A 72,089-nucleotide genomic window follows, 5' to 3' on the forward strand; every position below is an offset into this window, starting at 1 on the left:
TTGCTCAGGACTAAGCCTCTCTCCCAAATAGCAGCACGGGGGTGAAGTCCAGGCGAACCTGGACGATCCCCCGAGGCCGAGAGAGAGGGTACCTGAGCACCTTCTGACTAAAAACCTCCTGTATAAATACACTTGGTCTTAGCCAAAAGGCCGAGAAGCGATAACCCGAATGGGCCTGGCGTTGACCGAGCCTGCCTAATACTGCTGTTCACCCCTTGCAGCGATTCAGCCTACTCCTAGGCAATTCCACGGGGCCCTGCAGGCGCGCACACACTCACAGCTACTAAGCGGGAGGTGAATAAAGGCCGGAGAGGAAGCAAGACAGGATTTGCTTCTTTTGCTTGCACCACAATGCAGTGCTGAAAGAGGAGGAATCTACATAAAAACGCCTTCCTGGCAACGCCCAAATGCCCTCCTGCCATGCAGATAAACACTGGCAGCGGCAGCAAGTGCATGCCCACAGCCACCCCTTGTTCCTTCACACCTTGTATCAGCTTTAATCCAGTCCAGTCCGGTGCTGCCTGCTGAGCAGCACTGACCAACACTGCCTGGGCCCAGGCTTTTATCTCTGAGGCCCCATTATGATGTCAGAAAGCTGGCTCTGGAATCCTGAGGGCTCCACTATGACACGTGCAAAGTTCCGTCTGAACTTTATATAAGACGGTGAGGCTCAGTCAGTCACTCAGTGTTGCCTGAGAGGGCAACACTGCAACAGCCGGCCGCCAGGCTGTCTTTTTTTGCACAGCTAGTTGCCTCCAGGAGGCCACAAGAGGGAGACAAGGGACTGCAAAGTGGAAAATAGGCATCCACCAACTTTACAGACAACTTCTCCTTGCTCCTACAACCTCCATCCTTGCACAGTTTGTTATTCTTCTAGGTAACATAGTAACAAATCCAAATTGCTGCTCTCTTTGTAGGCAAGCAAGGCTTTGTTGCAACTGCAATTCTTACTTCTTCTTGAAATGTAGGGACGACAGTACATTCCATCACATCCATCTAGTGTACACAGGTAGGTCCATTGTGGCGGGCAGGCGAGCGGGCGGGCGGGCTGCTTTATTGGCTGTTTGCTGTTCCCCTACTCCACTCCACTATTTGACTGTGGTGCTGCATCAATCAATCAATCAATCAATCAATCAATCAATCAATCAATCAATCAATCAGTGGCTGGCTCAGGTGCAGCTCTTTAACTTACCTAAAAGGGAGGGCGGAGAGAAGACAAGGAAGGTGAATGAGCTGTTCCAATGTGAAATGCCGGAAATACAGAAACACAGACGACACACAACAAGAGGTGGCAATCTATTCATTAATTGCATTTAATCAATGAGCTCATTATCACACATGACTGTACAAATGCATTGTCCAACAGGTGTTGAAATAATGGGATTAAAAGGGGAGATCCCTTCAGAAAGACAAAAACAATAGCAAACACAAATAGCACTTTTGGAATCTGATTTTAGTAAACACATAAGGGAAGGGTGCACCGGTCCTGGAAATACTGCAATACCAGGTCAATGCGTGGAGTGGACAGAGCAAGCTCTATTTCCATCTCCCTGTTCTAAAAATCCATTTAATATATGGTCCCCAGATAGGGGACGTATCAGATATTAAACTGATAAGAACAGATTTTTTTTTTTTCAGTTGGCTACCCCCTCGCGGGGGTGTCAATGATTTATTTATAAAAATTTCAATTTTACAATAAAACACATTTTAGTTACATAGATAAATACAAAGAATTTTTACATTGTAACAATAGTAAAATCAAATTTTCATAAAATTTATGTAGAGGGACATGGGGCAAATCTTTATTTATTTGGAGTTCCAGTCAGTCACAAACCATTTATTTAGAAGGGTGGCATTCCTTTTTTTGTCTAGTAAAAAATAAATATACATCTCACTAAAACAAAGACCTAAAACTTCATCAACCGATAAAACGTCGTGCTTAAAAAGGAGGATGTTCCTGGCCTTCCATAGAGCTTCTTTGGCGCAATTCATCGTCTTCCATGCAATTATCTTCTGACTCGCGGTTGGGCATCCAAAAAGTCCATATAAAATATCTTCATAGTTTAAGTCCTTTAGGTCTGCCATCTTCACCAAAAGAGGGAATATTTTTTTCCAAAATTGTTTTGCAAAGTCACATGTCCAAAAAATATGTCTTATAGTTTCCTCGGCCTGGCAGCCTTCCCTCGGGCAGACGGCAGACCTCGCGAATCCTCTTCTGTACTGGAATGCCCGGCATGGAAGACATTGATGAACGCAGCTCCAGGCCAGGTCCATCTGTGCATTAAAAAGATAAAACACATTAATCATTTTGAAAATAAAAGCACATCGTTGCGTATTAAAATTCTCTACATTGCTGACCGTCTCGCTCTCTCTCAGGTCTTTAATTATTTTCTTGCTGTTTTTAAGTTCGTTCACGGTCTTCCCTTTTAAATTGAAGAGAGCCACTATTTTTTCTAAAATTACGTAATTCGCTGGTAATTTAAAAGCGTATGGTGAGGATAAAATTATGTTGAACCAACCAAACCTCCGCATAAAAAACCCAGTATTAAAACGTAAAAAGTAAGACCAATAGTGCTCTTTAAAAAGGGAATTAAAACAGAAACTAAAGAACTTAATTAAAAGAAACCTATTAAAATCAGGAAAATCTTTGCCACCCTTTGGTTTGGACTTTATTACCGTTTCTCGTTTCAATTTCTCCATCCTGGAACTCCAAAAGAAGGTAAAACATGCTTTTGTTATTTTTCGTAATAAAACTGTTGGGGGAGGGAACACCATGCTTGTGTATAAAAGAAGGGGTAAAATGACCATTTTTATGATTAAAATTTTTCCCTCCATAGTGAGTTTCCTCATATTCCACATACAAATTTTATTGTTTACCTTCTGCGCCACCATGTCCCAACTTATAAAACCATTGTCGTGCTCACTGAAGGAGATACCTAAAACTTTAATAGTATCTGACACAGGAACGGGTACGTCTCTAAAAACCATGCTTCCTATGCTTAAAATATTACTTTTGCTGAAGTTTATTCTAAAACCGGAAGCACAGCAATAAAACTCAATTTGTTTAAGGGCTTTCTGAAGCGAGAGGGTGTCCCTACAAAGTATCGCCACATCATCCATGTACCCCACTGCTTTAGCCTCTACGCCGCCACCCCCCGGCAGGGGGACTCCACGTATCTGTTTGTCCCGGCGTATTGCGCATAGCAGAGGCTCTAGTGCACATATGAAAAGCAGTGGGGACAAGGGACACCCCTGCTTCACCCCAGAGTTTAAAAGAACGTCCTGTGTCTTAAAACCATTTACTAAAATTTTGCTTGTGCAATCTTTATAAAAGGCTTTAATAGATAGTAAAAAACCTTCAGGTATACCCATCCGCTCTAAAACCTTAAAAAGATAAAAGTGCGATACTCGGTCGAAAGCTTTTTGAAAATCTATGGATAAAATGGCTAATTTTCTGTTTCTAGATTTTGTGTCTTCAATCGCATCTTTTATTAAATTAATATTATCCCAGATGCTGCGGCCTGGCACCCCACACACCTGGTTAGAGTGTATGATGTGGGGTACTATGGCTTTTAAACGGTTTGCGCATAGTTTTGCCATTATTTTGTAGTCACTATTCAGAAGGGTTATTGGTCTCCAATTCTCTAAAACTGCGATGTCACCTTTCTTGTATAGCAAGGAGACCTCACCCTTCCGCCAGGACTTAGGCAGCATCTTGGAATGAAAGACTTCGGTAAAAAGGTTTAAGAGATCATCTTTTAAAATGTCATAAAATTTGACATAAAACTCGCTGGGTATACCGTCCGGGCCAGGAACTTTACCTGCTTTAAAACTCTTCACTGTTTCTAAAATCTCCTGCTCCGACAGTTCCTGCAATAAAAAATTCTGGGAGACAGGGTCTAAAACAGTGGTAATCTCCTTCAGCGAGTCACGCATAAAATCACGATCCACAGTTTTCACATTAAAAAGGTCAGTATAAAACTCATGAACTTTACTTAAAAGACCCTGTACATCCGACACCCCATCAATATTTTTAAGAATAGCTTTTTTATTGTTCATTTTCTTAAAAAAGTACCTGGAGCAGGTCTCGTTCTCTTCCACGTGTTGTATCCTAGAACGAAAAATAATTTCTTTGCCTTTCTGCTCCAGGCACTGAGCTATCTCTTTTTTTAAGTTGGTGATGTCGTCTTTTACATCTATCTCATGCTCTCTCATCTTGTACAGGGTCTGTAGGCGGGTGTTGAGGATTTTAAAAAAAGCTTGCTTCTCTCTTGCTTTTGCCACACTTTTTTTAATAAAAAATTCTTTTATTTTTCTTTTCATTTTCTCCCACCATTCAGTGATGGGAGCCCGTCTGTCTCTCACCCGCCTACTCTCTTTGTAAAATTCAATAAAATCTGTAAAAACCTGTGGATCATCTAAAAGGGAAACATTTAACTTCCAGGACTTTTTACTAATAATGTTATTAAAATCACGCTTTACATAAAATGATAAAAGCTTGTGATCAGAAAACACATTGGTTAAAACTTCACATTTAAAAGGCAGTAGATTCTCGTTACAAAAAATAAAATCTATCCTGGAGCTACAGGTGGTGTTGCTCCAGGTAACGCCGGCTTCCTCTGGACTGCTCCTGTTACATTCTTTATAAACGTCTTTTAACTTAAAATCACCCACCATATCTTTGAGCAGTCCAGAGGTCTTATCATAGTTCCTGCTTGTAGCACTGGTAAGCCGGCGTTCCCCCCTCAGGATACAATTAAAATCACCTGCGAGGATAAAAGGCTCAGTCGTGTTAATAAAAAGAGGTAAAATCGCTAACATTTCTGCTCTTTCATTTTTATCTGGTGAGCCGTAAAAATTTAAAAACTGCCATTTCACACCGTCAATAAAAGCCTTAACCAATAAAATACGTCCTGGAAGAATCTCTTGGATAAAATCGATTAAAACGTTTCCCTTAAAAAAGAATGGCGACCCCTGCTGATCTGGACTCGTTAGATCCAGACCAGACTGATGGACCATACTTCCAATCCTCTTGGTATTTATGGTACTTCATCGTATGGGGAATGCCGCACTCCTGCAGGAAAAAAAACAGAGGCTGCCAGGCCAGCTAAAAAGCTGAAGAGAGCAACCCTTCTAACTTTGGACTTGGCGCCCCTCACGTTGAGGGAGATTCCCTTTACTTCAGACATTGTGGAGATTAAAATAACGTCTTGATTTTAAAATAATAAATATTCGTGGAACTTAAAATCAGACATTTCCTCCACCAGCATTACCAGAATTCTCGTTTGCGCTCATATCCTCACCCTCGTCCGAATCGCCTGCAAAGAGGGACGAAAAGGGAGAGGAACTACCTTCACTGAGAGCCGTGCCAGCAACTCTTATCTCGTACAAGGGGAGCCCACTCTCGCTTAGCGTCACCTGGGTCTCAACTGGGTGACCACGTAGGTCCATTTCGGGTGGGTCCCCCAAGGGCCCCGCCTCTCCCCCCAGGCTCTGTTGACGCCGTCTTAGAGGGGGAGGTTGCGCACACGGCGGGGTGTCCGGTATCTGGGAGGGAACAGTGCCCACCCTCCTCACCAGGTCAGGTGAGGAGGTGGTCCTAGGAGGAGCCTCACTTTTCTTCACGGATGTGTCCATCTGCTCCTCCCCTGATTCCCTCCTACCAGCACGCTCCTGTTTTCCCTTTTTTCGGGGACCCACCGCTACCCAGTTCTCCTGCTCGGAGTCAGACTCCTGAGACCCAGGTACAGGAGCAGGCCCGGCACCCACTGGACAACCAGCCCTCTGGGATGCCACAGTATCATTGGTGGCCTGCTCCTTTTCCGCCTTCCTCTTAGCTTGCCTTTTATCTTTGGCGCTGGGCTCCATCCTTTCCTCAGAGGTTGCTGGCTGCGAGGCACCCGCTTTGGCTCCATTATTCCGCACCACTGAAGCCCAGGTGCCTCGCTGCTCCTTCGCGGCCCCGGCATGCTCCTCTCCCCGGGGGTGGGACTGGTCCGCTGGTGGAGCACGTGGGGGCGCCTCGGGTTGCTCATTTTCTTCACCTCGGTACCTATGGGGACAAGAATAGTACAGATGACCAGTTTTTTGGCAAAAATTACATTTTTTCTCTTGTGAGCATTCTCTCATATTGTGCTCTTTGCTTCCACAGTTTCTACAGGTGACATCGCAGTTAAAACTGGTATGTCCATAGGTACCGCAGGCCCTGCAGAAGTTTGGCATCCCTGAAAAATAGAGGTCGCCATTCACATTTCCAATTTTAAAACGAGCCGGTGGTAATCTCGTTTCTTGGGTGGAGGGGTCCTTTATCAAAGTCACTAAAAACTTCCACTTGACGGTCCACACTCCACACTCGTTCATAACTCTCCCCAATAGTTTGACGTTCTTGAAGTAGGCAGCTAGAAATGCTGCCACTTCCATATCCTTCACATATGGGGAGTACATTTTAATCACAACGAGTTTGGTAATTTCAAAGGCATGTTCTACTACCTGGACTACCGCTACCACGAGTTCACCTTTTCTCCTCTCAGCTCGGTCCATGGCATCACGGAGGATTCCTTCTCCCATAAAGGTTACATCAAATATTCCTCGTTTCGGGTAGTCCTGGATAGCCAAAATCTCATTTTTGTGGACCGCCAGTAGTTCTTCCAAGATCGTGTTGACTAAAAATTTCACGCCACGTGGACCGCCTCCACCCTCTGCCACGATAAATCGTGCAGAGTTCTTTAGCCGGGCATACACCGGCACCGCATCTGGCTCGCCTGCCATTTCCGTGGCCAGGCCGAACCGCACAGCAAAAAGCTGCGCCCTATGGGGTCCTGAGACGTACCAAAGGGCTGGGGGGGGGATCGCAACTCGTTGCTCAGGACTAAGCCTCTCTCCCAAATAGCAGCACGGGGGTGAAGTCCAGGCGAACCTGGACGATCCCCCGAGGCCGAGAGAGAGGGTACCTGAGCACCTTCTGACTAAAAACCTCCTGTATAAATACACTTGGTCTTAGCCAAAAGGCCGAGAAGCGATAACCCGAATGGGCCTGGCGTTGACCGAGCCTGCCTAATACTGCTGTTCACCCCTTGCAGCGATTCAGCCTACTCCTAGGCAATTCCACGGGGCCCTGCAGGCGCGCACACACTCACAGCTACTAAGCGGGAGGTGAATAAAGGCCGGAGAGGAAGCAAGACAGGATTTGCTTCTTTTGCTTGCACCACAATGCAGTGCTGAAAGAGGAGGAATCTACATAAAAACGCCTTCCTGGCAACGCCCAAATGCCCTCCTGCCATGCAGATAAACACTGGCAGCGGCAGCAAGTGCATGCCCACAGCCACCCCTTGTTCCTTCACACCTTGTATCAGCTTTAATCCAGTCCAGTCCGGTGCTGCCTGCTGAGCAGCACTGACCAACACTGCCTGGGCCCAGGCTTTTATCTCTGAGGCCCCATTATGATGTCAGAAAGCTGGCTCTGGAATCCTGAGGGCTCCACTATGACACGTGCAAAGTTCCGTCTGAACTTTATATAAGACGGTGAGGCTCAGTCAGTCACTCAGTGTTGCCTGAGAGGGCAACACTGCAACAGCCGGCCGCCAGGCTGTCTTTTTTTGCACAGCTAGTTGCCTCCAGGAGGCCACAAGAGGGAGACAAGGGACTGCAAAGTGGAAAATAGGCATCCACCAACTTTACAGACAACTTCTCCTTGCTCCTACAACCTCCATCCTTGCACAGTTTGTTATTCTTCTAGGTAACATAGTAACAAATCCAAATTGCTGCTCTCTTTGTAGGCAAGCAAGGCTTTGTTGCAACTGCAATTCTTACTTCTTCTTGAAATGTAGGGACGACAGTACATTCCATCACATCCATCTAGTGTACACAGGTAGGTCCATTGTGGCGGGCAGGCGAGCGGGCGGGCGGGCTGCTTTATTGGCTGTTTGCTGTTCCCCTACTCCACTCCACTATTTGACTGTGGTGCTGCATCAATCAATCAATCAATCAATCAATCAATCAATCAATCAATCAATCAGTGGCTGGCTCAGGTGCAGCTCTTTAACTTACCTAAAAGGGAGGGCGGAGAGAAGACAAGGAAGGTGAATGAGCTGTTCCAATGTGAAATGCCGGAAATACAGAAACACAGACGACACACAACAAGAGGTGGCAATCTATTCATTAATTGCATTTAATCAATGAGCTCATTATCACACATGACTGTACAAATGCATTGTCCAACAGGTGTTGAAATAATGGGATTAAAAGGGGAGATCCCTTCAGAAAGACAAAAACAATAGCAAACACAAATAGCACTTTTGGAATCTGATTTTAGTAAACACATAAGGGAAGGGTGCACCGGTCCTGGAAATACTGCAATACCAGGTCAATGCGTGGAGTGGACAGAGCAAGCTCTATTTCCATCTCCCTGTTCTAAAAATCCATTTAATATATGGTCCCCAGATAGGGGACGTATCAGATATTAAACTGATAAGAACAGATTTTTTTTTTCAGTTGGCTACCCCTTTGCAGGGGTGTCAATGATTTATTGATAAAAAAATACAATTTTACAATAAAATACTTTTTGGTTACATAGATAGATAAAAAAATTTTTTACATTGTAACAATAGTAAAATCAAATTTCCTTAAAATTTATGTAGGGGGACATGGGGCAAATCTTTATTTATTTGGAGTTCCAGTCAGTCACAAACCATTTATTTAGAAGGGTGGCATTCCTTTTTTTGTCTAATAAAAAATAAATATACATCTCACTAAAACAAAGACCTAAAACATCATCAACCGATAAAACGTCGTGCTTAAAAAGGAGGATGTTCCTGGCCTTCCATAGAGCTTCTTTGGCGCAATTCATCGTCTTCAATGCAATTATTTTCTGATTCGCGGTTGGGCATCCAAAAAGTCCATATAAAATATCCTCATAGTTTAAGTCCTTTAGGTCTGCCATCTTCACCAAAAGAGGGAATATTTTTTTCCAAAATTCTTTTGCAAAGTCACATGTCCAAAAAATATGTCTTATCGTCTCCTCGGCCTGGCAGCCTTCCCTCGGGCAGACGGCAGACCTCGCGAATCCTCTTCTGTACTGGAATGCCCGGCATGGAAGACATTGATGAACGCAGCTCCAGGCCAGGTCCATCTGTGTATTAAAAAGATAAAACACATTAATCATTTTGAAAATAAAAGCACATCGTTGTGTATTAAAATTCTCCACATTGCTGACCGTCTCGCTCTCTCTCAGGTCTTTTATTAGTTTTTTGCTATTCTTAAGTTCATTCACGGTCTTCCCTTTTAAATTGAAGAGAGCCACTATTTTTTCTAAAATTACGTAGTTAGCTGGTAATTTAAAAGCGTATGGTGAGGATAAAATTATGTTAAACCAACCAAACCTCCGCATAAAAAACCCAGTATTAAAACGTAAAAAGTAAGACCAATAGTGCTCTTTAAAAAGGGAATTAAAACAGAAACTAAAGAACTTAATTAAAAGAAACCTATTAAAATCAGGAAAATCTTTGCCACCCTTTGGTTTGGACTTTATTACCGTTTCTCGTTTCAATTTCTCCATCCTGGAACTCCAAAAGAAGGTAAAACATGCTTTTGTTATTTTTCGTAATAAAACTGTTGGGGGAGGGAACACCATGCTTGTATATAAAAGAAGGGGTAAAATGACCATTTTTATGATTAAAATTTTTCCCTCCATGGTGAGTTTCCTCATATTCCACATACAAATTTTATTGTTTACCTTCTGCGCCACCATGTCCCAACTTATAAAACCATTGTCGTGCTCACTGAAGGAGATACCTAAAACTTTAATAGTATCTGACACAGGAACGGGTACGTCTCTAAAAACCATGCTTCCTATTCTTAAAATATTACTTTTGCTGAAATTTATTCTAAAACCGGAAGCACAGCAATAAAACTCAATTTGTTTTAGGGCTTTCTGAAGCGACAGGGTGTCCCTACAAAGTATCGCCACATCATCCATGTACCCCACTGCTTTAGCCTCTATGCCGCCTCCCCCCGGCAGGGGGACTCCACGTATTTGTTTATCACGGCGTATTGCGCATAGCAGAGGCTCTAGTGCACATATGAAAAGCAGTGGGGACAAGGGACACCCCTGCTTCACCCCAGAGTTTAAAAGAACGTCCTGTGTCTTAAAACCATTTACTAAAATTTTGCTTGTGCAATCTTTATAAAAGGCTTTAATAGATAGTAAAAAACCTTCAGGTATACCCATCCGCTCTAAAACCTTAAAAAGATAAAAGTGCGATACTCGGTCGAAAGCTTTTTGAAAATCTATGGATAAAATGGCTAATTTTCCGTTTCTAGATTTTGTGTCTTCAATCGCATCTTTTATTAAATTAATATTATCCCAGATGCTGCGGCCTGGCACCCCACACACCTGGTTAGAGTGTATGATGTGGGGTACTATGGCTTTTAAACGGTTTGCGCATAGTTTTGCCATTATTTTGTAGTCACTATTCAGAAGGGTTATTGGTCTCCAATTCTCTAAAACTGCGATGTCACCTTTCTTGTATAGCAAGGAGACCTCACCCTTCCGCCAGGACTTAGGCAGCATCTTGGAATGAAAGACTTCAGTAAAAAGGTTTAAGAGATCATCTTTTAAAATGTCATAAAATTTGACATAAAACTCGCTGGGTATACCGTCCGGGCCAGGAACTTTACCTGCTTTAAAACTCTTCACTGTCTCTAAAATCTCCTGCTCCGACAGTTCCTGCAATAAAAAATTCTGGGAGACAGGGTCTAAAACAGTGGTAATCTCCTTCAGCGAGTCACGCATAAAATCACGATCCACAGTTTTCACATTAAAAGGTCAGTATAAAACTCATGAACTTTACTTAAAAGACCCTGTACATCCGACACCCCATCAATATTTTTAAGAATAGCTTTTTTATTGTTCATTTTCTTAAAAAAGTACCTGGAGCAGGTCTCGTTCTCTTCCACGTGCTGTACTTTAGAACGAAATATAATTTCTTTACCTTTCTGCTCCAGGCACTGAGCTATCTCTTTTTTTAAGTTGGCGATGTCGTCTTTTACCTCTATCTCGTGCTCTCTCATCTTGTACAGGGTCTGTAGGCGGGTGTTGAGAATTTTAAAAAAAGCTTGCTTCTCTCTGGCTTTCGCCACGCTTTTTTTAATAAAAAATTCTTTTATTTTCCTTTTCATTTTCTCCCACCATGTGGTGATGGGAGCCCGCGTGTCTCTCACCCGCCTACTCTCTTTGTAAAATTCAGTAAAATCTGTAAAAACCTGTGGATCATCTAAAAGGGAAACATTTAACTTCCAGGACTTTTTACTAATAATGTTATTAAAATCACGCTTTACATAAAATGATAAAAGCTTGTGATCAGAAAAAACATTGGTTAAAACTTCACATTTAAAAGGCAGTAGATTCTCATTACAAAATATAAAATCTATCCTGGAGCTACAGGTGGCGTTGCTCCAGGTAACGCCGGCTTCCTCTGGACTGCTCCTGTTACATTCTTTATAAACGTCTTTTAACTTAAAATCACCCACCATATCTTTGAGCAGTCCAGAGGTCTTATCATAGTTCCTGCTTGTAGCACTGGTAAGCCGGCGTTCCCCTCTCAGGATATAATTAAAATCACCTGCGAGGATAAAAGGCTCAGTCGTGTTAATAAAAAGAGGTAAAATCGCTAACATTTCTTCTCTTTCATTTTTGTCAGGTGAGCCATAAAAATTTAAGAACTGCCATTTCACACCGTCAATAAAAGCCTTAACCAATAAAATACGTCCTGGAAGAATCTCTTGGATAAAATCGATTAAAACTTTTCCCTTAAAAAGAATGGCGACCCCTGCTGATCTGGACTCGTTAGATCCAGACCAGACTGATGGACCATACTTCCAATCCTCTTGGTATTTATGGTACTTCATCATATGGGGAATGCCGCACTCCTGCAGGAAAAAAACAGAGGCTGCCAGGCCAGCTAAAAAGCTTAAGAGAGCAACCCTTCTAACTTTGGACTTGGCGCCCCTCACGTTGAGGGAGATTCCCTTTACTTCTGACATTGTGGAGATTAAAATAACGTCTTGATTTTAAAATAATAAATATTCGTGGAACTTAAAATCAGACATTTCCTCCACCAGCATTACCAGAATTCTCGTTTGCGCTCATATCCCCACCCTCGTCCGAATCGCCTGCAAAGAGGGACGAAAAGGGAGAGGAACTACCTTCACTGAGAGCCGTGCCAGCAACTCTTATCTCGTACAAGGGGAGCCCACTCTCGCTTAGCGTCACCTGGGTCTCCACTGGGTGACCACGTAGGTCCATTTCGGGTGGGTCCCCCAAGGGCCCCGCCTCTCCCCCCAGGCTCTGTTGACGCCGTCTTAGAGGGGGAGGTTGCGCACACGGCGGGGTGTCCGGTATCTGGGAGGGAACAGTGCCCACCCTCCTCACCAGGTCAGGCGAGGAGGTGGTCCTAGGAGGAGCCTCACTTTTCTTCACGTATGTGTCCATCCTCTCCTCCCCTGATTCCCTCCTACCAGCACGCTCCTGTTTTCCCTTTTTTCGGGGACCCACCGCTACCCAGTTCTCCTGCTCGGAGTCAGACTCCTGAGACCCAGGTACAGGAGCAGGCCCGGCACCCACTGGACAACCAGCCCTCTGGGATGCCACAGTATCATTGGTGGCCTGCTCCTTTTCCGCCTTCCGCTTAGCTTGCCTTTTGTCATTGGCGCTGGGCTCCTTCCTTTCCTCAGAGGTTGCTGGCTGCGAGGCACCTGCTTTGGCTCCATTACTCCGCACCACTGAAGCCCAGGTGCCTCGCTGCTCCTTCGCGGCCCCGGCATGCTCCTCTCCCCGGGGGTGGGACTGGTCTGCTGGTGGAGCACGTGGGGGCGCCTCGGGTTGCTCATTTTCTTCGCCTCGGTACCTATGGGGACAAGAATAGTACAAATGACCAGTTTTTTGGCAAAAATTACATTTTTTCTCTTGTGAGCACTCTCTCATATTGTGCTCTTTGCTTCCACAGTTTCTACAGGTGACATCGCAGTTAAAACTGGTATGTCCATAAGTACCGCAGGCCCTGCAGAAGTTTGGCATCCCTGAAAAATAGAGGTCGCCATTCACATTTCCAATTTTAAAACGAGCCGGTGGTAATCTCGTTTCCTGGGTGGAGGGGTCCTTTATCAATGTTACTAAAAACTTCCACTTGACGGTCCACACTCCACACTCGTTCATAACTCTCCCCAACAGTTTGACATTCTTGAAGTAGGCAGCTAAGAATGCTGCCACTTCCATATCCTTCACATATGGGGAGTACATTTTAATCACCACGAGTTTCGTAATTTCGAAGGCATGTTCTACTACCTGGACTCCCGCTACCACGAGTTCACCTTTTCTCCTCTCAGCTCGGTCCATGGCATCACGGAGGATTCCTTCTCCCATAAAGGTGACGTCGAAAATTCCTCGTTTCGGGTAGTCCTGGATAGCCAGAATCTCATTCTTGTGGACCGCCAGTAGTTCTTCCAGGATCTTGTGGACCAAGAACTTTACGCCACGTGGACCGCCTCCACCCTCTGCCACGATAAATCGGGCAGAGTTCCTTAGCCGGGCATACACCGGCACCGCATCAGGCTCGCCTGCCATTTCCGTGGCCAGGCCGAACCGCACAGCAATTGCTGCGCCCTATGGGGTCCTGAGACTTACCAAAGGGCTGGGGGGGGGATCGCAACTCGTTGCTCAGGACTAAGCCTCTCTCCCAAATAGCAGCACGGGGGTGAAGTCCAGGCGAACCTGGACGATCCCCCGAGGCCGAGAGAGAGGGTACCTGAGCACCTTCTGACTAAAAACCTCCTGTATAAATACACTTGGTCTTAGCCAAAAGGCCGAGAAGCGATAACCCGAATGGGCCTGGCGTTGACCGAGCCTGCCTAATACTGCTGTTCACCCCTTGCAGCGATTCAGCCTACTCCTAGGCAATTCCACGGGGCCCTGCAGGCGCGCACACACTCACAGCTACTAAGCGGGAGGTGAATAAAGGCCGGAGAGGAAGCAAGACAGGATTTGCTTCTTTTGCTTGCACCACAATGCAGTGCTGAAAGAGGAGGAATCTACATAAAAACGCCTTCCTGGCAACGCCCAAATGCCCTCCTGCCATGCAGATAAACACTGGCAGCGGCAGCAAGTGCATGCCCACAGCCACCCCTTGTTCCTTCACACCTTGTATCAGCTTTAATCCAGTCCAGTCCGGTGCTGCCTGCTGAGCAGCACTGACCAACACTGCCTGGGCCCAGGCTTTTATCTCTGAGGCCCCATTATGATGTCAGAAAGCTGGCTCTGGAATCCTGAGGGCTCCACTATGACACGTGCAAAGTTCCGTCTGAACTTTATATAAGACGGTGAGGCTCAGTCAGTCACTCAGTGTTGCCTGAGAGGGCAACACTGCAACAGCCGGCCGCCAGGCTGTCTTTTTTTGCACAGCTAGTTGCCTCCAGGAGGCCACAAGAGGGAGACAAGGGACTGCAAAGTGGAAAATAGGCATCCACCAACTTTACAGACAACTTCTCCTTGCTCCTACAACCTCCATCCTTGCACAGTTTGTTATTCTTCTAGGTAACATAGTAACAAATCCAAATTGCTGCTCTCTTTGTAGGCAAGCAAGGCTTTGTTGCAACTGCAATTCTTACTTCTTCTTGAAATGTAGGGACGACAGTACATTCCATCACATCCATCTAGTGTACACAGGTAGGTCCATTGTGGCGGGCAGGCGAGCGGGCGGGCGGGCTGCTTTATTGGCTGTTTGCTGTTCCCCTACTCCACTCCACTATTTGACTGTGGTGCTGCATCAATCAATCAATCAATCAATCAATCAATCAATCAATCAATCAATCAGTGGCTGGCTCAGGTGCAGCTCTTTAACTTACCTAAAAGGGAGGGCGGAGAGAAGACAAGGAAGGTGAATGAGCTGTTCCAATGTGAAATGCCGGAAATACAGAAACACAGACGACACACAACAAGAGGTGGCAATCTATTCATTAATTGCATTTAATCAATGAGCTCATTATCACACATGACTGTACAAATGCATTGTCCAACAGGTGTTGAAATAATGGGATTAAAAGGGGAGATCCCTTCAGAAAGACAAAAACAATAGCAAACACAAATAGCACTTTTGGAATCTGATTTTAGTAAACACATAAGGGAAGGGTGCACCGGTCCTGGAAATACTGCAATACCAGGTCAATGCGTGGAGTGGACAGAGCAAGCTCTATTTCCATCTCCCTGTTCTAAAAATCCATTTAATATATGGTCCCCAGATAGGGGACGTATCAGATATTAAACTGATAAGAACAGATTTTTTTTTTTTTTTTTTTTTTTTTCTTTTTTTTTTTTTTTTTACTCAGATCACAAGTCTCAAAACTTAAAATCACCATCTTTTTCTCTTCACAGATCTCAAGACTCACATCATCATCGTAAAAGGTAAGTATATTTATACATTATTTCCCCCTAAATATCTATTCTACACTCCCATTACAGAATTCCATTTCTTTTGCTTCCATTTTTCTTCTGCTTTCTCTATTCCTAGTTCTTTCTTTTCTTTCCAAAAATAGATAAATAAATAATTTAGGCTTAGACGTATGCAATCATCAACAGTTAAAGCATCCCTTTTAAATAGTAAAATATTCCTGGACCTCCATAGCGCCATTTTAACTGATGCTAAGATCAGCCAAACTATTTGAAACTCATTTTCCCCGATTCCAATTCCATAAAATATCAAGTTAAAATTAAAATAGTTAACTTTACTCACCATGCTCACCAACTTACTTATCTTTTTCCACACTTTTTGTGCAAAATCACAATTCCAGAAAACATGCATTGTGGTTTCATCATCAATACAACCACTTCTAGGACATTGGCTATTCCGATTCAGTCGTCTTTTATATTGGAAATCCTTTGTTGGTAAACAATCCTTTATCATACACCATAATAGATCTTTGTGATCATTAGACAAACAAAGATGGTTAACACATTTCCAAATGTTTTTAACTACCTGGGGAGTAAACCGTTCAATCGGGCTGCAAATGGTTCTACCCTCTAAGACTTTTAATATTTTTTTATGATTAATAAGAACCTCTTTTCCTTCTTCTGCCAGATTGAACTCTCTTATAATTTTCTCTAAGATTAAATAGTTCTCTGGAGGCAACCACCTATATGGTCTCTTTAGATCTATATTGATCCATTTATACTTCCTTATGAAAAAACCAAAATTATATATTACAAAGGCTCTCAACTTTGATTCAGGTCCACATAGGATACTAATACACTGTGATAAATACTTACAAAATAAAAACTGTCTAAGATCAGGGAAACCCTTACCACCATTTCCTTTTGATTTATATAACTCTACTCTCCTTACTCTCTCCATTTTTGAACCCCAAAAGAAGTTAAAACATACCTTAATAATTCTTTTCATCATAATGTTTGAGGGCATAAAAACAGCAGATACATATAAAATCAGAGGCAATAGAACTTGTTTAATCACTAAGATTTTCCCTTCCATTGATAGGCACCTTAGTTTCCAAAAATCCACCTTCTTTTTAACCCTTTCCAAGAGAGATTCCCAATTTTTTATACTTCCACAGTTTTGTGAGAAATGAATACCTAGAATTTTCATATCTACTACACTTAATAATTTACATTCCCTTTCCAACTTAAGATTCCCTATCAATAAAACCCCTGATTTTTCCCAGTTTATTTTAAAACCAGATGCACCATTAAACCATTCAACTACTCGTAATACCCTATTAAACCCTCTCAAACTTCTAACTAAAACCGTAATGTCATCCATATATGCCACAATTTTAACTCGCTCATTTTTATTCCCTGGTATAAAAACACCATCAATAACTTTATCCCTTCTTATTGCACATAAAAGTGGTTCCACGGCACAAATAAAGAGTATTGGCGACAAAGGACACCCTTGCTTCACTCCACAATTCATTTTAACCTTTTCCGATAAAAAGCCATTCACTGAAATTTTACTGAAACAACTAGAATATAAACTCTTAATACACTTAATAAACATATCAGGACAACCAAGCTTTTTTAAAACCTGAAATAAAAACAAATGGGAAATTCTATCATATGCTTTTTCGAAATCTAATGAGATCAATGCCAAATCCTGATCACGATCTTTAAAATCCCATAATACATCTCTAATCAAGAGTAATGAATCTGTAATTTTTCTCCCTGGCACAGCACATGTCTGATCCTCCTCAATTACCGATGAGATTACTTTTTTCAAACGATTAGCAAATAATTTTGCATAAATTTTATAATCCATGTTTAGTAACGTTATAGGCCTCCAATTCTTTATCATTTCTTTATCCCCTTTCTTAAAAAGTAAAACAATTAACCCTTCAGACCATGATATTGGCATTTTAAAAGAGGATAGCACCCTAAAAATGATATCACAAAAATCCACACCCACCAACTTCCAAAAGACCCTATAGAACTCTATCGGTAAACCATCCAAACCAGGTGTTTTCCCATTTGAAAAGCTATTAACAGTATTATAAATTTCATTTTCAGTAAAATCTTCAGATAAAAGACCTATTTCTTCTTTATTAAAATTTTTATCTAGTTGACTGATAAAGTGGTCCCTTAAAGAACCATCACTTTTTTTTTCAGAAAATAAGTTATCATAAAACTCATGTGCCTTTTTCAATTTACCTTCCAAAACCACCTCTCCCTCCAACTTGTCAATATAATCTCTCTTATTGATGATTTTTTTAAAGAAGAACTTTGAGCATTTTTCATCACATTCCAAAATTTTTACTCTCGAATTAAATATGATTTCCCTTCCTTTTTCATACAAACTTCTATTAATTTGGCTTTTAATGCCTTCAATCTCATCATCCATCATTACACCACTCTTTTTCAAGACATAAAAACACTGGAGTTTCGTATTTAGAGATTCATATAATTCCACTCTCTCTCTCGCCTTTCTTTTACTAATACGAATGAAAAATGTTTTGATCTGAGATTTTACGAACTCCCACCATTCAAAAACATCCTTAAAACTGCTTTTCCTACACTGCAACTTTTTATAGAATGAACCAAATTCCGATTTTACGTTCTCATCTTCTAATAGTTTTGTATTCAATTTCCAATGTGAAGATTTTTTGCTTTCCATTCTCTCACATTCTAACGTACATTTGATCAATCTATGATCGGAAAAACAGTTAAAATCAGTTTTAAAAGATGACCCTTTAAAATGCTCTGATACAAAAAAATAGTCTATTCTAGACCTAGAGTTTTTCCTACTCCATGTAAATTCATCTTCTTTCTTTTTGCCACATATTTCCCACATATCTTTTAAATTACTTGATGAGAGAATTCCTTTTAGGCATGATACTGAACCATCTTTCTTATTTTCCAGATGGCAGTTAAAGTCTCCTCCAATTATAATAGGGTCCGAACCTGTAAGGAACAACTGCAGAATTTCAAAGAGCTGGATTCTCTTACTCTTCTCTGTGTATCCATACACACAGAAACATTTGATTTTTTTATTAGTCTTCTTCACTTCTATCATCATTATCCTCCCCGGATAAATCTCTTGAATTTTCTCCACTTTCCACTCCTTACTACATAAAAAACCTACTCCATCGCTCTTTTGCTCATTACCTCCTGAAAAAAAGGCTTTTCCTTTCCAATATTTTTTATAGAACTCATAACACATACTTTTCTCTATATTACATTCTTGTAAAAAAATGAAATCATAAGCTTCATTATTAAAAAAGTCATATAAAGCAACTCTCTTTTTTGAATTTTTTAACCCCTGAACATTCAGGGAAGCTATACTGATCATCTTTTAATGACAATTCCAGGGCTATCTCCCCCGCCCTCATCAGTGGTAGAAGGATACTCGTTTATCCTCAAAGCCTCCGAACTAACAGAGCTTAAGGGTGACACGACTTCCAAAATTTCTATCACTCTTCTTTTTTCACCACTAATATTTCCACGTTTCGCCTCTGCTTCATCATCTAAAGATCTTTTCAAATTACCTAATGTCGTTTCCATTACCTCTTCAGTAAGGCCCTCCTTTTCCACAGGACTATCTGAAGGGGTTTCCCTCACTACAGTGATACCTTCTGTTTGTCCAGATCCCCCAGCTTCAGATCCCTGGGTTACCACTACTGCAGGTATTTTTTCCACTTTTTCTTTTACTTTTTTCTTTTCCTCTTTTTCCTTCCTAGTTTCTTTTTTCTCTTGCCTCTTTTCTTTTCCCTCTCGTCTCTTCTCCTTTCTCTCCTTCTCCTTCCTCTCTTTCTCCGTACACTCTCTTTCCTCCTCCTGAACCTCCTCCTGAACCTCCTCCTGAACCTCCTCCTGAACCTCCTCCATTACCTCTTCAACTTGCTGTGGTTCAGGTATTTCTTCCATACGTTTTGGACAATCTGCCTCTTGATGAATACTCATCGGGCAGTCCATACAGCGTTTACAGTTATCATCACTGTGGCCGTATTTCTTGCAACTTCTGCAATAGGGAGGCATCCCTGAAAAAAAAAAAATATCCTCTACTACGATTTATAAACACCACAGGCGGGGGCCTACAGACTCCTCCTTCTTCCTGTGGATCTTTTTTAAACGTAGCATAATATACTCGCTTTCCATTCCACACTCCGAAATCCGTCATCCCATGTTGCTTTAGGGAGAGTTTTTCACAAAAATTCCAGAGGTATGATTCCACCTCTTGGTCCGTTATAAATGGACTATACATTTGTATGGTTAACAATTTTGCCTGAAATTGAAACAATGGGGCAATTTTTATCCCCTTAAAAACATCTCGCCCCTTATTAGCTTCATAAAGGGTGTATGCCTTTTCGCATAATGCATTTGTTTCCAAAGTCACATCATAAATTCCCCTAGAGAAGAAGGTTTGTATACAAAAGAAGTTCTTCTTCTCCAATTCCATAACCGGTATTAGTATTTTGTCATAAAGGTACCTTAGATTTTTTTCTTGTCGGACTTCTGGGGACACGAAGAACCGAATAGTATCCTTTAAGCCATACTTATCATCAAAGAAGTCAGGCCGATTATCCTGAAATCCTCGCCATTCTCCTGGTGTTCTCCTTCCATAAGCCATATTCCAACGAATTTTTTCTTCCTCCACAGCACGAAAAAAAGCCCTTGAAAAGAGCTCGATCGCCTCCTGATTCCAATGGAAAACACGAAATCCACACGTCCAGCGAAAGAATCCCTCCACGAATAGGTTCCAGATCCTCCAAAGAAAAAGGCACACCAGCTTTCAGCCACCCCTCAATAGCAGCAGTTCGGTCCGAAAACCGAAAAGGCCGAGCAGGTAGGTTTCCACCAGTGCACCTTGCCCTCTGACTTCAACCCACTACAGATCGAAGCCAAAAGGCCGAGAAGCGATAACCCGAATGGGCCTGGCGTTGACCGAGCCTGCCTAATACTGCTGTTCACCCCTTGCAGCGATTCAGCCTACTCCTAGGCAATTCCACGGGGCCCTGCAGGCGCGCACACACTCACAGCTACTAAGCGGGAGGTGAATAAAGGCCGGAGAGGAAGCAAGACAGGATTTGCTTCTTTTGCTTGCACCACAATGCAGTGCTGAAAGAGGAGGAATCTACATAAAAACGCCTTCCTGGCAACGCCCAAATGCCCTCCTGCCATGCAGATAAACACTGGCAGCGGCAGCAAGTGCATGCCCACAGCCACCCCTTGTTCCTTCACACCTTGTATCAGCTTTAATCCAGTCCAGTCCGGTGCTGCCTGCTGAGCAGCACTGACCAACACTGCCTGGGCCCAGGCTTTTATCTCTGAGGCCCCATTATGATGTCAGAAAGCTGGCTCTGGAATCCTGAGGGCTCCACTATGACACGTGCAAAGTTCCGTCTGAACTTTATATAAGACGGTGAGGCTCAGTCAGTCACTCAGTGTTGCCTGAGAGGGCAACACTGCAACAGCCGGCCGCCAGGCTGTCTTTTTTTGCACAGCTAGTTGCCTCCAGGAGGCCACAAGAGGGAGACAAGGGACTGCAAAGTGGAAAATAGGCATCCACCAACTTTACAGACAACTTCTCCTTGCTCCTACAACCTCCATCCTTGCACAGTTTGTTATTCTTCTAGGTAACATAGTAACAAATCCAAATTGCTGCTCTCTTTGTAGGCAAGCAAGGCTTTGTTGCAACTGCAATTCTTACTTCTTCTTGAAATGTAGGGACGACAGTACATTCCATCACATCCATCTAGTGTACACAGGTAGGTCCATTGTGGCGGGCAGGCGAGCGGGCTGCTTTATTGGCTGTTTGCTGTTCCCCTACTCCACTCCACTATTTGACTGTGGTGCTGCATCAATCAATCAATCAATCAATCAATCAATCAATCAATCAATCAATCAATCAATCAATCAGTGGCTGGCTCAGGTGCAGCTCTTTAACTTACCTAAAAGGGAGGGCGGAGAGAAGACAAGGAAGGTGAATGAGCTGTTCCAATGTGAAATGCCGGAAATACAGAAACACAGACGACACACAACAAGAGGTGGCAATCTATTCATTAATTGCATTTAATCAATGAGCTCATTATCACACATGACTGTACAAATGCATTGTCCAACAGGTGTTGAAATAATGGGATTAAAAGGGGAGATCCCTTCAGAAAGACAAAAACAATAGCAAACACAAATAGCACTTTTGGAATCTGATTTTAGTAAACACATAAGGGAAGGGTGCACCGGTCCTGGAAATACTGCAATACCAGGTCAATGTGTGGAGTGGACAGAGCAAGCTCTATTTCCATCTCCCTGTTCTAAAAATCCATTTAATATATGGTCCCCAGATAGGGGACGTATCAGATATTAAACTGATAAGAACAGATTTTTTTTTTTTTTTTTTTTTTTTTTTTTTTACTCAGATCACAAGTCTCAAAACTTAAAATCACCATCTTTTTCTCTTCACAGATCTCAAGACTCACATCATCATCGTAAAAGGTAAGTATATTTATACATTATTTCCCCCTAAATATCTATTCTACACTCCCATTACAGAATTCCATTTCTTTTGCTTCCATTTTTCTTCTGCTTTCTCTATTCCTAGTTCTTTCTTTTCTTTCCAAAAATAGATAAATAAATAATTTAGGCTTAGACGTATGCAATCATCAACAGTTAAAGCATCCCTTTTAAATAGTAAAATATTCCTGGACCTCCATAGCGCCATTTTAACTGATGCTAAGATCAGCCAAACTATTTGAAACTCATTTTCCCCGATTCCAATTCCATAAAATATCAAGTTAAAATTAAAATAGTTAACTTTACTCACCATGCTCACCAACTTACTTATCTTTTTCCACACTTTTTGTGCAAAATCACAATTCCAGAAAACATGCATTGTGGTTTCATCATCAATACAACCACTTCTAGGACATTGGCTATTCCGATTCAGTCGTCTTTTATATTGGAAATCCTTTGTTGGTAAACAATCCTTTATCATACACCATAATAGATCTTTGTGATCATTAGACAAACAAAGATGGTTAACACATTTCCAAATGTTTTTAACTACCTGGGGAGTAAACCGTTCAATCGGGCTGCAAATGGTTCTACCCTCTAAGACTTTTAATATTTTTTTATGATTAATAAGAACCTCTTTTCCTTCTTCTGCCAGATTGAACTCTCTTATAATTTTCTCTAAGATTAAATAGTTCTCTGGAGGCAACCACCTATATGGTCTCTTTAGATCTATATTGATCCATTTATACTTCCTTATGAAAAAACCAAAATTATATATTACAAAGGCTCTCAACTTTGATTCAGGTCCACATAGGATACTAATACACTGTGATAAATACTTACAAAATAAAAACTGTCTAAGATCAGGGAAACCCTTACCACCATTTCCTTTTGATTTATATAACTCTACTCTCCTTACTCTCTCCATTTTTGAACCCCAAAAGAAGTTAAAACATACCTTAATAATTCTTTTCATCATAATGTTTGAGGGCATAAAAACAGCAGATACATATAAAATCAGAGGCAATAGAACTTGTTTAATCACTAAGATTTTCCCTTCCATTGATAGGCACCTTAGTTTCCAAAAATCCACCTTCTTTTTAACCCTTTCCAAGAGAGATTCCCAATTTTTTATACTTCCACAGTTTTGTGAGAAATGAATACCTAGAATTTTCATATCTACTACACTTAATAATTTACATTCCCTTTCCAACTTAAGATTCCCTATCAATAAAACCCCTGATTTTTCCCAGTTTATTTTAAAACCAGATGCACCATTAAACCATTCAACTACTCGTAATACCCTATTAAACCCTCTCAAACTTCTAACTAAAACCGTAATGTCATCCATATATGCCACAATTTTAACTCGCTCATTTTTATTCCCTGGTATAAAAACACCATCAATAACTTTATCCCTTCTTATTGCACATAAAAGTGGTTCCACGGCACAAATAAAGAGTATTGGCGACAAAGGACACCCTTGCTTCACTCCACAATTCATTTTAACCTTTTCCGATAAAAAGCCATTCACTGAAATTTTACTGAAACAACTAGAATATAAACTCTTAATACACTTAATAAACATATCAGGACAACCAAGCTTTTTTAAAACCTGAAATAAAAACAAATGGGAAATTCTATCATATGCTTTTTCGAAATCTAATGAGATCAATGCCAAATCCTGATCACGATCTTTAAAATCCCATAATACATCTCTAATCAAGAGTAATGAATCTGTAATTTTTCTCCCTGGCACAGCACATGTCTGATCCTCCTCAATTACCGATGAGATTACTTTTTTCAAACGATTAGCAAATAATTTTGCATAAATTTTATAATCCATGTTTAGTAACGTTATAGGCCTCCAATTCTTTATCATTTCTTTATCCCCTTTCTTAAAAAGTAAAACAATTAACCCTTCAGACCATGATATTGGCATTTTAAAAGAGGATAGCACCCTAAAAATGATATCACAAAAATCCACACCCACCAACTTCCAAAAGACCCTATAGAACTCTATCGGTAAACCATCCAAACCAGGTGTTTTCCCATTTGAAAAGCTATTAACAGTATTATAAATTTCATTTTCAGTAAAATCTTCAGATAAAAGACCTATTTCTTCTTTATTAAAATTTTTATCTAGTTGACTGATAAAGTGGTCCCTTAAAGAACCATCACTTTTTTTTTCAGAAAATAAGTTATCATAAAACTCATGTGCCTTTTTCAATTTACCTTCCAAAACCACCTCTCCCTCCAACTTGTCAATATAATCTCTCTTATTGATGATTTTTTTAAAGAAGAACTTTGAGCATTTTTCATCACATTCCAAAATTTTTACTCTCGAATTAAATATGATTTCCCTTCCTTTTTCATACAAACTTCTATTAATTTGGCTTTTAATGCCTTCAATCTCATCATCCATCATTACACCACTCTTTTTCAAGACATAAAAACACTGGAGTTTCGTATTTAGAGATTCATATAATTCCACTCTCTCTCTCGCCTTTCTTTTACTAATACGAATGAAAAATGTTTTGATCTGAGATTTTACGAACTCCCACCATTCAAAAACATCCTTAAAACTGCTTTTCCTACACTGCAACTTTTTATAGAATGAACCAAATTCCGATTTTACGTTCTCATCTTCTAATAGTTTTGTATTCAATTTCCAATGTGAAGATTTTTTGCTTTCCATTCTCTCACATTCTAACGTACATTTGATCAATCTATGATCGGAAAAACAGTTAAAATCAGTTTTAAAAGATGACCCTTTAAAATGCTCTGATACAAAAAAATAGTCTATTCTAGACCTAGAGTTTTTCCTACTCCATGTAAATTCATCTTCTTTCTTTTTGCCACATATTTCCCACATATCTTTTAAATTACTTGATGAGAGAATTCCTTTTAGGCATGATACTGAACCATCTTTCTTATTTTCCAGATGGCAGTTAAAGTCTCCTCCAATTATAATAGGGTCCGAACCTGTAAGGAACAACTGCAGAATTTCAAAGAGCTGGATTCTCTTACTCTTCTCTGTGTATCCATACACACAGAAACATTTGATTTTTTTATTAGTCTTCTTCACTTCTATCATCATTATCCTCCCCGGATAAATCTCTTGAATTTTCTCCACTTTCCACTCCTTACTACATAAAAAACCTACTCCATCGCTCTTTTGCTCATTACCTCCTGAAAAAAAGGCTTTTCCTTTCCAATATTTTTTATAGAACTCATAACACATACTTTTCTCTATATTACATTCTTGTAAAAAAATGAAATCATAAGCTTCATTATTAAAAAAGTCATATAAAGCAACTCTCTTTTTTGAATTTTTTAACCCCTGAACATTCAGGGAAGCTATACTGATCATCTTTTAATGACAATTCCAGGGCTATCTCCCCCGCCCTCATCAGTGGTAGAAGGATACTCGTTTATCCTCAAAGCCTCCGAACTAACAGAGCTTAAGGGTGACACGACTTCCAAAATTTCTATCACTCTTCTTTTTTCACCACTAATATTTCCACGTTTCGCCTCTGCTTCATCATCTAAAGATCTTTTCAAATTACCTAATGTCGTTTCCATTACCTCTTCAGTAAGGCCCTCCTTTTCCACAGGACTATCTGAAGGGGTTTCCCTCACTACAGTGATACCTTCTGTTTGTCCAGATCCCCCAGCTTCAGATCCCTGGGTTACCACTACTGCAGGTATTTTTTCCACTTTTTCTTTTACTTTTTTCTTTTCCTCTTTTTCCTTCCTAGTTTCTTTTTTCTCTTGCCTCTTTTCTTTTCCCTCTCGTCTCTTCTCCTTTCTCTCCTTCTCCTTCCTCTCTTTCTCCGTACACTCTCTTTCCTCCTCCTGAACCTCCTCCTGAACCTCCTCCTGAACCTCCTCCTGAACCTCCTCCATTACCTCTTCAACTTGCTGTGGTTCAGGTATTTCTTCCATACGTTTTGGACAATCTGCCTCTTGATGAATACTCATCGGGCAGTCCATACAGCGTTTACAGTTATCATCACTGTGGCCGTATTTCTTGCAACTTCTGCAATAGGGAGGCATCCCTGAAAAAAATAAATATCCTCTACTACGATTTATAAACACCACAGCGGGGGCCTACAGACTCCTCCTTCTTCCTGTGGATCTTTTTTAAACGTAGCATAATATACTCGCTTTCCATTCCACACTCCGAAATCCGTCATCCCATGTTGCTTTAGGGAGAGTTTTTCACAAAAATTCCAGAGGTATGATTCCACCTCTTGGTCCGTTATAAATGGACTATACATTTGTATGGTTAACAATTTTGCCTGAAATTGAAACAATGGGGCAATTTTTATCCCCTTAAAAACATCTCGCCCCTTATTAGCTTCATAAAGGGTGTATGCCTTTTCGCATAATGCATTTGTTTCCAAAGTCACATCATAAATTCCCCTAGAGAAGAAGGTTTGTATACAAAAGAAGTTCTTCTTCTCCAATTCCATAACCGGTATTAGTATTTTGTCATAAAGGTACCTTAGATTTTTTTCTTGTCGGACTTCTGGGGACACGAAGAACCGAATAGTATCCTTTAAGCCATACTTATCATCAAAGAAGTCAGGCCGATTATCCTGAAATCCTCGCCATTCTCCTGGTGTTCTCCTTCCATAAGCCATATTCCAACGAATTTTTTCTTCCTCCACAGCACGAAAAAAAGCCCTTGAAAAGAGCTCGATCGCCTCCTGATTCCAATGGAAAACACGAAATCCACACGTCCAGCGAAAGAATCCCTCCACGAATAGGTTCCAGATCCTCCAAAGAAAAAGGCACACCAGCTTTCAGCCACCCCTCAATAGCAGCAGTTCGGTCCGAAAACCGAAAAGGCCGAGCAGGTAGGTTTCCACCAGTGCACCTTGCCCTCTGACTTCAACCCACTACAGATCGAAGCCAAAAGGCCGAGAAGCGATAACCCGAATGGGCCTGGCGTTGACCGAGCCTGCCTAATACTGCTGTTCACCCCTTGCAGCGATTCAGCCTACTCCTAGGCAATTCCACGGGGCCTTGCAGGCGCGCACACACTCACAGCTACTAAGCGGGAGGTGAATAAAGGCCGGAGAGGAAGCAAGACAGGATTTGCTTCTTTTGCTTGCACCACAATGCAGTGCTGAAAGAGGAGGAATCTACATAAAAACGCCTTCCTGGCAACGCCCAAATGCCCTCCTGCCATGCAGATAAACACTGGCAGCGGCAGCAAGTGCATGCCCACAGCCACCCCTTGTTCCTTCACACCTTGTATCAGCTTTAATCCAGTCCAGTCCGGTGCTGCCTGCTGAGCAGCACTGACCAACACTGCCTGGGCCCAGGCTTTTATCTCTGAGGCCCCATTATGATGTCAGAAAGCTGGCTCTGGAATCCTGAGGGCTCCACTATGACACGTGCAAAGTTCCGTCTGAACTTTATATAAGACGGTGAGGCTCAGTCAGTCACTCAGTGTTGCCTGAGAGGGCAACACTGCAACAGCCGGCCGCCAGGCTGTCTTTTTTTTCACAGCTAGTTGCCTCCAGGAGGCCACAAGAGGGAGACAAGGGACTGCAAAGTGGAAAATAGGCATCCACCAACTTTACAGACAACTTCTCCTTGCTCCTACAACCTCCATCCTTGCACAGTTTGTTATTCTTCTAGGTAACATAGTAACAAATCCAAATTGCTGCTCTCTTTGTAGGCAAGCAAGGCTTTGTTGCAACTGCAATTCTTACTTCTTCTTGAAATGTAGGGACGACAGTACATTCCATCACATCCATCTAGTGTACACAGGTAGGTCCATTGTGGCGGGCAGGCGAGCGGGCGGGCGGGCTGCTTTATTGGCTGTTTGCTGTTCCCCTACTCCACTCCACTATTTGACTGTGGTGCTGCATCAATCAATCAATCAATCAATCAATCAATCAATCAATCAATCAGTGGCTGGCTCAGGTGCAGCTCTTTAACTTACCTAAAAGGGAGGGCGGAGAGAAGACAAGGAAGGTGAATGAGCTGTTCCAATGTGAAATGCCGGAAATACAGAAACACAGACGACACACAACAAGAGGTGGCAATCTATTCATTAATTGCATTTAATCAATGAGCTCATTATCACACATGACTGTACAAATGCATTGTCCAACAGGTGTTGAAATAATGGGATTAAAAGGGGAGATCCCTTCAGAAAGACAAAAACAATAGCAAACACAAATAGCACTTTTGGAATCTGATTTTAGTAAACACATAAGGGAAGGGTGCACCGGTCCTGGAAATACTGCAATACCAGGTCAATGCGTGGAGTGGACAGAGCAAGCTCTATTTCCATCTCCCTGTTCTAAAAATCCATTTAATATATGGTCCCCAGATAGGGGACGTATCAGATATTAAACTGATAAGAACAGATTTTTTCAGTTGGCTACCCCCTCGCGGGGGTGTCAATGATTTATTTATAAAAATTTCAATTTTACAATAAAACACATTTCAGTTACATAGATAAATACAAAGAATTTTTACATTGTAACAATAGTAAAATCAAATTTTCATAAAATTTTTGTAGAGGGACATGGGGCAAATCTTTATTTATTTGGAGTTCCAGTCAGTCACAAACCATTTATTTAGAAGGGTGGCATTCCTTTTTTTGTCTAGTAAAAAATAAATATACATCTCACTAAAACAAAGACCTAAAACATCATCAACCGATAAAACGTCGTGCTTAAAAAGGAGGATGTTCCTGGCCTTCCATAGAGCTTCTTTGGCGCAATTCATCGTCTTCCATGCAATTATCTTCTGACTCGCGGTTGGGCATCCAAAAAGTCCATATAAAATATCTTCATAGTTTAAGTCCTTTAGGTCTGCCATCTTCACCAAAAGAGGGAATATTTTTTTCCAAAATTGTTTTGCAAAGTCACATGTCCAAAAAATATGTCTTATAGTTTCCTCGGCCTGGCAGCCTTCCCTCGGGCAGACGGCAGACCTCGCGAATCCTCTTCTGTACTGGAATGCCCGGCATGGAAGACATTGATGAACGCAGCTCCAGGCCAGGTCCATCTGTGCATTAAAAAGATAAAACACATTAACCATTTTGAAAATAAAAGCACATCGTTGCGTATTAAAATTCTCTACATTGCTGACCGTCTCGCTCTCTCTCAGGTCTTTAATTATTTTCTTGCTGTTTTTAAGTTCGTTCACGGTCTTCCCTTTTAAATTGAAGAGAGCCACTATTTTTTCTAAAATTACGTAATTCGCTGGTAATTTAAAAGCGTATGGTGAGGATAAAATTATGTTGAACCAACCAAACCTCCGCATAAAAAACCCAGTATTAAAACGTAAAAAGTAAGACCAATAGTGCTCTTTAAAAAGGGAATTAAAACAGAAACTAAAGAACTTAATTAAAAGAAACCTATTAAAATCAGGAAAATCTTTGCCACCCTTTGGTTTGGACTTTATTACCGTTTCTCGTTTCAATTTCTCCATCCTGGAACTCCAAAAGAAGGTAAAACATGCTTTTGTTATTTTTCGTAATAAAACTGTTGGGGGAGGGAACACCATGCTTGTGTATAAAAGGAGGGGTAAAATGACCATTTTTATGATTAAAATTTTTCCCTCCATAGTGAGTTTCCTCATATTCCACATACAAATTTTATTGTTTACCTTCTGCGCCACCATGTCCCAACTTATAAAACCATTGTCGTGCTCACTGAAGGAGATACCTAAAACTTTAATAGTATCTGACACAGGAACGGGTACGTCTCTAAAAACCATGCTTCCTATGCTTAAAATATTACTTTTGCTGAAGTTTATTCTAAAACCGGAAGCACAGCAATAAAACTCAATTTGTTTTAGGGCTTTCTGAAGCGAGAGGGTGTCCCTACAAAGTATCGCCACATCATCCATGTACCCCACTGCTTTAGCCTCTATGCCGCCTCCCCCTGGCAGGGGGACTCCACGTATCTGTTTGTCCCGGCGTATTGCGCATAGCAGAGGCTCTAGTGCACATATGAAAAGCAGTGGGGACAAGGGACACCCCTGCTTCACCCCAGAGTTTAAAAGAACGTCCTGTGTCTTAAAACCATTTACTAAAATTTTGCTTGTGCAATCTTTATAAAAGGCTTTAATAGATAATAAAAAACCTTCAGGTATACCCATCCGCTCTAAAACCTTAAAAAGATAAAAGTGCGATACTCGGTCGAAAGCTTTTTGAAAATCTATGGATAAAATGGCTAATTTTCCGTTTCTAGATTTTGTGTCTTCAATCGCATCTTTTATTAAATTAATATTATCCCAGATGCTGCGGCCTGGCACCCCACACACCTGGTTAGAGTGTATGATGTGGGGTACTATGGCTTTTAAACGGTTTGCGCATAGTTTTGCCATTATTTTGTAGTCACTATTCAGAAGGGTTATTGGTCTCCAATTCTCTAAAACTGCGATGTCACCTTTCTTGTATAGCAAGGAGACCTCACCCTTCCGCCAGGACTTAGGCAGCATCTTGGAATGAAAGACTTCGGTAAAAAGGTTTAAGAGATCATCTTTTAAAATATCATAAAATTTGACATAAAACTCGCTGGGTATACCGTCCGGGCCAGGAACTTTACCTGCTTTAAAACTCTTCACTGTCTCTAAAATCTCCTGCTCCGACAGTTCCTGCAATAAAAAATTCTGGGAGACAGGGTCTAAAACAGTGGTAATCTCCTTCAGCGAGTCACGCATAAAATCACGATCCACAGTTTTCACATTAAAAAGGTCAGTATAAAACTCATGAACTTTACTTAAAAGACCCTGTACATCCGACACCCCATCAATATTTTTAAGAATAGCTTTTTTATTGTTCATTTTCTTAAAAAAGTACCTGGAGCAGGTCTCGTTCTCTTCCACGTGCTGTACTTTAGAACGAAATATAATTTCTTTACCTTTCTGCTCCAGGCACTGAGCTATCTCTTTTTTTAAGTTGGTGATGTCGTCTTGTACCTCTATCTCATGCTCTCTCATCTTGTACAGGGTCTGTAGGCGGGTGTTGAGAATTTTAAAAAAAGCTTGCTTCTCTCTAGCTTTCGCCACGCTTTTTTTAATAAAAAATTCTTTTATTTTCCTTTTCATTTTCTCCCACCATGCGGTGATGGGAGCCCGTGTGTCTCTCACCCGCCTACTCTCTTTGTAAAATTCAATAAAATCTGTAAAAACCTGTGGATCATCTAAAAGGGAAACATTTAACTTCCAGGACTTTTTACTAATAATGTTATTAAAATCACGCTTTACATAAAATGATAAAAGCTTGTGATCAGAAAAAACATTGGTTAAAACTTCACATTTAAAAGGCAGTAGATTCTCATTACAAAATATAAAATCTATCCTGGAGCTACAGGTGGCGTTGCTCCAGGTAACGCCGGCTTCCTCTGGACTGCTCCTGTTACACTCTTTATAAACGTCTTTTAATTTAAAATCACCCACCATATCTTTGAGCAGTCCAGAGGTCTTGTCATAGTTTCTGCTTGTAGCGCTGGTAAGCCGGCGTTCCCCCCTCAGGATACAATTAAAATCACCTGCGAGGATAAAAGGCTCAGTCGTGTTAATAAAAAGAGGTAAAATCGCTAACATTTCTGCTCTTTCATTTTTATCTGGTGAGCCGTAAAAATTTAAAAACTGCCATTTCACACCGTCAATAAAAGCCTTAACCAATAAAATACGTCCTGGAAGAATCTCTTGGATAAAATCGATTAAAACGTTTCCCTTAAAAAGAATGGCGACCCCTGCTGATCTGGACTCGTTAGATCCAGACCAGACTGATGGACCATACTTCCAATCCTCTTGGTATTTATGGTACTTCATCATATGGGGAATGCCGCACTCCTGCAGGAAAAAAACAGAGGCTGCCAGGCCAGCTAAAAAGCTGAAGAGAGCAACCCTTCTAACTTTGGACTTGGCGCCCCTCACGTTGAGGGAGATTCCCTTTACTTCTGACATTGTGGAGATTAAAATAGCGTCTTGATTTTAAAATAATAAATATTCGTGGAACTTAAAATCAGACATTTCCTCCACCAGCATTACCAGAACTCTCGTTTGCGCTCATATCCCCACCCTCGTCCGAATCGCCTGCAAAGAGGGACGAAAAGGGAGAGGAACTACCTTCACTGAGAGCCGTGCCAGCAACTCTTATCTCGTACAAGGGGAGCCCACTCTCGCTTAGCGTCACCTGGGTCTCCACTGGGTGACCACGTAGGTCCATTTCGGGTGGGTCCCCCAAGGGCCCCGCCTCTCCCCCCAGGCTCTGTTGACGCCGTCTTAGAGGGGGAGGTTGCGCACACGGCGGGGTGTCCGGTATCTGGGAGGGAACAGTGCCCACCCTCCTCACCAGGTCAGGCGAGGAGGTGGTCCTAGGAGGAGCCTCACTTTTCTTCACGTATGTGTCCATCCTCTCCTCCCCTGATTCCCTCCTACCAGCACGCTCCTGTTTTCCCTTTTTTCGGGGACCCACCGCTACCCAGTTCTCCTGCTCGGAGTCAGACTCCTGAGACCCAGGTACAGGAGCAGGCCCGGCACCCACTGGACAACCAGCCCTCTGGGATGCCACAGTATCATTGGTGGCCTGCTCCTTTTCCGCCTTCCGCTTAGCTTGCCTTTTGTCATTGGCGCTGGGCTCCTTCCTTTCCTCAGAGGTTGCTGGCTGCGAGGCACCTGCTTTGGCTCCATTACTCCGCACCACTGAAGCCCAGGTGCCTCGCTGCTCCTTCGCGGCCCCGGCATGCTCCTCTCCCCGGGGGTGGGACTGGTCTGCTGGTGGAGCACGTGGGGGCGCCTCGGGTTGCTCATTTTCTTCGCCTCGGTACCTATGGGGACAAGAATAGTACAAATGACCAGTTTTTTGGCAAAAATTACATTTTTTCTCTTGTGAGCACTCTCTCATATTGTGCTCTTTGCTTCCACAGTTTCTACAGGTGACATCGCAGTTAAAACTGGTATGTCCATAAGTACCGCAGGCCCTGCAGAAGTTTGGCATCCCTGAAAAATAGAGGTCGCCATTCACATTTCCAATTTTAAAACGAGCCGGTGGTAATCTCGTTTCCTGGGTGGAGGGGTCCTTTATCAATGTTACTAAAAACTTCCACTTGACGGTCCACACTCCACACTCGTTCATAACTCTCCCCAACAGTTTGACATTCTTGAAGTAGGCAGCTAAGAATGCTGCCACTTCCATATCCTTCACATATGGGGAGTACATTTTAATCACCACGAGTTTCGTAATTTCGAAGGCATGTTCTACTACCTGGACTCCCGCTACCACGAGTTCACCTTTTCTCCTCTCAGCTCGGTCCATGGCATCACGGAGGATTCCTTCTCCCATAAAGGTGACGTCGAAAATTCCTCGTTTCGGGTAGTCCTGGATAGCCAGAATCTCATTCTTGTGGACCGCCAGTAGTTCTTCCAGGATCTTGTGGACCAAGAACTTTACGCCACGTGGACCGCCTCCACCCTCTGCCACGATAAATCGGGCAGAGTTCCTTAGCCGGGCATACACCGGCACCGCATCAGGCTCGCCTGCCATTTCCGTGGCCAGGCCGAACCGCACAGCAATTGCTGCGCCCTATGGGGTCCTGAGACTTACCAAAGGGCTGGGGGGGGGATCGCAACTCGTTGCTCAGGACTAAGCCTCTCTCCCAAATAGCAGCACGGGGGTGAAGTCCAGGCGAACCTGGACGATCCCCCGAGGCCGAGAGAGAGGGTACCTGAGCACCTTCTGACTAAAAACCTCCTGTATAAATACACTTGGTCTTAGCCAAAAGGCCGAGAAGCGATAACCCGAATGGGCCTGGCGTTGACCGAGCCTGCCTAATACTGCTGTTCACCCCTTGCAGCGATTCAGCCTACTCCTAGGCAATTCCACGGGGCCCTGCAGGCGCGCACACACTCACAGCTACTAAGCGGGAGGTGAATAAAGGCCGGAGAGGAAGCAAGACAGGATTTGCTTCTTTTGCTTGCACCACAATGCAGTGCTGAAAGAGGAGGAATCTACATAAAAACGCCTTCCTGGCAACGCCCAAATGCCCTCCTGCCATGCAGATAAACACTGGCAGCGGCAGCAAGTGCATGCCCACAGCCACCCCTTGTTCCTTCACACCTTGTATCAGCTTTAATCCAGTCCAGTCCGGTGCTGCCTGCTGAGCAGCACTGACCAACACTGCCTGGGCCCAGGCTTTTATCTCTGAGGCCCCATTATGATGTCAGAAAGCTGGCTCTGGAATCCTGAGGGCTCCACTATGACACGTGCAAAGTTCCGTCTGAACTTTATATAAGACGGTGAGGCTCAGTCAGTCACTCAGTGTTGCCTGAGAGGGCAACACTGCAACAGCCGGCCGCCAGGCTGTCTTTTTTTGCACAGCTAGTTGCCTCCAGGAGGCCACAAGAGGGAGACAAGGGACTGCAAAGTGGAAAATAGGCATCCACCAACTTTACAGACAACTTCTCCTTGCTCCTACAACCTCCATCCTTGCACAGTTTGTTATTCTTCTAGGTAACATAGTAACAAATCCAAATTGCTGCTCTCTTTGTAGGCAAGCAAGGCTTTGTTGCAACTGCAATTCTTACTTCTTCTTGAAATGTAGGGACGACAGTACATTCCATCACATCCATCTAGTGTACACAGGTAGGTCCATTGTGGCGGGCAGGCGAGCGGGCGGGCGGGCTGCTTTATTGGCTGTTTGCTGTTCCCCTACTCCACTCCACTATTTGACTGTGGTGCTGCATCAATCAATCAATCAATCAATCAATCAATCAATCAATCAATCAATCAATCAATCAGTGGCTGGCTCAGGTGCAGCTCTTTAACTTACCTAAAAGGGAGGGCGGAGAGAAGACAAGGAAGGTGAATGAGCTGTTCCAATGTGAAATGCCGGAAATACAGAAACACAGACGACACACAACAAGAGGTGGCAATCTATTCATTAATTGCATTTAATCAATGAGCTCATTATCACACATGACTGTACAAATGCATTGTCCAACAGGTGTTGAAATAATGGGATTAAAAGGGGAGATCCCTTCAGAAAGACAAAAACAATAGCAAACACAAATAGCACTTTTGGAATCTGATTTTAGTAAACACATAAGGGAAGGGTGCACCGGTCCTGGAAATACTGCAATACCAGGTCAATGCGTGGAGTGGACAGAGCAAGCTCTATTTCCATCTCCCTGTTCTAAAAATCCATTTAATATATGGTCCCCAGATAGGGGACGTATCAGATATTAAACTGATAAGAACAGATTTTTTTTTTTTTTTTTTTTTTTTTTTTCAGTTGGCTACCCCCTCGCGGGGGTGTCAATGATTTATTACTTAAAATTCAAAAACATTTACAATAAATTACAGCTTTTTACAATGAATTACAGTAATAAAATCAATTTACATAAAAACACATAAAAGGGGACATGGTGGCAAATTCTTATATATTGGAGTTCCATTCTTTTACAAACCATTTATTTGAAAGGGTGGCATTTCTTTTTTTATCTAATAAATAATAAATGTACATCTCGCTAAAACAAAGACCTAAAACATCGTCAACAGATAAAACATCGTGCTTAAAAATCAGGATGTTCCTGGCCTTCCACAGAGCTTCTTTTACGCAGTTCATCGTCTTCCATGCAATAGTCTTTTGGTTCGCGGTTGGGCATCCAAAGAGTCCATATAAAATCATTTCGTAACTCAAGTCCTTTAGGTCTGCCATCTTCTTCATTAGAGGGAATATCTTTATCCAAATATGTTTTGTAAAATCACAAGTCCAAAAAATATGACGCACTGTCTCCTCAGCCTGGCAGCCTTCCCTCGGACAGACAGCAGACCTCGTGAATCCTCTCCTGAATTGGAATGCCCGGCATGGAAGACATTGATGAACGCAGCTCCAGGCCAGGTCCATCTGTGTATTAAAAAGATAAAACACATTAACCATTTTGAAGATAAAAGCACAGCGTTCATTATTAAAATTTTCAATATTAGTGACGACTTCATTTCCTCTTATGTCTTTTATAAGTTTCTTACTGTTTATCATGTCATTAAAATTTTTCCCTTTAAAATTAAACAAGGCCACTATTTTCTCTAAAATCACGTAATTTGCTGGTAGATTAAAAGCATAAGGTGAGGTTAAAACAATTTCAAACCACCCCATCCTTCGCATAAAAAACCCAGTATTAAAACGTAGAAAATAAGACCAATGATGTTGTTTAAAAAGAGAATTAAGACAGAAACAAAAGTACTTGATTAAAAGAAACCTATTAAAATCTGGAAAGTCTTTGCCACCCTTTGGTTTGATTTTCATTACCGTCTCACGTTTAAGTTTCTCCATTCTGGAACTCCAAAAGAAGGTAAAACAAGCTTTAGTAATTTTTCTTAATAAAACCGTGGGAGGAGGGAAAACCATGCTTAAGTATAAAAGCAAAGGTAAAATTATCATTTTAATTATTAAAATTTTTCCCTCCATGGTAAGCTTCCTCATGTTCCACATGCATATTTTTTGATTTACCTTCTGCGCCACCATGTCCCAACTAATAAAACCATTGTCGTACTCACTGAAGGAGACACCTAAAATTTTAATATTATCAGACACAGGAACCGGTATATCTCTAGGAGCCATGCTTCCTATGTTTAAAATATGACTCTTGCTGAAGTTTACTTTAAAACCGGAAGCACAGCAGTAAAACTCGATTTGCCTAAGGGTTCTCTGAAGCGACAGGGCGTCCCTACATAAAACCGCCACATCATCCATGTACCCCACTGCTTTGGCCTCTACGCCGCCTCCCCCGGGCAGGGGGACTCCACGGATACACTTATCGCGGCGAATTGCGCATAACAGAGGCTCCAATGCACATATAAAAAGCAGTGGGGACAAGGGACACCCCTGCTTCACCCCAGAGTTTAAAAATACGTCCTGTGTCTTAAAACCATTCACTAAAATTTTGCTGGTGCATTCTCTGTAAAAGGCTTTAATAGATAATAAAAATCCTTCAGGTATACCCATACGTTCTAAAACCTTAAAAAGATAAAAATGAGAGACACGGTCGAACGCCTTCTCAAAGTCTATAGATAAAATGGCTAATTTACCTTTTCTAGACCTCGTGTCCTCAATCACGTCTTTTATTAGGTTTAAATTATCCCAGATGCTGCGGCCTGGCACCCCACACACCTGGTCAGAGTGTATAATGTGGGGTATTATGGCTTTTAATCTATTTGCACATATTTTAGCCATAATTTTATAGTCGCTATTTAGAAGGGTTATTGGTCTCCAATTCTTTAAAACTGCGATGTCACCCGTCTTATACAGCAGGGAGACCTCACCCTTCCGCCAGGACTTAGGCAGCATCTTGGAATTAAAAACATCAGAAAAAAGGTTAAAAAGATCCTCTTTTAAAATGTCATAAAATTTTACATAAAACTCACTGGGTATACCGTCCGGTCCGGGAACTTTCCCTGTTTTAAAACTCTTAACAGTTTCTAAAACCTCCTGCTCCGTCAGCTCCTGTAATAAAAAATTCTGGGAGACAGGGTCTAAAACAGTAGTAATCTCCTTCAGTGAGTCACGCATAAAATTATGATCCACAGTCTTAACATTAAAAAGGTCAGTGTAAAACTCATGAACTTTACTTAAAAGACCCTGTACATCTGACACACCTTCTATATTTTTGATAATTGCCTTTTTGTTATTTATTTTCTTAAAAAAGTACCTGGAGCAGGTCTCGTTCTCCTCCACATGTTGTATTTTTGAACGGAATATAATCTCTTTACCTTTCTGCTCCAGGCACTGGGCTATCTCCTTTTTCAAATTGGTGATGTCATCTTTAACGTCTATGTCATGATCTTGCATTTTGTACAGGGTCTGCAGACGGGTATTGAGAATTTTAAAAAAAGCGTATTTCTCTTTGGCTTTCGCCACGCTTTTCTTAATAAAAAAATCTTTTATTTTCTTTTTCATTTTCTCCCACCATGCACTGATGGGAGTACGTGTGTCTCTTACCCGCCTGCTTTCTTGGTAAAATTCAATAAAATCTGCTAAAACCTGTGGATCGTCTAAAAGGGAAACATTCATCTTCCAGGACTTTTTACATACAATATTATTAAGATCATGCTTTACTTTAAAAGATAAAAGCCTGTGATCTGAAAACACATTGGTTAAAACTTCACAATTAAAAGGCAGTAAATTTTCAGAACAAAAGATAAAATCAATCCTGGAGCTACAGGTGGCGTTGCTCCAGGTAACGCCGGCTTCCTCTGGACTGCTCCTGTTACATTTTTTGTATATGTCTTTTAATTTAAAATCAGTCACGATATCCTTGAGCAGTCCAGAGGTCTTGTCATAGTTCCTACTCGTACTGTTGGTAAGCCGGCGTTCTCCTCTCAGGATACAATTAAAATCACCTGCGAGGATAAAAGGCTCAGATGTGTTGATAAAAAGCGGTAAAATCTCCAGCATCCTCGCTCTTTCGTTCTTTTCTGGTGATCCGTAAAAATTTAAAAACTGCCACTTTACACCATCAATAAAAGCTTTAACCATTAAAATACGTCCTGGTAAGATTTCTTGAATAAAATCAATTAAAACGTTTCCCTTAAAAAGAATGGCGACCCCTGCTGATCTGGACTCGTTGGATCCAGACCAGACGGATGGACCATACTTCCAATCCTTTTTGTAATTTTCATATCTCATTGTATGGGGAATGCCGCACTCCTGCAGGAAAAATACAGAGGCTGCCAGGCAAGATAAAAAATTGAAGAGAGCAACCCTTCTCACTTTTGACTTGGCGCCCCTCACGTTGAGGGAGATTCCCATGAGCTCAGACATCGTGGAGAGTTAAAGCAAAATTCTGATTTTAAAATAATAAATAATAGGCGTACTTAAAATCAGATTGCTCCTCCACCAGCAATACCCGAAACCTCACTTGAACTCATGGCCCCGCCCTCATCCGACTCAACTGAAAAGAGGGACGAGGCAGGAGAAGAACTACTGTCGCTGAGAGCTGAGCCAGCAACACTCACCTCGTACACGGGGAGCCCAGACTCGCACAGCCTCACCTGGGTCTCTCTCGGTTGACCGACTGGGTCCATGTCTGGTGGGTCCCCCAAGGGCCCCGCCTCTCCCCCCTGGGCCCGTGAAGGCCGGTCTAGAGGGGGAGGTTGTGCGCATGGCGGGGTGTCCGATAATACGGAGGGAGCAGTGCCCGTCCTCCTCACCAGTGCAGGCGAGGAGGGGGTCCCAGGAGGAGCCACATCTTTCCGCACGGACGTATCCATCTGCTCCTCCCCTGTCTCCCTCCTACTGGCACGTTCTTGCTTCCCCTTTTTACGGGGACCCACCTGTACCCAGTCTTCTCCTTCCGAGTCGGTCTCTAGAGACCCAGGATTAGGAGCAGGCCCGGCACCGCCTGAGCAACCAGCCGTCTGGGATGCCACAGGTTCATCGATGGCCTGCTCCTTTTCTGCCTTCCTCTTGGCCTGCCGTTTTTCCTTGGCGCTGGGCTCATTTTTATCCCCTGAGGTCGCTGGCTGAGAGGCACCTGTTTTGGCTTCGGCTAGCCGTACTCTTGAAGCCCAGGTACCTCTCTGCTCTTTCGCCGCAACAGCTTGTTCTCCTCCTTGAGGACGGGACTGCTCTGCTGGTGGAGCACGTGGGGGCACCTCGGGTTGCTCATCTTCTTCGCCTCGGTACCTATGTGGACAAGCATAATAAAGATGACCAGTTTTTTGACAAAAATTGCATTTTTTCTCTTCTGTACATTCTCTCATTGTGTGTTGTTTACTTCCACAGTTCCTGCAGGTGACATCGCAGTTAACCCCTTCCCGCTCCTTGACGTACTATTACGTCATGGCAGCTGTATCGTTCGCGCTCCATGCCGTAATAGTACGTCTCGGGAGTAACGGCCGTTTCGGCCGTCCTCCCGACACATACAGGAGCTGTGACGCTGCTGTCTTGTTCAGCAGCTGTCACAGCTCCTACAGCGGGGACCGATCGCTGTGTCCCCGCTGATTAACCCCTTAAAAGCCGCGTTCTATAGAGATCGCGGCTTTTTAGGGGTTAAGCTGCCATCGCCGGCCTGCTACGCGATAGCGGCCGGCGATGGTGACTATGGCAACCGGACACCAAACAATGGCGTCCGGCGATGCCATAGACGGAAGCCTAGTGGGTCCTGACAACGTCAGGACCCACTATGCTTGCTGTCAGTGAGTAGCTGACAGTTCTAATACACTGCACTACGCATGTAGTGCAGTGTATTAGAATAGCGATCAGGGCCTCCTGCCCTCATGTCCCCTAGTGGGACAAAGTAATAAAGTAAAAAAAAAGTTAAAAAAAGTTGTGTAAAAATAAGAAAATAAAAGATTTAAAAGTATTAAAAGTAAAAATCCCCCTTTTTCCCTTATCAGTCCTTTATTATTAATAAAAATATATAAAAAAACAAATAAACTATACATAATTGGTATCGCCGCGTCCGTAACGGCCTGAACTACAAAATTATTTCATTATTTATCCCGCACGGTGAACGCCGTAAAAAAAAAAAATAATAAACCGAACCACAATCACAATTCTTTGGTCACTTCACCTCCCAAAAAATGGAATAAAAAGAGATCAAAACGTCGCATGTACCTAAAAATGGTACTGATCGAAACTACAGTTCGTTACGCAAAAAATAAGTCCTCGCACGGCTTTATTGATTGAAAAATAAAAACTTTATGCCTCTTAGAATAAGGTAACACCAAAAGTGAATGATTGTTTACAAAACTTATTTTATTGTGCAAACGCCATAAGACATAAAAAAAAACTATAAACATCTGGTATCGCCGTAATCGTATCGCCCCGCAGAATAAAGTGAATATGTCATTTATAGCGCACGGTGAACGCTGTAAAAAAAAACGAAAAAAAAAACAATCGTACAATTGCTGTTTTTTAGTCACCACGCCACCTAAAAATAGAATAAAAACTGATCAAAAAGCCGCATGCACCCCAAGAAAACTCCAATGGATTCCTCAAGGGGTCTAGTTTCCAAATTGGGGTCACTTTTGGGGGGTTCCCAATGTTTTGGCACCACAAGACCTCTTCAAAACGGACATGGTGCCTAATAAAAAAGAGGCTTCAAAATCCACTAGGTGCTCCTTTGCTTCGGAGGCCGATGCTTCAGTCCATTACCGCACGAGGGCCACATGTGGGATATTTCTCAAAACTGCAGAATCTGGGCAATACGTATTAAGTTGCGTTTCTCTGATAAATCCTTTTGTGTTATAAAAAAAATGGTATAAAGAGGATTTTCTGACAAAAAAAAAAATGTAAATTTCACCTCTACTTTGCTCTAAATTCCCGTGAAACACCTAAAGGGTTCATAAACTTTCTAAATGCTGTTGTGGATACTTTGAGGGGTCTAGTTTCTAAAATGGGGTGTTTGATAGGGGTTTCTAATATATGGGCCCCTCAAAGCAACTTCAGAACTGAACTGGAACCTAAAAAAATAAATAAATGAGGCAATACTTCGCTTCTTACATTATACTGATAATGAGCCGTGCCCACCCCGAGATGACCCCAGTTTTGACCGTTTGTATAAACGGAGACCCCTATTAGACCGTTCCAGTGCCCGGTTTTCCCAAGCATACACCCCTGAGAAGTGTATTTCTATTGATGAGTCCCTGGTACATTTTAAAGGGAGGGTTCAATTCCGCGAGTACCTGCCGGGTAAGAGGGCAAGGTATGGCGTGAAGATGTATAAGCTGTGAGAGTGCATCAGAGTATACCTACAGGTTTAGGATATATGAAGGAAAGGCCACCCCCAAACCAGACTGCATCCTGGACTACAATAGGTACATGGGAGGGATGGACTTGTAAGATCAAGCCCTGAAGCCCTACAGCGCCATGCGGTGTGGTATAAGAAGCTGGCCGGGCACATCATACAGATGGCATTGTACAATGCGTACATGCTACGTCGATGTGCAGGCCAGACGGGAACTTTCCTGGAATTTCAAGAGGTGATTATCAAGAACCTAATCTTTAGGGACCAAGAAGGGGGGGGCACCCAGTACTTCTGGAAGCGAGCCCACACGCATCGTACCAGGGCAACACTTTCCAGGAGAAGTTCCCCAAACTGGCAAGAAGGGAAAAAGTCAAAAGAGGTGCAAAGTCTGCTATAAGAGGGGGATAAGGGAGGACACAATATATCAATGTGACACGTGTCCCGAATAACCAGAGCTCTGTATGAAAGTGTTTTAAAATTTATCATACATCCCTTGGTTTATAATTTACCCCAATTTTACTTACCCTGATGCACTCCACACAGCTTATCCCCCCTCGTCTTTCCCCTCTGATCCCTGCTGTGTGTCCAGGCAGCTGATAACAGCCACATGTAGGGTATTGCCATACCCGGGAGAACCCACATTACAGTTTATGGGGTGTAGGTCTCCGGTCAAAATGGCCACTACACCTCTAGATGAATGCCTTAAGGGTGTAGTTTTTAAAACGGGGTCACTTCTTGGGGGTTTCAACTGTTCTGGTACCTCAGGGGCTTCTGCATACATGACTTCGCACTAGAAAATCCCCAGTAGGCCAAATGGTGGTCCTTTCCTTCTGAGCCCTCCCATGGGCCCAAATGGCAGTTTATCACAACAAATGGGGTATTGCGGCCCTCAGAACAAATTGCGCAACAGAATGGGGTATTTTGTTTCTTGTGAAAATAAGAAATTTTCAGCCAAAACTACATATTATTTGAAAAAAATAATTTTGTTTTCATTCCCAGCCCAATTCAAATAAGTTCTGTGAAAAAACTATGGGGTCAAAATGGTCACAACACCCATAAATGAATTCCTTGAGGGGTGTAGTTTCCAAAATGGGGTCATTTGTGGTTGGTTTCTATTGCTTTGATACCTCTGGGGCTCTGCAAATGCGACATGGCACCCGAAAACCAATCCAGCAAAATCTGGACTCCAAAGAACACACAGCGCTCCTTTCCTTCTGAGCCCTCCCATGGGCCCAAACGGCAGTTTATCACCACAAATGGGGTATTGCCGCACTCAGGACAAATTGGGCAACAGAATGGAGTATTTTATTTCTTGTGAAAATAAGAATTTTTGAGCTAAAATGACATATTATTGGAAAAAATATATATTTTTTTAATTCCCAGCCCAATTCAAATTAGTTCTGTGAAGAAACTATGGAGTCTAAATGGTCACATTACCCATAAATGAATTCCTTGAGGGGTGTAGTTTCCAAAATGGGGTCACTTCTGGTGGGTTTCCATTGCTTTGATACCTCTGGGGCTCTGCAAATGCGACATGGCACCCGAAAACCAAACCAGCAAAATCTGTACTCCAAAGAACACACAGCGCTCCTTCCCTTCTGAGGCCTCCCATGGGCCCAAACGGCAGTTTATTGCCACAAATGGGGTATTGATGCACTCAGGAGAAATTGGGCAACAAAATTGAGTATTTTGTTCCCTGTGAAAATAAGAAATTTTGGTAAAAAATTACATCTTATTGGAAAAAATGTCATTTTTTTAATGTCACAGCCCAATTGAAATAGGTGCTGTGAAAAAACTGTGTGGTCAAAATGCTAACAACAACCATAAATGAATTCCTTGAGGGGTGTAGTTTCCAAAATGGGGTCACTTTTGGTGGGTTTCCATTGCTTTGATACCTCTGAGGCTCTGCAAATGCGACATGGCACCCGAAAACCAATCCAACAAAATCTGGACTCCAACAAACATATAGCGCTCCTTTCCTTCTGAGCCCTCCCATGGGCCCAAACGGCAGTTTATCACCACAAATGGGGTATTGCCACACTAAGGACAAATTGGGCAACAAAATGGGGTATTTTGTTCCTTGTGAAAATAAGAAATTTTGATCACAAATGACATTTTATTTGAAAAAATGACATTTTTTTCATTTCAGAGCCCAATTCAAATACGTGCTGTGAAAAAACTGTGCGGTCAAAATGGTAACAACAACCCTAAATGAATTCCTTGAGGGGTGTAGTTTCCAAAATGGGGTCACTATTGGGGGATTCCTACTGTTTTGACACCTCAACACCTCTTCAAACCTGGCATGCTGCCTAAAATATATTCTAATAAAAAAGGGGCCTCAAAATGCACTAGGTGCTTCTTTGCTTCTAGGGCTTGTGTTTTAGTCCACGAGCGCAGTAGGGCCACATGTGGGACATTTCTAAAAACTGCAGAATCTGGAGAATACATATTTAGTAGTGTTTCTCTGGTAAAACCTTCTGTGTTACAGAAAAAAAAATGAATAAAATTGAAATTCAGCAAGAAAAATGAAATTTGCAAATTTCACCTCCACTTTGCTTTAATTCCTGTGAAATGCCTGAAGGGTTAAAAAACTTTCTAACTGCTGTTTTGAATACTTTGAGGGGTCTAGTTTTTTAAATGGGGTGTTTTATCAGGGTTTCTAATACATAGGCCCCACAAAGCCACTTCAGAACTCAAGAGGTACCTTAAAAAAAAGGCTTTTGAAATTTTCTTAAAAATATGAGAAATTGCTGTTTATGTTCTAAGCCTTGTAACGTCCAAGAAAAATAAAAAAATGTTCAAAAAACGATGCCAATCTAAAGTAGACATATGGGAAATGTGAACTAGTAACTATTTTGGGTGGTATAACCGTCTGTTTTACAAGCAGATGCATTTAAATTCAGAAAAATGCAATTTTTTCAAAATTTTCTCTACATTTTGCAATTTTTCACCAATAAACACTGAATATATCGACCAAATTTTACCACGAACATGAAGCCCAATGTGTCACGAGAAAACAATCTCAGAATCGCTTGGGTAGGTTTAAGCATTCCGACGTTATTACCACATAAAGTGAAATATGTCAGATTTGAAAAATGGGCTCTGAGCCTTAAGGCCAAAACTAGGCTGCGTCCTTAAGGGGTTAAAACTGGTATGTCCATAGGTACCGCAGGCCCTGCAGAAGTTTGGCATTCCTGAGAAATAGAGGTCGCCATTCACATTCCCAAGTTTAAAACGAGCAGGTGGTAGCTTCGTTTCTTGGGTGGAGGGGTCCTTTATTAGCGTAACAATAAATTTCCATTTGACGGTCCACACACCGCACTCGTTCATAACTCTCCCCAGCAGCTTAACGTTCTTAAAGTATGCAGCAAGAAACGCCGCCACTTCCTGATCTTTCACGTATGGGGAATACATTTTAATCACTACGAGTTTGGTTACTTCAAAAGCGTGTTCAATTACCTGGACTCCCAAGGCCATGAGTTCACCTTGTTGCCTCTCAGCTTTTCCCATGGCATCACGGAGGATTCCTTCTCCCATGAAAGTCACGTCGTACACTCCACGCCTTGGGTAGTCCTGGATCGCCAAAATCTCGTTCTTGTGGACCGCCAACCGCTTTTCCAAAATATCGTGGACAAGGAACTTGAGACCACGAGGACCGCCTCCACCCTCTGCCAAGATAAATCTTGCAGTATTCCTCAACCGGGCGTATACCGGCACCGCATCAGGTCCGCCTGCCATTTGCGTGGCCAGGTCGGTACCGCACAGCTTGCGCTGCGCCCTTTGGCTTTAAGGAGACACACCAAAGGGCTGGGGGGGGGGATCGCAACTCGTTGCTCAGGACTAAGCCTCTCTCCCAAATAGCAGCACGGGGGTGAAGTCCAGGCGAACCTGGACGATCCCCCGAGGCCGAGAGAGAGGGTACCTGAGCACCTTCTGACCAAAAACCTCCTGTATAAATACACTTGGTCTTAGCCAAAAGGCCGAGAAGCGATAACCCGAATGGGCCTGGCGTTGACCGAGCCTGCCTAATACTGCTGTTCACCCCTTGCAGCGATTCAGCCTACTCCTAGGCAATTCCACGGGGCCCTGCAGGCGCGCACACACTCACAGCTACTAAGCGGGAGGTGAATAAAGGCCGGAGAGGAAGCAAGACAGGATTTGCTTCTTTTGCTTGCACCACAATGCAGTGCTGAAAGAGGAGGAATCTACATAAAAACGCCTTCCTGGCAACGCCCAAATGCCCTCCTGCCATGCAGATAAACACTGGCAGCGGCAGCAAGTGCATGCCCACAGCCACCCCTTGTTCCTTCACACCTTGTATCAGCTTTAATCCAGTCCAGTCCGGTGCTGCCTGCTGAGCAGCACTGACCAACACTGCCTGGGCCCAGGCTTTTATCTCTGAGGCCCCATTATGATGTCAGAAAGCTGGCTCTGGAATCCTGAGGGCTCCACTATGACACGTGCAAAGTTCCGTCTGAACTTTATATAAGACGGTGAGGCTCAGTCAGTCACTCAGTGTTGCCTGAGAGGGCAACACTGCAACAGCCGGCCGCCAGGCTGTCTTTTTTTGCACAGCTAGTTGCCTCCAGGAGGCCACAAGAGGGAGACAAGGGACTGCAAAGTGGAAAATAGGCATCCACCAACTTTACAGACAACTTCTCCTTGCTCCTACAACCTCCATCCTTGCACAGTTTGTTATTCTTCTAGGTAACATAGTAACAAATCCAAATTGCTGCTCTCTTTGTAGGCAAGCAAGGCTTTGTTGCAACTGCAATTCTTACTTCTTCTTGAAATGTAGGGACGACAGTACATTCCATCACATCCATCTAGTGTACACAGGTAGGTCCATTGTGGCGGGCAGGCGAGCGGGCGGGCGGGCTGCTTTATTGGCTGTTTGCTGTTCCCCTACTCCACTCCACTATTTGACTGTGGTGCTGCATCAATCAATCAATCAATCAATCAATCAATCAATCAATCAATCAATCAGTGGCTGGCTCAGGTGCAGCTCTTTAACTTACCTAAAAGGGAGGGCGGAGAGAAGACAAGGAAGGTGAATGAGCTGTTCCAATGTGAAATGCCGGAAATACAGAAACACAGACGACACACAACAAGAGGTGGCAATCTATTCATTAATTGCATTTAATCAATGAGCTCATTATCACACATGACTGTACAAATGCATTGTCCAACAGGTGTTGAAATAATGGGATTAAAAGGGGAGATCCCTTCAGAAAGACAAAAACAATAGCAAACACAAATAGCACTTTTGGAATCTGACTTTAGTAAACACATAAGGGAAGGGTGCACCAGTCCTGGAAATACTGCAATACCAGGTCAATGCGTGGAGTGGACAGAGCAAGCTCTATTTCCATCTCCCTGTTCTAAAAATCCATTTAATATATGGTCCCCAGATAGGGGACGTATCAGATATTAAACTGATAAGAACAGATTTTTACATTTTAATTTTTTTAGTTCTTATTCAGCTATTTCTTATAAAATCTGCGAAACAGAAAAAAGCTTCAGTTCAAACATCTTCCAACAGGACGTTCCAACTTCTTAAATTCCACCAGCTTGAGGCTTTTGGACCCACTCTCTTCCTGTCCAACAAATAGAAGACGTAAATTTCACTTAGGGCCAGCTTTATACAGTCTTTCTCGGAAATGGTGTCTCTTCTGAACAGTAAGATGTTGCGCACCTTCCATAGGGCATTTTTTAAACAGTTCAAGATAATCCACAACACTCTCTTCTTCTCTCCCACAGGATGCTTGAAGTCTCCATACAGCACCACTTCATGGTTCAGGAACCTTAATTCACAGGTAAATTTCAGTAGAATGCCAACAGTTTTCCATACCTTCTGAGCATAGGCACAGTTCCACATTAAGTGCATGACGCTTTCTTCTCCAGGACACCCAGCTCTTGGGCATCTTGGAGTGGAGACGAGCCCTCTTCTATACTGAAATGCCCTGGTAGGGAGACTTTCGTGTAGAATCATCCAAGACAAGTCTTTAAGAACATTGGATAGGTAAGGAGCGTTGGTGTTTCTCCATAGCTCCATAGACTTTGATGTTGTGAAGTTACTCACATTTGTTGTCTCTTGGTGACTGTCCAGCAACATTCTCAGCTTTCTGGCATTCTTAAGATGTTCCTGTTCCATACCTTCCAGTTGGTAGACACGGATGGTTCTTTCCAAACATACATACTGCACAGGTGGTAGCAGCAGGGTAGGCTTTGTAAGGGGCAGCTCTATCCACTTTCTCTTTCTGAACACGTGTCCAGCGGCATACCTTAGAAAATAGGCCCAGGTTTTATTCGTCTTGATGTTCTTGAAACACAAGGAGAAATACTGCAGATATAGAAAGCGTTTAAAGAAGATAATCTCCTTTCCTCCATTCTTCTTCTGCTTGTACATTATCTCTCGTCTAACTTTCTCCATTTTTGAATTCCAGATGAAATGGAAACAAATCCTTTGGAGTTCCTTAAGACGATTTTCGCTTGGTAGAAAAACCTGGCTCAAGTACAACAGCAGAGGTAGTACTAGTGCCTTGATGACCAAGTTCTTCCCTTCAATTGTTAGCTGTCTGAGTTTCCAAAACTCAATCTTCTTCTTCACCTTTTCACTTATCAGCTCCCAGCTTTCTTTTCCATCATTCTGGGGCGTGAATATGACACCAAGAATTTTGATTCTGTCGCACTGGGTATTGACCTCAGGTAAGTCGAAATCCCTCCATTCCTTCAGTGTGAAGCAGTCGCACTTATTCTTATTCAATCTGAATCCTGATGCTTGACAGAAGAAGTCTGTTAGCAGTAGCGCCCTCCTCACAGATTGTTTATTGGAGCATAAAATATTGACATCGTCCATATAGGCACTTACTTTCACTGACTGCCCACCTCCTCCTGGAATCGGCACCCCTCTAATGATCTTCTCTTTCCTCAACAGCGTGAGCAGGGGTTCGAGGACACAGATGAAGAGGATGGGCGACAGGGGGCATCCTTGTTTTACCCCAGACATCAGATCCACTTTTCCAGACAAGAAGCCATTAATGGTAACTTGGCTATAGGATTCTTTGTACAGTAATGCGACTTGTTTGATCACTGTCTCAGGAAAATTCATTTTCTTCAGCACAAGCCACAGAAACTCGTGCGAGACTCGGTCATAGGCCTTCTGAAAGTCCAGTGACAACACGGCCAAATCTTGCTTTCTGTCTTTGGAGTACCAGATGCAGTCCCTGATGGTATTTTGGTTATCTGCGATACTTCTACCCGGTACCCCACAAACTTGGTCTTGGTGGATGACCTTGTCGATGTGTTTCTTAATTCTATTGACCAAGATTTTGGATAACACCTTGTAATCGACATTGAGGAGGGTTATTGGCCTCCAATTTTCAAGGCTGGTCTTGTCTCCTTTCTTGAACAGCAAAGTAACTATTCCTCTCCTCCATGACTCAGGTAACAGCTCGCTCTTCATTGCTGCTTTGAAGATCTCCAGCAGGTCTTCCTTCAGAGTGTTCCAGAATGTTGAAAAGAACTCCACTGATAGACCATCTGATCCTGGAGCCTTCCCTCTTGCGAAACTCTTGATTACACTCAGGAGTTCTCCCAAGGTAAGTTCCTTGCATAAGTCTTCTTTCTCAGCTTGGCCAAGCTTAAGTTCTAGCGCTTCTAGGGCGTGTGAGACATAAGACATATCTATCTTCTTTTTGTCAAAGAGAGTCTGAAAGAATTTCTTGGCCTCTTGAAGCATACCTTCTTTGCTGGTTTGACCAGCGATATTGGTCATGATATTTTTCTGTTCCATACTTTTCTTGAAAAAGAAGCGTGAACATTTCTCGTTATTTTCCAACTGTTGCACTTTAGTATTAAAGATCACTTCTTGTCCTTTTTGATGGATGACCTCTTTAATTTCTTTTTTAATTTTTCCCACCAGGTCAGCGACATCAACACCAGCGTTCTTCAAACTCAGGTAAGTCTGTAATTTTGTGTTGAGTCTCTTGTACCACCTTTTCTTCTCTCGGGCTCTTTTAATCCCATAATCTAAGAAGAAGTTCTTGATCTTCTCTTTAGTATTGTCCCACCATTCTAGGATTGATGGAAATTTTCCTTTAGCAGTTGCCCATTTTTTATAGGCTACAATGAATTCCTCCTGCATCACTTTGTCTTCCAGAAAGCTGGTATTTAATCTCCATACTCCTCTTCCTCTTTCATTTGCAGGGATATGAATAGTTGCACTGAGCATTTTATGGTCAGAGAAGATATTGTCTTCAATCTTAATATCCACTGGCTTCATATTTTTCGATGTGAGTACATAATCCAGTCTGGACTTGACTGTAATGTTCTCCCAGGTATAACCTGGTTCAGACCTCTTCAGACTCCTCCATACATCAGACAATTCAAAATCGCAAATGAAATTTTTCCACTGTTGCACGGTTTTATCTACTCTTCTTGCAGCACCTCCAGTTCGATCTTCACTTTCGAGTGCACAATTGAGATCACCTGCTACTACAAGCGATGTTGAGCCGGCAATAAATGGCTGGATATCTTCAATCAATTCTGACCTTTCATTAGTATCAGGTGAGGCATACACATTGAGGAGTTTCACTTCACTCCCATTATAGTCAACAATAACTAAAAGCGCCCTCCCGGGGATAAGTTCAACAAAGGAAATAATTCGGCAATTCTGCCCTTTCAATAAAACACCTACTCCTGTTGACTTATTTGAATTTTCGCCTGACCAAACCGATTGTCCGTGAGGCCAACTGTCTCTCAGCTCTTTATAGTCCATACTGTGATCTATATCACATTCTTGCAGAAAAACAATATCAAAGTTCAATGTGCTCAAAAACGAAAAAAAGGCAGCCCTTCTGGCAGAGCTCCTCACACTCCTCACATTCAGCGAGAGCAACTTCAGACAGGACATCATTCAGACTTCATGATGACCCATCAGAATCAGAAAGTTCAGGAAGTATATCCCCCAGGCTTGGAGTTGCGAACTCCTGGATATCCATGGTGGGCTGGATAGGTTGAGACATCTCAATTGCCGATACTGGTTGCGGTGTCTCCATTGCCAGCACTGGCTGTACGTCTTTTAATTTTGCCTTCATAGTCTTTTTCGACTTGACACTACTAGACTCAGCCGACTCAACTTTTTTCCTTTTTCTTTTCTCCTCCAGCTCCATCACTTCACCCCAGTTATCCTCTTGGCCATCAGGAAGACCGGGAGAGCGGACATCAGTCACACGAGAACCGCTAGATGGCAGACCCTTGGCCTCGGATGGGACATCGGACTCTGTAACTGCTACAGGACCTGCCACCATTACGGAAGGACTCAGGATAACGGATAGGTTCTTTTTTCCCTCTGATACTGGGGCCACCTTCCGTATGAGGCCAGCAACAGATGGCCCAGCAGCAGGCTCCTTGGATAGAATAGTCAGTCCAGGTTGTTGTTGAGCTGACGCTGCAACCTGCGCCCAAGTCTTTACCCTATCTGGGCAATCTTTGAACGTGTGTCTCTTCCCACCACACAGATTACATGTGATCTCCTCCTGACACTCGTCTCTATTGTGGCCAAGTTTCCCACAGTGACTGCAGAAGCGTGTGTCAGCCGCCTCTGCTTTGCATCCATCTGGCTTGTGCCCAAACTTCCTACATTTCCTACAATAGGAGGGCATATTGTTGTAGAACAGATAGCCTCTGTCACGGCCAATGGTGAAATTGGAAGGCGGGTGGTGAACTCCCCCAATCCCATCTGGGTCTGCTCCAAACTTCACCAAAAATTTGTATTTGCCTGTCCATAGGCCAACTTCGTCCATCACATTCTGGCCATTTTTAATGTCCGTACAATACCGCAGCAGGAACCGAGCAATATTGTCCATGGTGACATACGGATTGTACATGAAGACAGTCACATACGCTTCACCATAGGAGTACAGCAAGGTGAATTTAAGTCCTTCCAGCTCTGGACTCCCCTCTTTCAATTTCAGAGTCTGGTAGAAGTTCTGGCAGGCAGCTGTTGTCTCCAAGACCAGGATATAATAGTCTTTTGCCGGATGTTGTAGGCAGAGAATGTCATTCTTTTCCACCAGAAGAAGTCCAAACAGGATCTCTGTAGCCAGATGTTTCAATCCGAATTCCTCCCGATAATCTTCTCCAATATCAATTCGGATGCCGTTCTTCACAAAATTTTGTCCACGCTCCAGGAATCGGATTCGGCCATAAGAAGCCATATTATCTGTATCCCTGTCTGGGAACTCAGTCGATCGCCTTCTTGTTCTCCGTGGTCTTCCCCTTATAGCAGCATAGAGCTTAAGACAGTAAACTGCCAATGCTCTAAGGCCAAGGGTATGACAGGCTAGGAGACCCTCTGACAAGCCACTTGAGCTTAGCCAAAAGGCCGAGAAGCGATAACCCGAATGGGCCTGGCGTTGACCGAGCCTGCCTAATACTGCTGTTCACCCCTTGCAGCGATTCAGCCTACTCCTAGGCAATTCCACGGGGCCCTGCAGGCGCGCACACACTCACAGCTACTAAGCGGGAGGTGAATAAAGGCCGGAGAGGAAGCAAGACAGGATTTGCTTCTTTTGCTTGCACCACAATGCAGTGCTGAAAGAGGAGGAATCTACATAAAAACGCCTTCCTGGCAACGCCCAAATGCCCTCCTGCCATGCAGATAAACACTGGCAGCGGCAGCAAGTGCATGCCCACAGCCACCCCTTGTTCCTTCACACCTTGTATCAGCTTTAATCCAGTCCAGTCCGGTGCTGCCTGCTGAGCAGCACTGACCAACACTGCCTGGGCCCAGGCTTTTATCTCTGAGGCCCCATTATGATGTCAGAAAGCTGGCTCTGGAATCCTGAGGGCTCCACTATGACACGTGCAAAGTTCCGTCTGAACTTTATATAAGACGGTGAGGCTCAGTCAGTCACTCAGTGTTGCCTGAGAGGGCAACACTGCAACAGCCGGCCGCCAGGCTGTCTTTTTTTGCACAGCTAGTTGCCTCCAGGAGGCCACAAGAGGGAGACAAGGGACTGCAAAGTGGAAAATAGGCATCCACCAACTTTACAGACAACTTCTCCTTGCTCCTACAACCTCCATCCTTGCACAGTTTGTTATTCTTCTAGGTAACATAGTAACAAATCCAAATTGCTGCTCTCTTTGTAGGCAAGCAAGGCTTTGTTGCAACTGCAATTCTTACTTCTTCTTGAAATGTAGGGACGACAGTACATTCCATCACATCCATCTAGTGTACACAGGTAGGTCCATTGTGGCGGGCAGGCGAGCGGGCGGGCGGGCTGCTTTATTGGCTGTTTGCTGTTCCCCTACTCCACTCCACTATTTGACTGTGGTGCTGCATCAATCAATCAATCAATCAATCAATCAATCAATCAATCAATCAATCAGTGGCTGGCTCAGGTGCAGCTCTTTAACTTACCTAAAAGGGAGGGCGGAGAGAAGACAAGGAAGGTGAATGAGCTGTTCCAATGTGAAATGCCGGAAATACAGAAACACAGACGACACACAACAAGAGGTGGCAATCTATTCATTAATTGCATTTAATCAATGAGCTCATTATCACACATGACTGTACAAATGCATTGTCCAACAGGTGTTGAAATAATGGGATTAAAAGGGGAGATCCCTTCAGAAAGACAAAAACAATAGCAAACACAAATAGCACTTTTGGAATCTGATTTTAGTAAACACATAAGGGAAGGGTGCACCGGTCCTGGAAATACTGCAATACCAGGTCAATGCGTGGAGTGGACAGAGCAAGCTCTATTTCCATCTCCCTGTTCTAAAAATCCATTTAATATATGGTCCCCAGATAGGGGACGTATCAGATATTAAACTGATAAGAACAGATTTTTACATTTTAATTTTTTTAGTTCTTATTCAGCTATTTCTTATAAAATCTGCGAAACAGAAAAAAGCTTCAGTTCAAACATCTTCCAACAGGACGTTCCAACTTCTTAAATTCCACCAGCTTGAGGCTTTTGGACCCACTCTCTTCCTGTCCAACAAATAGAAGACGTAAATTTCACTTAGGGCCAGCTTTATACAGTCTTTCTCGGAAATGGTGTCTCTTCTGAACAGTAAGATGTTGCGCACCTTCCATAGGGCATTTTTTAAACAGTTCAAGATAATCCACAACACTCTCTTCTTCTCTCCCACAGGATGCTTGAAGTCTCCATACAGCACCACTTCATGGTTCAGGAACCTTAATTCACAGGTAAATTTCAGTAGAATGCCAACAGTTTTCCATACCTTCTGAGCATAGGCACAGTTCCACATTAAGTGCATGACGCTTTCTTCTCCAGGACACCCAGCTCTTGGGCATCTTGGAGTGGAGACGAGCCCTCTTCTATACTGAAATGCCCTGGTAGGGAGACTTTCGTGTAGAATCATCCAAGACAAGTCTTTAAGAACATTGGATAGGTAAGGAGCGTTGGTGTTTCTCCATAGCTCCATAGACTTTGATGTTGTGAAGTTACTCACATTTGTTGTCTCTTGGTGACTGTCCAGCAACATTCTCAGCTTTCTGGCATTCTTAAGATGTTCCTGTTCCATACCTTCCAGTTGGTAGACACGGATGGTTCTTTCCAAACATACATACTGCACAGGTGGTAGCAGCAGGGTAGGCTTTGTAAGGGGCAGCTCTATCCACTTTCTCTTTCTGAACACGTGTCCAGCGGCATACCTTAGAAAATAGGCCCAGGTTTTATTCGTCTTGATGTTCTTGAAACACAAGGAGAAATACTGCAGATATAGAAAGCGTTTAAAGAAGATAATCTCCTTTCCTCCATTCTTCTTCTGCTTGTACATTATCTCTCGTCTAACTTTCTCCATTTTTGAATTCCAGATGAAATGGAAACAAATCCTTTGGAGTTCCTTAAGACGATTTTCGCTTGGTAGAAAAACCTGGCTCAAGTACAACAGCAGAGGTAGTACTAGTGCCTTGATGACCAAGTTCTTCCCTTCAATTGTTAGCTGTCTGAGTTTCCAAAACTCAATCTTCTTCTTCACCTTTTCACTTATCAGCTCCCAGCTTTCTTTTCCATCATTCTGGGGCGTGAATATGACACCAAGAATTTTGATTCTGTCGCACTGGGTATTGACCTCAGGTAAGTCGAAATCCCTCCATTCCTTCAGTGTGAAGCAGTCGCACTTATTCTTATTCAATCTGAATCCTGATGCTTGACAGAAGAAGTCTGTTAGCAGTAGCGCCCTCCTCACAGATTGTTTATTGGAGCATAAAATATTGACATCGTCCATATAGGCACTTACTTTCACTGACTGCCCACCTCCTCCTGGAATCGGCACCCCTCTAATGATCTTCTCTTTCCTCAACAGCGTGAGCAGGGGTTCGAGGACACAGATGAAGAGGATGGGCGACAGGGGGCATCCTTGTTTTACCCCAGACATCAGATCCACTTTTCCAGACAAGAAGCCATTAATGGTAACTTGGCTATAGGATTCTTTGTACAGTAATGCGACTTGTTTGATCACTGTCTCAGGAAAATTCATTTTCTTCAGCACAAGCCACAGAAACTCGTGCGAGACTCGGTCATAGGCCTTCTGAAAGTCCAGTGACAACACGGCCAAATCTTGCTTTCTGTCTTTGGAGTACCAGATGCAGTCCCTGATGGTATTTTGGTTATCTGCGATACTTCTACCCGGTACCCCACAAACTTGGTCTTGGTGGATGACCTTGTCGATGTGTTTCTTAATTCTATTGACCAAGATTTTGGATAACACCTTGTAATCGACATTGAGGAGGGTTATTGGCCTCCAATTTTCAAGGCTGGTCTTGTCTCCTTTCTTGAACAGCAAAGTAACTATTCCTCTCCTCCATGACTCAGGTAACAGCTCGCTCTTCATTGCTGCTTTGAAGATCTCCAGCAGGTCTTCCTTCAGAGTGTTCCAGAATGTTGAAAAGAACTCCACTGATAGACCATCTGATCCTGGAGCCTTCCCTCTTGCGAAACTCTTGATTACACTCAGGAGTTCTCCCAAGGTAAGTTCCTTGCATAAGTCTTCTTTCTCAGCTTGGCCAAGCTTAAGTTCTAGCGCTTCTAGGGCGTGTGAGACATAAGACATATCTATCTTCTTTTTGTCAAAGAGAGTCTGATAGAATTTCTTGGCCTCTTGAAGCATACCTTCTTTGCTGGTTTGACCAGCGATATTGGTCATGATATTTTTCTGTTCCATACTTTTCTTGAAAAAGAAGCGTGAACATTTCTCGTTATTTTCCAACTGTTGCACTTTAGTATTAAAGATCACTTCTTGTCCTTTTTGATGGATGACCTCTTTAATTTCTTTTTTAATTTTTCCCACCAGGTCAGCGACATCAACACCAGCGTTCTTCAAACTCAGGTAAGTCTGTAATTTTGTGTTGAGTCTCTTGTACCACCTTTTCTTCTCTCGGGCTCTTTTAATCCCATAATCTAAGAAGAAGTTCTTGATCTTCTCTTTAGTATTGTCCCACCATTCTAGGATTGATGGAAATTTTCCTTTAGCAGTTGCCCATTTTTTATAGGCTACAATGAATTCCTCCTGCATCACTTTGTCTTCCAGAAAGCTGGTATTTAATCTCCATACTCCTCTTCCTCTTTCATTTGCAGGGATATGAATAGTTGCACTGAGCATTTTATGGTCAGAGAAGATATTGTCTTCAATCTTAATATCCACTGGCTTCATATTTTTCGATGTGAGTACATAATCCAGTCTGGACTTGACTGTAATGTTCTCCCAGGTATAACCTGGTTCAGACCTCTTCAGACTCCTCCATACATCAGACAATTCAAAATCGCAAATGAAATTTTTCCACTGTTGCACGGTTTTATCTACTCTTCTTGCAGCACCTCCAGTTCGATCTTCACTTTCGAGTGCACAATTGAGATCACCTGCTACTACAAGCGATGTTGAGCCGGCAATAAATGGCTGGATATCTTCAATCAATTCTGACCTTTCATTAGTATCAGGTGAGGCATACACATTGAGGAGTTTCACTTCACTCCCATTATAGTCAACAATAACTAAAAGCGCCCTCCCGGGGATAAGTTCAACAAAGGAAATAATTCGGCAATTCTGCCCTTTCAATAAAACACCTACTCCTGTTGACTTATTTGAATTTTCGCCTGACCAAACCGATTGTCCGTGAGGCCAACTGTCTCTCAGCTCTTTATAGTCCATACTGTGATCTATATCACATTCTTGCAGAAAAACAATATCAAAGTTCAATGTGCTCAAAAACGAAAAAAAGGCAGCCCTTCTGGCAGAGCTCCTCACACTCCTCACATTCAGCGAGAGCAACTTCAGACAGGACATCATTCAGACTTCATGATGACCCATCAGAATCAGAAAGTTCAGGAAGTATATCCCCCAGGCTTGGAGTTGCGAACTCCTGGATATCCATGGTGGGCTGGATAGGTTGAGACATCTCAATTGCCGATACTGGTTGCGGTGTCTCCATTGCCAGCACTGGCTGTACGTCTTTTAATTTTGCCTTCATAGTCTTTTTCGACTTGACACTACTAGACTCAGCCGACTCAACTTTTTTCCTTTTTCTTTTCTCCTCCAGCTCCATCACTTCACCCCAGTTATCCTCTTGGCCATCAGGAAGACCGGGAGAGCGGACATCAGTCACACGAGAACCGCTAGATGGCAGACCCTTGGCCTCGGATGGGACATCGGACTCTGTAACTGCTACAGGACCTGCCACCATTACGGAAGGACTCAGGATAACGGATAGGTTCTTTTTTCCCTCTGATACTGGGGCCACCTTCCGTATGAGGCCAGCAACAGATGGCCCAGCAGCAGGCTCCTTGGATAGAATAGTCAGTCCAGGTTGTTGTTGAGCTGACGCTGCAACCTGCGCCCAAGTCTTTACCCTATCTGGGCAATCTTTGAACGTGTGTCTCTTCCCACCACACAGATTACATGTGATCTCCTCCTGACACTCGTCTCTATTGTGGCCAAGTTTCCCACAGTGACTGCAGAAGCGTGTGTCAGCCGCCTCTGCTTTGCATCCATCTGGCTTGTGCCCAAACTTCCTACATTTCCTACAATAGGAGGGCATATTGTTGTAGAACAGATAGCCTCTGTCACGGCCAATGGTGAAATTTTAAGGCGGGTGGTGAACTCCCCCAATCCCATCTGGGTCTGCTCCAAACTTCACCAAAAATTTGTATTTGCCTGTCCATAGGCCAACTTCGTCCATCACCTTCTGGCCATTTTTAATGTCCGTACAATACCGCAGCAGGAACCGAGCAATATTGTCCATGGTGACATACGGATTGTACATGAAGACAGTCACATACGCTTCACCATAGGAGTACAGCAAGGTGAATTTAAGTCCTTCCAGCTCTGGACTCCCCTCTTTCAATTTCAGAGTCTGGTAGAAGTTCTGGCAGGCAGCTGTTGTCTCCAAGACCAGGATATAATAGTCTTTTGCCGGATGTTGTAGGCAGAGAATGTCATTCTTTTCCACCAGAAGAAGTCCAAACAGGATCTCTGTAGCCAGATGTTTCAATCCGAATTCCTCCCGATAATCTTCTCCAATATCAATTCGGATGCCGTTCTTCACAAAATTTTGTCCACGCTCCAGGAATCGGATTCGGCCATAAGAAGCCATATTATCTGTATCCCTGTCTGGGAACTCAGTCGATCGCCTTCTTGTTCTCCGTGGTCTTCCCCTTATAGCAGCATAGAGCTTAAGACAGTAAACTGCCAATGCTCTAAGGCCAAGGGTATGACAGGCTAGGAGACCCTCTGACAAGCCACTTGAGCTTAGCCAAAAGGCCGAGAAGCGATAACCCGAATGGGCCTGGCGTTGACCGAGCCTGCCTAATACTGCTGTTCACCCCTTGCAGCGATTCAGCCTACTCCTAGGCAATTCCACGGGGCCCTGCAGGCGCGCACACACTCACAGCTACTAAGCGGGAGGTGAATAAAGGCCGGAGAGGAAGCAAGACAGGATTTGCTTCTTTTGCTTGCACCACAATGCAGTGCTGAAAGAGGAGGAATCTACATAAAAACGCCTTCCTGGCAACGCCCAAATGCCCTCCTGCCATGCAGATAAACACTGGCAGCGGCAGCAAGTGCATGCCCACAGCCACCCCTTGTTCCTTCACACCTTGTATCAGCTTTAATCCAGTCCAGTCCGGTGCTGCCTGCTGAGCAGCACTGACCAACACTGCCTGGGCCCAGGCTTTTATCTCTGAGGCCCCATTATGATGTCAGAAAGCTGGCTCTGGAATCCTGAGGGCTCCACTATGACACGTGCAAAGTTCCGTCTGAACTTTATATAAGACGGTGAGGCTCAGTCAGTCACTCAGTGTTGCCTGAGAGGGCAACACTGCAACAGCCGGCCGCCAGGCTGTCTTTTTTTGCACAGCTAGTTGCCTCCAGGAGGCCACAAGAGGGAGACAAGGGACTGCAAAGTGGAAAATAGGCATCCACCAACTTTACAGACAACTTCTCCTTGCTCCTACAACCTCCATCCTTGCACAGTTTGTTATTCTTCTAGGTAACATAGTAACAAATCCAAATTGCTGCTCTCTTTGTAGGCAAGCAAGGCTTTGTTGCAACTGCAATTCTTACTTCTTCTTGAAATGTAGGGACGACAGTACATTCCATCACATCCATCTAGTGTACACAGGTAGGTCCATTGTGGCGGGCAGGCGAGCGGGCGGGCGGGCTGCTTTATTGGCTGTTTGCTGTTCCCCTACTCCACTCCACTATTTGACTGTGGTGCTGCATCAATCAATCAATCAATCAATCAATCAATCAATCAATCAATCAATCAGTGGCTGGCTCAGGTGCAGCTCTTTAACTTACCTAAAAGGGAGGGCGGAGAGAAGACAAGGAAGGTGAATGAGCTGTTCCAATGTGAAATGCCGGAAATACAGAAACACAGACGACACACAACAAGAGGTGGCAATCTATTCATTAATTGCATTTAATCAATGAGCTCATTATCACACATGACTGTACAAATGCATTGTCCAACAGGTGTTGAAATAATGGGATTAAAAGGGGAGATCCCTTCAGAAAGACAAAAACAATAGCAAACACAAATAGCACTTTTGGAATCTGATTTTAGTAAACACATAAGGGAAGGGTGCACCGGTCCTGGAAATACTGCAATACCAGGTCAATGCGTGGAGTGGACAGAGCAAGCTCTATTTCCATCTCCCTGTTCTAAAAATCCATTTAATATATGGTCCCCAGATAGGGGACGTATCAGATATTAAACTGATAAGAACAGATTTTTTTTTTTTTTTTTTTTTTTTTTTTTTTTGCTTTCCCTCAGATGGGAATGAATACGATCAACCACAACCATATCCGTTCTATGACAATTTCACGAAAAAACTGTCCCATCATCATCCAGAAAACATTCTAAATATATTTTTCCAAAGGTAAACAACAAAAACAGCAACATCATTGCATAAAACATTACAGAAAAAAGAAATCATGATGAACAATCAACAATATCAATCCATTTTTTAACTTTCCACACCCCCTCTGCATCCATTTCCCCTTTTCACTTTTTATCCCACAAAAAACAAACATATAGCTTTCCCAATGCCATTCTCACACTATCTCTAACAGCCAGTTCTTTCCTTTTAAACACATATACATTCCTTACATCCCATAATACTTCTTTTATACATGCAAGCAACAACCACAACACTCTCTCTTTTTCTCCATTACACGCACACAACCCAAACATAAACATTTCAAAAGACAACAAACTCACCCCAGTCAACTCCTTACATAACGGTCCCATTCTCTTTATCACTTCTCTTGCATACTTACAATTCCAGAACAAATGAATAACACTCTCCCTTCCATTACAATCAGACCTTGGACACATATCACTCCTAATTAGCCCACGATTCCTCTGGAATTCTCTTACTGGTAACACTCCATGCAAACTTTGCCACACCAATTCACTCTGCTTATTTGTCAAACCATCCATTCTTACTTTCTTCCATACTTTCCCCACATCTCTTCCTCTCACCATATTTATACCACACTCAGTCTCCGCACACTCAATCATCCTGTACACCAAACTCTTATTGCGCAACATCCTAACATCCACACCATGCAACTTATATTTCACAAGAAACTTATACATCCACACATACCATACAGGCACAACAAACGCAACTGGACTACGTAAATCTCTCGCACACCACTTCATCCGAATCAGGTAAGTCCCAAACAAATATTTACACATAACAGAATATTTTAAGTCTGCCCTAACTACTCTTAGAAGAAAAATACACATATTTACCCCAAAGAATACTTCTAAGTTAGGAAAACCCAATCCACCATTCCTCACAGATTTAATTACCACCTCCCTCCTTGCTCGCTCCATTTTTGATCCCCACAAGAAAACAAACAAAATCCTATTTAAGCTCCTCAAACACATATAATTAGGTGGAAACACAAAAGCAATATACAAGTATATTGGCAAAACAACACTCTTAATAATCAAAATCTTCCCAATAAACGATAAACTTCTCATCCTCCAAAAACATAATTTACTTTCCACTTTCTTCTTCACATCATCCCAACATTCTTTCCCATCTAATTTTTCTGTAAATTTCACCCCCAACACCTTAATTGGTCCATCCACAATGTTCACCCCTATATCCCCCCTCACCTTACTGCTCCCAAAACTTTTACATTCACTCTTACTCCAGTTAACACGAAAAGCAGACGCGCCACAAAAAAAGGACACTAACAGTTTCACACGTTTTATAGCACATTCAGAATCACATAGAACGCACACATCATCCATATAGCCACTTACCTTCCACTCTCTCCCCCCACTCCCTGGAATCTGAACACCACGCACAACCTTATCTTTCCTTAACAAACACAATAATGGCTCAATCGCACAAATGAAAGCAACCGGTGACAACGGACATCCTTGACGCACACCAGAAGACACAATCACTCTCCTACCCACACACCCATTCAATAACACACGACTATATATCCCACCATACAAACTCCTAATTCTACATACAAACTCAGCTGGAAAACCTATTTTCAGCAACACCTTATACAAAAACTTATGAGACAACCTATCATACGCTTTTTCAAAATCCAAACTTACCAAATGCACATCCTTCTTCCTTTCCATACAATCCCACAAACAATCTCTTAACATACACACATTCTCATGTATTCTTCTCCCAGGTACCGCACAACATTGCTCATCCCCAACCACACTCTCAATCACATCACGCATCCTATTGGCTATCACTTTTGCGTAAATCTTATAATCACAATTGAGTAACGTTATCGGGCGCCAATTTTTCAATTCCTTTAACTCTCCCTTTTTCGGAATCAACACAATCACACCCGCACGCATACTTTCAGTAATTTCTTCATTCACCCACATATATTTACACAATTCTATCACATCTTTTCCAATCACATCCCACATTAACCTATAGAACTCTATAGGGAGTCCATCTTCCCCTGGTGTCTTATTCACAGCCATACTATTTATTACCTTCCATACTTCATCCATAGTCACATCCTTCATAACACATTCTTTCTCAACATCACTCAAATTTTTATCCATCCCATTCAACACCTCACTCTCCAAAGTATCATCCCTCCATTTTTCTGCATACAACTCTTCATAGAACTTTGCCACTTCCTCACTCACATCATCACCACTCACCTCACTACCATCCTCCCCAATCAACACATTCATACTTTGTTTTTTACCAAACACTTTTTTGAAAAAAAACCGTGTACATTTCTCATCATATTCCATTCTCTCCAATTTTGCTCTAAAAATAACACTCTTACCTCTCTCAAACATAAATTCATTAATCTCTCTTTTGATAACTAATATATCCTCACTCACATCAGAACCTTCATCCCTTAACTTATATAATAAACTCAACTGAGCATTCAACCTCACATACTTTTCCCTCTTAATCGCAGCAAATTTATACCCAACGTTTTTGAAAAACGATCTTGTCTTCATTTTAACCCAATCCCACCACCTACAGATATCAGTAAAATCACTTTTCTTCCTTACCCAACATGCATACCGATTTGCATATTCCCGCCTCACATCCTCACTTTCCAACAGACTCACATTTAATTTCCATAAACCCCGCCCATACACACCCTTTGCATCCACATCCACCTCACATATTACACACTCATGGTCTGAAAACAAAACCCCATGCTGTTTATAACTTAAAGAAATAACATTTTGCGAAACAAAGCAATAATCCAACCTACTATGAATTCTCCCCCTATCAGCATGATAGGTATTTAAATTCGGGTCTATTTTACATAACTTTTGCATATCTGATAAATTAAAATCACTAACTAAATCCAAAAATGTTTTCCCTGATATGTCAACATTACTCTTAGTGAGATCACAATTTAGATCACCAACTAAAATTACAGGCATTCTCCCTGGAATGAAAAACTTAATTTTTTCAAATAAAACATTTCTTTCTGCTTTATTTGTTGGAGCATATATATTAATTAAACATAACTGTACATTTTTGTACTCAAAGATAACTAAAATGCATCTACCTTGTTCTATAACAGTATAACTAACTAAAGATACTTCCCTCCCTTTAAACAAAACTCCCACCCCATCATTTTTATTTAACACACTGCCTGACCATACCATACTACCATGCACCCATTCATCACTTCCAATTGACTCACACAAACCACATTCCTGCAAACAAAAAATAGAAGCACTTTCCTGTGCCAGGAACTCTAGAATAGCAGCTCGCCTATTTTTACTCTTGAAGACTCTGACATTTTGAGACACTATCCTGAAGCCCATATTCAACTTAAAACTTCTAGCTCATGGAGAGCAACCTAAGAAGAAAATACATAAAAGTACAACAAAATACATTTTTGCACATAGGACTAAAAATAACACAAATTTCTCTTCCCAGAGGTCTCCTCTTCCTTGCATAATGTGAAGACCACAGGTGAGTGAAGCCCATCACTTATCCCTAAACTGCAGGGCAAACTGTGTCAGCGTCCATAGGGTCAATCTCCAGCACCTGAAAAGGGTTGCTTGTTTCCACACCTTCCTTCTCACTCTTCTCAGTGCGTCTTTTTTTACAGGATTTTTCCCTGCGAACCAAGAAGGTTTGACTGTCTTCCTCAGAGCTTTTATCCCCACCACCCTCCCTTTGACTCTTTATAGTCTCTGTCCCAGATGGATATTCCTCTATGTTACATGGGTCAGATGCATGAACAGAGCTGGTGAACTCCTCAATCACTTCCTCCAAACTTCTCAAAGGAGGTAAAAGCGGGGGCAGGGCACTCACCACAGGTGTTTGTGTAGTAGTCTCATCACCACTCCTTACCTCTTCACTGGCTGGGCCTCTTACCACACTTGCAAATGATCTCCTTTGCGTTGCACTGTGTTCCCGCCGCTCCACTTCTCTTTGCTGAGCCTCCTCCGCCCTCTTCTGATTCTGCTCCTTCTGTGCAGCTGCATTGGGGCAATCTCTAAATAAATGGTCAGTTTTACCACAGATATCACAGGCACGTGGAATAGGACACTCATTAGCTGTGTGCCCCTCCTGCTTACAGTTCCTGCAGCAACTTCCTTTAGTACAAACATCCTGTGTATGACCAAAAAGAAAACAATTTCTGCAGTACTTTGGCTGCCCAGGGTACATTATGAACCCCCTCTGGCCTGCCACAGAGAAACTCGCAGGTGGGTGCATAAAACCTCCTAAGTAATTAGGGTCCTGCTTCAACTTCACTCTGAACTTGTATTTGCAGTTGAAAATACCCATGCAATTCACCTGGGGTACTCCATCTCTAACATACTGGCAGTAGTTAAGGAGAAAATTTACAAGTACCTCCATCTTGGTGTAGGGATTGTACACATGCACCGTGATAACAATTTCATTCAATCCGAACAACGGCGTACATTTTATACCTTGCATCATGGGGTCATCCTTGTTACTGCGCAGCCATTCATAGACGTTTATGCAAATGTCTTCATTTATGAAGGTAACGTCGTACACACCTGTTTTCCAGAAGTCCTGAACAGCAAAAATCAGATTTCTCTGCACACCAGCTTTACCTTCAATGATCTTTTCAATCATAAAACGGAGGTTGTTCTTCTGATGGTCCTTGGGATCCACTTCCATCCGGATGGTATTCTTCAGCCCAGCCATTTTTCAATAAGACACTGTCGGTAAAAACCACAGAAAATTAGACAGCAGCTCCTGCAAAGGAAACTGCTGGATCACTCCAGGACTCGCACCCTGACTACTACACTTGGTCGTAGCCAAAAGGCCGAGAAGCGATAACCCGAATGGGCCTGGCGTTGACCGAGCCTGCCTAATACTGCTGTTCACCCCTTGCAGCGATTCAGCCTACTCCTAGGCAATTCCACGGGGCCCTGCAGGCGCGCACACACTCACAGCTACTAAGCGGGAGGTGAATAAAGGCCGGAGAGGAAGCAAGACAGGATTTGCTTCTTTTGCTTGCACCACAATGCAGTGCTGAAAGAAGAGGAATCTACATAAAACCGCCTTCCTGGCAACGCCCAAATGCCCTCCTGCCGTGCAAACACTGGCAGCAGCAGCAGCAGTAAGTGCATGCCCACTGCCACCCCTTCTCCTTTCACACCTTGTATCAGCTTTAATCCAGTCAGGTGCTGCCTGCTGAGCAGCACTGACCAACACTGCCTGGGCCCAGGCTTTTATCTCTGAGGCCCCATTATGATGTCAGAAAGCTGGCTCTGGCTCCTCAGGGCTCCACTATGACACGTGCAAAGTTCCGTCTGAACTTTATATAAGACGGTGCGGCTCAGTCAGTCACTCAGTGTTGCCTGAGAGGGCAACACTGCAACAGCCGGCCCCCAGGCTGTCTTTTTTTTGCACATTTATTTGCCTCCAGGAGGCCACAAGAGGGAGACAAGGGACTGCAAAATGGAAAATAAGCATCCACCAACTTTACAGACAACTTGTTCTCCTTGCTCCTACAACCTCCATCCTTGCACACTTTGTTATTCTTCCAGGTAACATAGTAACAAATCCAAATTGCTGCTCTCTTTGTAGGCAAGCAAGGGTTTGTTGCAACTGCAATTCTTACTTCTTCTTGAAATGTAGGGACGACAGTACTTTCCATCACATCCATCTAGTGTACACAGGTAGGTCCATTGTGGCGGGCGGGCGGGCGGGCGGCTTTAATGGCTGTTTGCTGTTCCTCTACTCCACTCCGCTATTTGACTGTGGTGCTGCATCAATCAGTGGCTGGCTCAGGTGCAGCTCTTTAACCTACCTAGGAGGGAGGGCGGAGAGAAGACAAGGAAGGTGAATGAGCTGTTCCAATGTGAAATGCCAGAAACACAGAAACACAGACGACACAAAACAAGAGGTGGCAATGTATTCATTAATTGCATTTAATAAATTAGCTCATTATCACACATGACTGTACAAATGCATTGTCCAACAGGTGTTGAAATAATGGGATTAAAAGGGGAGATCCCATCAGAAAGACAAAAACAATAGCAAACACAAATAGCACTTTTGAAATCTGATTTTAGTAAACACATAAGGGAAGGGTGCACCGGTCCTGGAAATACTGCAATACCAGGTCAATGCGTGGAGTGGACAGAGCAAGCTCTATTTCCATCTCCCTGTTCTAAAAATCCATTTAATATATGGTCCCCAGATAGGGGACGTATCAGATATTAAACTGATAAGAACAGATAAGGTTTCAACAAAATTTTATTGACAAATATTCACATACATAGAATGCAATTTTTACAGAATAAAATTCAGTAATAAAATGCTGTTAAATAAAATTCCGTAATAATAAATTTGTTTATACATTCAATTGTCCAATAAGATTAGTAATAAAACGTTTTTAATACATTTCATTAAAAAACCTTTTTATAGCATAAAATTCGGTACTAAAAATGTTTATTTTTAATACATTTCATTAAAACGATAAAGGCAATATATTTTCAACGAGAAGAAGGTTTCTTTAAGAGTATGACAATGGCAGGATAAAACATCATAAAACAAGCAATAAAATCACAATTATAAATACATGGATAATTTACATAATAATTGTGTTCCATAGAGACAGACACCACATGGATGCCGCCTCTTTTGCTCCGAGATGTTTTTTGTCTCTTAGATAGTATACATATAATTCACTCAACGCGATTTTAACACAATCTTTAATATCAATAAAATCACGTTTAAAAAGAAGAATGTTCCTAACCTTCCAGATGGCATTTTTAAAACAATTAATAATCATCCAGCAGATCATCTGCTGTCTGAATGATGGGCAGGTAAAAAGGCCATAAAAAACGTACTCGTATTTAAAATCGTTAAGACCACAGATCCATTTTAGTAAAAGGCCAGCCTTCCTCCAAATCTCCTGTGCATAGTGGCAGTTCCAGAATAAGTGCATTACCGTCTCATCATTTCTGCACATATCTCTCGGGCACTTGGCTCTCGCCACCAGTCCTCGCCTGTGTTGGAACTCACGTGTAGGGAGGCACTGGTGCACGATCGCCCAGGCAAGGTCCTTATGCACATTTGCAAGGTATTTCCCAAAAACATTCCGCCACACTTGCTTGGACCTTGCCTGTGAGAGATTGGAAACTGCCACCATTTCTTCTCTGTGTCTACACGCCACTGACACCTTCCTCTGGTCCCCCAATATATCAGGCTCCAACTCATGGAGGCTCAGGAGCCTGACAGTCTTCTCCAGCACCACGTAGTGTTCTGGGGGACACAGGAGCACAGGAGAATTTAGGGAGATACGAGACCAACGCTTAAAAACCATGCCCGCTGCATATTTTAAAAAGCAGCTAAAAATGCCATCGGATTTAAACATTTTAAAACAGAAGCAGAAATATTTGATATAAAAAAATGTAAAAAGGTTAGGAACATCTCTCCCGCCATTGTCCTTACATTTATACATAAAATCACGTTTTAATTTTTCCATCTTGGAGCCCCACAGAAACATAAAACAAATGCGTGTTAGCTTTTTAATATATAAAATGGACGGAGGGAAAACCATGGCAACATAAAGCATTATTGGGATTAAAACCATTTTTATAATTAAAATTTTCCCCTCCATCGTGAGGCTCCTAAGATTCCACATTAAAACCTTCTTCTCTATTTTTGCTATCACCGAGTCCCAGTTAGAGGTCCCATTGTTCGCCTGATTAAAACCAATGCCTAAAATTTTAATCTGGTCCTTCTGCATTCTGACTCCTGGGGTCAGGGAGGAATCCCAGCCTCCTATATTAAAACAATCACATTTATCAATGTTTAGTTTAAAACCAGAAGCCTCGCAGAAAAAGGTGGTGTTCCTCAGCGCCCTCCTCATGGATGTTGAATCAGGGCATAAAATTGTTACGTCATCCATGTAGCCCAATACCTTTATTTGGTTACCCCTCCCACCAGGTATCGGGGCGCCTCTGACTACTTTGTCACTTCTGAGCATAGCTAACAGGGGCTCCATTGCGCATATAAATAGTAGGGGAGACAATGGGCACCCTTGCTTGACTCCAGATAAAAGAGGAACACCTTTAGTTAAAAATCCATTTACAGAAATTTCACTAAAACAGGACCGATATAAAAGCATAACACGACTTATCATAAAATCAGGCACCGCCATCTTTTTAAGAACCATAATGTAATGGCAGGAAGGAGGTGAAGGGAAAGTGAGCCCTAATCTACCCACCGCCCTGTCCCTGCCTACTTGCAACGACCCGCCCTAGGCGACGAGGCACAACTGGGCGGCGGTCCCTACGCTGGCCAAGTGCACAGGAAGACAAACAGGGAACACGCAAGGGAAGGGGCAGTAGCCACGGAACGCCACGAGGAAACGGGGCGGCGAACGAACAGTCAGGACCAGGACGAAGTGAGTACACCCGAGCAGGCACGGAGACAGAAGCAAGCCAGGGCAAGCAAGCAGGTCAAGCAGAACTGCAGCAAGGCAGAAGCACGGCAGAAGCAGGCTGGAGCAAGCAGCAGTGGGGCCAGGAATCCAAAAGAATTACAAGCACTGAGGGAGAGCACAGGGCAGGTAATAAAGGGCAGGGGGCGGAGCTAACTCCGAGAGACCAGGCCGCGATAGGCTCTCCCACTCCTGAGCCTGCCACCCTGGTTGGTGGGAGATGGTGTCAGTCGAGCAGGTCTGGCCTCAGGTGTGGATTGATTAATCCCAGGAGTATAGCTAGATGAAGTACCTGGCAGATCCCTAACAGTACTCCCCCTTTTATGAGGGGCCACCGGACCCTTACTAAGGGGACCCGGTTTAGTGGGGAAGAGGAGGTGGAACCTCCTGATCAATACCCCAGCGTGAACATCACGGGCAGGTACCCAAGTCCTCTCCTCCGGCCCGTATCCTCTCCAATGGACCAGGTACTGGAGGGAGCCCTGGACCATCCTACTGTCCATAATCTTGGCCACCTCGAATTCCACCCCCTCAGGGGTGAGAACGGGAACAGGAGGTATCCTCGAGGGGGACCAGGACGGGGAGCAGCGTTTAAGGAGGGAGGCATGGAAGACGTCATGTATGCGAAAGGATGGGGGGAGCTCCAGACGGAAGGATACAGGGTTGAGGACTTCAATGATCTTATAAGGTCCAATAAATCGGGGAGCAAACTTCCTGGACGGGACCTTAAGGCGCAAGTTCCTGGACGACAACCAGACCAAATCCCCGACGACAAACCGGGGGTTAGCAGAACGTCTACTATCCGCCTGAATCTTTTGTGCGCTCTGGGACGCCTCTAGGTTCTTCTGAACCTGGGCCCAGACAGTGCACAGTTCCCGATGAACCTCCTCTACCTCAGGATTATTGGAACAACCAGGGGAGACGGAGGAGAACCTTGGGTTAAACCCGAAATTACAGAAAAACGGGGAGACCCCTGACGAGTTACTGACCCGGTTATTCAGGGAAAATTCAGCAAGGGGAAGGAATGAGACCCAATCGAATTGACAGTCAGAGATGAAACACCTTAAATATTGTTCCAGGGATTGGTTGGTCCTTTCCGTTTGGCCATTAGTTTCGGGATGGAAGGCGGAGGAGAAGGACAGATCAATCTCCAACTTTTTACAAAAAGCTCTCCAAAATAAGGAAACAAATTGTACCCCTCTGTCAGAAACGATATTGACTGGGACCCCATGGAGACGCAGGATGTGTTTCACAAACAAAGAAGCTAACGTCTTGGCGTTAGGTAGCTTCTTAAGGGGCACAAAGTGGCACATCTTGCTGAAGCGGTCGACTACCACCCACACCACCGACTTGCCCTGAGATGGAGGCAAATCGGTGATAAAATCCATGGAGATATGGGTCCAAGGTCTCTGGGGAATGGGCAAGGAACGTAGTAGGCCCGCAGGTCGGGACCTAGGGGTTTTGGACCTAGCGCAAACCTCACAAGCGGCGACGTAAGCCCTAACATCTTTAGGCAACCCAGGCCACCAATAGTTTCTGGTAATGAGGTGTTTGGTGCCCAAGATGCCAGGATGACCAGATAGAGCGGAGTCATGGTTTTCCCTGAGTACCCTCAGCCGGTATTGCAGGGGAACAAACAGTTTGTCCCCAGGGACGTTCCCGGGAGCTGCACCCTGATCAGCCGCGATATCAGAAGCTAAATCAGAATCCGTGGCAGAGACGATTATACCAGGGGGTAAAATACAAGCGGGATCCTTCTCGGAAGGAGGATTGGCCATGAAACTACGTGACAGAGCGTCAGCCTTAATATTCTTGGACCCAGCCCTATAGGTAACCAAGAAATTAAATCTGGTAAAGAATAGTGCCCACCGAGCTTGTCTAGGATTAAGCCTCCGGGCCGATTCTAGGAAAACCAGATTCTTGTGATCCGTAAGGACCGTTACCTGGTGTCTGGCCCCCTCCAGGAAGTGCCGCCACTCCTCAAAAGCCCATTTAATGGCTAGAAGTTCGCGGTTACCAATATCATAGTTACTCTCCGTGGGCGAAAACTTCCTAGAGAAGTAAGCACAGGGGCGGAGATGGGTGAGGGAGCTGGTACCCTGGGACAAGACGGCCCCCACTCCCACCTCGGAAGCGTCAACCTCCACAATAAATGGCTCCTCTTGGTTGGGCTGAATCAGCACGGGGGCCGAGATAAAGCACTTCTTGAGAGTCTCAAAGGCCTGGACGGCCTCAGGGGGCCAATGGAGGACATCGGCACCCTTGCGGGTAAGGTCCGTAAGAGGCTTAGCGACGACCGAGAAGTTGGCAATAAATCTCCTGTAATAGTTGGCGAACCCTAAAAAACACTGTAACGCCTTAAGGGAGGCAGGTTGGACCCATTCCGCCACAGCTTGAACCTTGGCAGGGTCCATGCGGAATTCATGAGGAGTGAGGATTTGCCCTAAAAATGGTATCTCCTGTACCCCAAAGACACATTTTTCAGTCTTAGCAAACAGATTATTCTCCCGAAGGACCTGGAGCACCTTCCTGACATGCTCCACGTGGGAGGACCAGTCCTTGGAAAACACCAGTATGTCATCAAGGTACACAACAAGAAAATTACCCAGGTACTCTCTCAGGATTTCATTAATAAAATTCTGGAAGACAGCAGGGGCATTACACAACCCAAAGGGCATGACCAGGTATTCGAAATGACCCTCGGGTGTGTTGAACGCAGTTTTCCACTCATCCCCCTCTTTGATGCGGATAAGGTTATATGCCCCCCGTAGATCGAACTTAGAAAACCATTGGGCTCCCTGAACCTGATTAAAAAGATCCGGAATCAAAGGAAGTGGGTACTGGTTCCTTACGGTGACCTTATTCAGGTTACGATAATCAATGCACGGCCTAAGACCACCATCCTTCTTCCCCACGAAGAAGAAGCCAGCACCTACAGGAGAAGTCGAGGGGCGAATGAAACCCTTGGCCAGGCATTCTTGGATATACACCCTCATCGCTTCACGTTCAGGACATGAAAGATTAAATATCCTACCCTTAGGAAGCTTGGCACCAGGCACCAAATCGATAGCGCAATCGTAATCTCTATGGGGGGGCAACACCTCGGAGGCCTCCTTAGAAAACACATCGGCGAAGTCCTGAACAAACTCAGGAAGCGTGTTTACCTCCTCCCGGGGAGAAATAGAGTTAACAGAAAGACATGACATAAGACATTCATTACCCCATTTGGTGAGATCCCCAGTATTCCAATCAAATGTGGGATTATGCAACTGCAACCAGGGGAGACCTAATACCAGATCAGACGATAATCCCTGCATCACCAGTACAGAGCACTGCTCCAAATGCATGGAGCCAACCAGGAGTTCAAAAACAGGAGTATGCTGAGTAAAATAACCAT

At 43.1% G+C, this 72,089-nt stretch overlaps 2 long non-coding RNA genes, 5 other non-coding genes and 5 pseudogenes across 7 annotated transcripts; 2 read left to right on the plus strand and 10 right to left on the minus strand.

Annotated features, from left to right (window-relative positions):
• Positions 1-1,470: 1,470 nt before the first annotated feature.
• On the minus strand, positions 1,471-1,671 carry LOC142654283 (U2 spliceosomal RNA; annotated as a pseudogene).
• Positions 1,672-8,324: 6,653 nt separating this feature from the next.
• Positions 8,325-8,512, minus strand: LOC142654158 (U2 spliceosomal RNA). Its single transcript, XR_012848903.1, has one exon. It is a non-coding gene; the product is annotated as a U2 spliceosomal RNA (small nuclear RNA).
• A 6,661-nt stretch (positions 8,513-15,173) lies between these two features.
• LOC142654342 (U2 spliceosomal RNA) lies at positions 15,174-15,396 on the minus strand (annotated as a pseudogene).
• Positions 15,397-21,719: 6,323 nt separating this feature from the next.
• LOC142654337 (U2 spliceosomal RNA) lies at positions 21,720-21,930 on the minus strand (annotated as a pseudogene).
• Positions 21,931-28,243: 6,313 nt separating this feature from the next.
• Positions 28,244-28,436, minus strand: LOC142654065 (U2 spliceosomal RNA). The gene has a single exon (XR_012848856.1). It is a non-coding gene; the product is annotated as a U2 spliceosomal RNA (small nuclear RNA).
• Positions 28,437-35,096: 6,660 nt separating this feature from the next.
• Positions 35,097-35,313, minus strand: LOC142654319 (U2 spliceosomal RNA; annotated as a pseudogene).
• Positions 35,314-47,033: 11,720 nt separating this feature from the next.
• Positions 47,034-47,224, minus strand: LOC142653931 (U2 spliceosomal RNA). Its single transcript, XR_012848771.1, has one exon. It is a non-coding gene; the product is annotated as a U2 spliceosomal RNA (small nuclear RNA).
• A 973-nt stretch (positions 47,225-48,197) lies between these two features.
• Positions 48,198-48,777, plus strand: LOC142652843 (uncharacterized). Its single transcript, XR_012847946.1, has 3 exons — positions 48,198-48,265; positions 48,363-48,445; positions 48,675-48,777. It is a non-coding gene; the product is annotated as an uncharacterized LOC142652843 (long non-coding RNA).
• A 4,663-nt stretch (positions 48,778-53,440) lies between these two features.
• Positions 53,441-53,631, minus strand: LOC142653853 (U2 spliceosomal RNA). Its single transcript, XR_012848707.1, has one exon. It is a non-coding gene; the product is annotated as a U2 spliceosomal RNA (small nuclear RNA).
• A 973-nt stretch (positions 53,632-54,604) lies between these two features.
• On the plus strand, positions 54,605-55,184 carry LOC142652844 (uncharacterized). Its single transcript, XR_012847947.1, has 3 exons — positions 54,605-54,672; positions 54,770-54,852; positions 55,082-55,184. It is a non-coding gene; the product is annotated as an uncharacterized LOC142652844 (long non-coding RNA).
• A 4,663-nt stretch (positions 55,185-59,847) lies between these two features.
• Positions 59,848-60,107, minus strand: LOC142654248 (U2 spliceosomal RNA; annotated as a pseudogene).
• Positions 60,108-66,327: 6,220 nt separating this feature from the next.
• Positions 66,328-66,512, minus strand: LOC142653850 (U2 spliceosomal RNA). The gene has a single exon (XR_012848704.1). It is a non-coding gene; the product is annotated as a U2 spliceosomal RNA (small nuclear RNA).
• Between the last annotated feature and the right edge of the window lie 5,577 nt (positions 66,513-72,089).

Source organism: Rhinoderma darwinii, chromosome 5, assembly GCF_050947455.1.
Source record: "Rhinoderma darwinii isolate aRhiDar2 chromosome 5, aRhiDar2.hap1, whole genome shotgun sequence".
Classification (NCBI taxonomy): Eukaryota; Metazoa; Chordata; class Amphibia; order Anura; family Rhinodermatidae; genus Rhinoderma; species Rhinoderma darwinii.